The 72089-nt window shown below is 42.4% G+C and overlaps 1 protein-coding gene across 1 annotated transcript; it reads left to right on the forward strand.

The window, feature by feature from the left end:
- Positions 1-17740: 17740 nt before the first annotated feature.
- Positions 17741-45658, forward strand: angpt2b (angiopoietin 2b; the record flags this gene model as incomplete). Its single annotated transcript, XM_080013286.1, has 9 exons — positions 17741-18082; positions 24768-24923; positions 25645-25766; positions 28057-28289; positions 28641-28765; positions 32131-32232; positions 34043-34209; positions 44970-45100; positions 45498-45658. 9 exons carry the CDS (start codon positions 17741-17743, stop codon positions 45656-45658), a joined length of 1539 nt encoding a protein of 512 aa, XP_079869412.1.
- Between the last annotated feature and the right edge of the window lie 26431 nt (positions 45659-72089).

The following is a 72089-nucleotide window of genomic DNA, read 5'->3' on the forward strand; positions in this document are numbered from 1 at the left end:
GAAAGCTTGCAGCTAAGGTACAGCACTGTCCGGTCCACGCCCTCGACCTCCTCCTCGACCACGCCCAGCCCTTTGTCTGAAATGTCGGTCTGTAGACTGAAAGGGAGAGAGAAGTTAGTGTTAAACACTTGACTTTACCTTCACAAATGCGGTTGACAGTGAGTCCCGCCCGCCTCAGGGACTAAGCACCCTGCCTACATGGTGCATATTCCCCTTCCAGGTGTAGCTGTGAATAATGAAGTCGTCTAGGTAGGCCACAGCGTACTCTACATGTGGATGCAGGACCCAGTCCTTGAGTCTCTGAAAAGTGGCTGGGGCACCGAACAGCCTGAATGGAAGGGTACCAAAGTGGAGAAAGTCAATTTCCCCTTGGACTCCTGAGACAAGGGAATCTGCCACTAGCCCTTCGTTAAATCCTGTGTCGTTAAAACATTTGGCTGCACCTAACTGGTCGGGAAGTTCATCGACCCAAAGCATCGGGCAGGCGTCGAACTTTGACACTGGGTTCACCTTTTAGTAGTCCACGTAGAACCAGACCGACCCATCAGGCTTACCCACCAGCACGATGGGGCTAGACCAGTCGCTTGTGGACTCCTCTATCACCCCCATGTTCAGCATGGCCTCTAATTCCGCCTGCACGATCTTATGTTTATGTTTGGGCAGGCGATACGGCTGAGAGGACACTTTCACCCTGGGGGTTGTCTCTGCATGGTGGTGTATGAGGGACGTCAGGCCTGGCAGGGAGGAAAAAACATCAGAGAAGCAATGCTGAAGTGTGGCCACATCCGTTCGGAGAGAGATGGTCACTAAATACGATGGGCTGCCTTTGGAACCTGTGGCCCCAACAAAATCCCGGTCAGCGTTTTATAAAAGCGCTACAATAGAATGTTAGTCTGAGGATGGTAAACGCTGGTCCGAATTGAACGGACGCCCAGTAACTCAAGGAGTTCCCAAAATTAGCTTGACTTAAGGGAAGTGTCCTAGCCGGTCAGGTTTCCTTCGGAATCTGAAACCTGAAATCTGAAACACTGCCTGCGCCACATTTTTGGCCGTTATACTGCGCAAGAGAACTGCTTCAGGGAATCGGGTTGCAAAATCCACTATGACTAATACAAAATGGTACCCTTGGGAAGATCCCACTTTGGATTCACCCGCTCCTGGACCGTCACGCCCACCAATGAACCTTATGCATCACAGCGCACCACGCAAGACTTACTAACACTAACTATCTGGCAGTCGGGTGCAGACATGGCGTGAGTTTATTAATAATGCTCTCCACAAGAGTCGCTGGCAAAAATGATAAATGATTAACAATAATTAATTGACAACGACAATCAGTCAGGCGCAGGAGTAATGGCGCTTCCTTAGCTACAGGCCGGCCGACGAGCCCCGAGCGCCAACCCCCCCCTTCAAGACAGACAAACATTAAGAAAGCTCCCTGCCCCAAATCGGACGAATCAGTCTCCTAATCCGGTTGATTCGGGACAGTTGTGCGACCGAGGGAAGGGAGCTGTGATACTGTCTGCAATATACGTATATATCCATCCCTCCACACAATATATAGAGGGAGATAGAAGGAGAGAGAAAGAGAGAGAGAGCATTATATAGAGTATAAGTTAATGTTACTTTCCAAAATTCATAGATTGTTTTTGCTGATCTAATCAACGCCCCAACCTGCTTTGTCTGTATTCTAACCACTAGGGATGTACCCAAATCCGATAGTTTGGGAAAGCACAAATAATGCGATGACAACAGGTACTTCCTCAACCCTAATTATTCAGGGAAAAAATGTCTGTGCGTGTTCCTCAAATCTGAAAAAGCAGGACCGTTATCCGTCGATTCGGAATGAGTGAAGACAGATTTCTGTGTGCGTGTGTGTGTGTGTGTGAATGAGTGAGCGAGTGTTGTGGAGCGGAGAAAAATTAGAGTGTGAGAGAGAGAGAGAGCGAGAGAGGGAGAGAGGGAGAGAGGGAGAGAGGGAGCGACGGAGGGGGAGAGAGTGATCGCAGGCTGTCATTTTTGCCGCGATAGCACACAGCTGAACTGAATGTCTGCACAAATATATCAAAAAATCCCTCTGCTGGCAAATATGACTCCGCAGCGTATTTTGTGTGGCTGTGGGCAATATCGCCACTGTAAGTGACGAAGGTGTGGAGAGCGAGAGCAAGAGAGAGAGAGAGAGAGAACTGTCCCCCAGTTAAAGGGGATTGGTGGTGGGGTTCAGACAGTTCATAAAACTTGGATTAGTTAACAATAAAAAGGAGAAAGAGATAAGTAGCACAGTAGGAGCTCTGTGTTCCCCGTTTCTCCTAAAAAATAAAACAACCCAACAACCCAAACAGAAACAACCCAAATAGAAATAGTGTGTTTTTAGGTTATTATTTTCTAGGGCTGTACCCAACTCAGAACTTTGTCAGACAAATCGGATTCGCACCTGTCTCCCTCTCCGACTGGACAGACGATGTGCGACGCACGATCGGCGCCAAAACAGTGTGTTTTTGTTTTACGTCCACTTATGGAGCAAAACATGTGGGTATGCGTAACGGGGACACTTTCTCCGTGACTCTCTCCCCGATCAACCCCTCTCCACGCGCAATGCGCAGAAAATAATCTTAACGAGTTTACGAGTCGTTCCGACAATTCACACGTGAAAAAATGTATTTATATTTATGATTCCCCTTGTTTATAATTTCTCATTGAAATGTTATCCCTGTGTATTTTGTAAACAGCTATCTGTTTTATCCTGTTATTGCAACGGACACTGACTGACAAAAATAAAATAAAACAAATAATGACTGCTCAACTTGAAGAATCTCTGTCTCAGACTGGTTTCCGACTGATGATCGACTTGTCAACTTTCAGGGGGCCCTAATTTGCGTGATGCTTTCTTCCCTTCCGTGCACACGTTCCGTTTCTCCCTCCGACCCGGGGGCAGCCTCTCTGTGGTCCGGCACCTCCTGATTTACAAAGTAGTCACTGGGTGCAAAGGCACGTAGATGTTCCGTACGGATCGTCCCCCCGCGGTTCGGCTCGCATGTGAACCGCGGATTAATTGCAAATTGTAACCATCGTAGTGAAACACAGTTTTACTGCAGCTGTTACTTTTTAAAGTAATTATTCCCTAAATCGTGATGCAGAGTTGCAGTGAAAAGAAGATAAAGACAGATGCGTGATGTGTTTAACTTTGAAGTGCAGTGATTGGTTCAACGTACATCGCACTATGTTGCTGCTACTTAACGACATGTTGTGAATAAGCTGCTATAGATCACAGCTATGCGTCTGTACGTCTGCCATTGGAGCAGTCTAGAGCCGCTAGTAAACAAAATAATCTGTATTAAGAGATGCGGACTTCTCGACAAAATGGCCATATTTTCTCATTTACTACTGTGTTTAAAGGAAGACGGTGTCATGCGTGCCTCATATTGCTTTGAGCTTTAATTTTTACAATTGAGTATTGATTGAATATTTTACATATTTAAAGATATTTTTTAAACATTGAACATCTTTTTGCTGCACATTGTTTCACATCCGTTGTCCAATTCTGTGAAACTGACACCACAATGCAGTGAATAAATACATAAATATCACGTATCAAAAATAAAATTGTCTTGCAAAGTATCACAGAATCCCTGTATCGTGATACCATCATTATCGTGGGCAACTTATCGTTATAGTATCATATTGTGAGTTACTCTGCAATTTCCACCCCTATTCTGCGTGTGTGTGTGTGTGTGTGTGTGTGTGTGTGTGTGTGTGTGCAGGCTTTAGGAGGCAATCAACCGCCTGTTTTTTGAATGAGGCCCATATTGAACCAATGTGCGATGCAGACGTTCCTCTTTGTTGTGTGTTTAGGAACTAGGAAATCCCCTGTCTGTCACCCAGGCTTCCATCCACTCATCCATCCATCCATCCATTCGTCCATCCGTAAATCAATCCATTTTACCATCCACCCACCCCTCCATCCACCTATCCATCATCCATCCACCCATCCATGCATCCATCCATCCATGCATCCATGCATCCATCCATCCATCCATCCATCCATCCATCCATCCATAAATCAATCAATTCAACTACCCACCCACCTACCCATACATCCATCCATCCATCCACCACCTACCCATCCATCCATCCATCCATCCATCAACCCAACCATCCATCCATCCATCCATCCATCAACCCAACCATCCATCCATTCATCCACCCATCCATCCATCCATCCATCCATCCATTCATACATCCCTCCATCCACTCATCCACCCATCCATAGATCCATCAATCATTCCAACCCTCCATCAACCTTTCCATGCAATCACCCATTCACCCATCCATCCATCCCTCCACCAATCGTACGATGAGCACACAATGTAATGGCTATGGTGTGGGAAGACGTAGGCCACCGTCTCTTTAAACAAAGCCGCCATTAACTTTTATGTGCGAAAGTGAGGCGAGAGAGAGAGAGAGAGAGAGAGAGAGAGAGAGAGGGAGAGAGAGAGAGAGAGGGAGAGAGAGTTCTCCAGAGCCCGAAAAGAAAGAAATCGTGGCATTAGCATTTCAGCACCTTGTACTTTTGACTCTCAGGATCCATGTGGAAGTCATGTAACGCGGCCTCTGACCCCACACACACTCACCACTCGGCTTTCCTCTTCCTGTCACCAGCACCTGGGTGCACTTTTCCACTTTTCACTTTCACAACCCAGGGCGTAACGGCCCCTCTATGTGTGTGTGAGTGTGTGTGTGTATGTGTGTGTGTGTGTGTGTGTGTGTGTGTGTGTGTGTGCGTGTGTGTGTGAAAAAACATGCGATGGGTATAAATATTATTTATAATTACTGTACTTTTAATTAATGTTTAGCTTTATTGTCACTATATTGCCAATACATTAAATCATTGTCAGTTGGTTCTATTTTATTTTTTGGTTTATTGCATATATCAATTGTTTTCATTTTGTATTCTGATAACTTTGTTTTTATTAATGATGACTGCCGCTATCTATCTATCTATCTATCTATCTATCTATCTATCTATCTATCTATCTATCTATCTATCTATCTATCTATCTATCTATCTATCTATCTATCTATCTATCTATCTATCTATCTATCTATCTATCTATCTATCTATCTATCTATCTATCTATGTGTCTAAGGGACAAATAACACACCCACTGCGTCTTGTCAAAAAGTCTCTTAATGAACTCGGACACCAAGGATTTCAGGTAAGTGTAGATGGGTTATTTGTCCGTGCCCGTCCCCCCCGCACACACACACACACACATACACATACACATACACACACGCACGCACCCACAACCAAAGTGACAGGGCTCTACTCGGGTGGATCCCAGTGAAAGCTGTGGAACATTACTTTTCGCCCGGTTGAATTATGGTTTTAATGTTCCATCCACTCTCATCAGACCATCCATCACGTCCCCGAGCCCTGTTTAGTCACTGAGCACTTTCATCAGGGGAAGGGAGGAATGACTGGAGGATTGAGAGACATGTAAGAGAGAGGGGGGGAGAGAGAGAGAGAGGGAGAGAGAGAGAGAGAGAGAGAGACAAGAGAACGAAGGCGAAAATGGTGATAAAGGAGAAAATAAAATGTGTTCCAAAGACCGGACTTTACATCGAGAGAGAGAGGGAGAGAGGAGGGAAAAGGTGGTGATGTGATCCAGGGAGGGATGGAATTTGCAGATAAACTGGATGAGAGAGAGAGAGAGAGACAGACAGACAGACGGACAGAGACAGAGAGAGTGACAGACAGCGAGAGAGAGAGTGACAGACAGAGAGAGTCCCAAGCAGGGGTGGGCTGATGAGATGTCTCCCAGTAAAAGGGGTGGGGTGGTGGTGGTGGTGGTGGTGGTGGGGTTCAGACAGTTTCCAGAGAGAGATTCCAGACAGATTGATGGTGATGAGAGAGGGGGCTTGAGATGCCTCCAATGCCGATAGCCATTCAGTGCGGATCTCGGAACTCGGAAAATAGTTGTTTGTTTGTGTGTGTGTGTGTGTGTGTGTGTGTGTGTGTGTGTGTGTGTGTGTGTGTGTGTGTGTGTGTGTGTGCATCAGGGTCGGGTACTGACTACAAACTACATAGTAAAATTTAGGTAATTAGTGATGCCATGAATGGCTTCCCACTACTACTACTCAAAATGCTTGGATTTCTTACTGTATCTGGAAGGGGAGGTAACAGTCGGTCTAGCACTAAGACCCAAGCAAGGGGCAGAGTTAATAAAAAGGCGTGGCACCTCCTGCACTGAAACACACCTGAGAGAGCAGCTGAGGCCAGCCTTTGTTTGGTTTCTGATTTGGGAGGTTACGTTTATTTAAAAAAAGACAGTTTAAAGGCATGATTGTAATAGTGAAACTATAGAACCATGAAATATTTCTTTTTAAAGTAAATAATTGTTGTAAATGTGTTATTTATCATATTCTTCATGTTTTTAAGGGACTAAAACTTGGAATGATTGCTTAGGCACATCAGTCAAGAAACAAGGTCAAGCAGAACGGATATTAATGCAATACTGCAATATAATACAATATTAATGTGGCTTCTTTTAAATATAGATTCCAGTCACCTGCATGTCCTTGGCTGGAGGAGGGGTCTGTGAGCCAACTAGAGGAGCTAACCACTTAATTTTCTGTCCTCTAACTAATCATTGAATGGGCCATTTTCTGTTTTATTTTTATTGTGGGGCTTTCTGCTTTGTTAATGGGGGTACCTAGTGGTAGAGTAGCCATCTTGCCTGTATGCCTTATTGCAGGGGTTCCCAACCACCGGGCCGCGGAGCGGTGCCAGGCCGCGGAACATTTGCCACCAGGCCGTGAGAAGGCGGGCCGGGGTGTCCTGTTTAGCTTGTGCCTTTTTTTTTTTGTGAGATCAGAGCTATCTCAAATCAAAAACAAGCAAGCACACAGTGTGTTTTTATTGTAGATGTATTTATGTATTACCGATTTATCTATTATTTATTTTCCCTCTCCACGCTGTATACGCTGCTTAGTGGTGGCGGGCGGCCACGGTGTGTGTCGGAATGCGGTTGTGGGAGCGGCCGTGGTGCACATCGCTCTGCTCGCCGGTCCCGAAGTAGGGGAATTCCTACCTTTTTTTTGTCCGACCATAATACTCTTTTATTGTAGACGTATTTAATGCATTTGTTTTCCTCCATGCGTATTGGGAGACAGTCAGTCACCCCCATCCGTCCGTCCGTCCGTCCGTCCATGAACTGTCAGTCTCTTACACCCAGATTGGTATCGCAATCTCTGGCTCCAGTTTATTCTGGGTCTTGTGTATTGAGTACCACCGGCTCACACTAAAAAGATTTCGACATGAATTCAGAATTTCACAATTCACACAAATCAGGCTAGAATTTGAATTCCCAAAAACGTTTTGTCAATTGCATGTACAGTGTGCTGTAGGTCTTCTCTCTGTTCCATGGAGGGAAATGAGACTTAGCGTTTGTTATAACAACTTAAGTGCTTATAGAACATCAGCCACTCAGCTCCTTTCATTAATGATAGTACAGATATGCCATCACATACGCCAAGTCCAACACATACGGGTTCCATCCTTAAACGACATCAAGAAAAAAAATCCTCAAAACCTGTGGATGCCGAGGTGAAAACTGTTGATCTGTAGCAAAAATCAAAAGGTGATTAAAGTCTCAGGGGCTTTACCACTTGAGACACTTACCCCTCTGCTGCAGCTTCTCGCTATGCAGTTTAATGGGGCAAAGGTTTAAGCGTTTAAAAGACAAGTTACAGTAAATCTCCTTTTCCAAAAACAGAACACTCACATCATAGTGACTGACGACACAATGCCAGTGGTTGCCAGTAGGAAGAAGCAGAACTTCCTGTTTCTAGTCTCTTACGTTAGGGTGGATGTAGCCAACAGAGCTGATCTGTGCGAAGTGCAAAGCAGTCTGAAACCTATTCACCATGGGTATCTTTTTATAACATAAAGATTGTCTGTGAGATCCCATTGTTTGAACAGGAGATTTCAGGTTTTTTCAAAGGCTTAAATGTTTTCCCCATTGGACTGCATTCAAGCATAGTTTTGTGCAGTTTTGAGCATAGGCTGTGCTATGAACAGTTATGAATGACGAGAACCAATATTTTAATAAGATCTGGCTTGGGAAAACAGCGAACCTATCCTTTAAAGTTTTACTGTTACACATGCAACATTTAGATCATGTGTCTGGCTGGCTTTCAAAATCTCATCACTCAGGTGCCATTGTATGGCTCATCGGCATATGGAATATTTGGAGTGCATGAGCGTGAATCCCTCTTGGATAAAATGAGGCAGATCCCGCAGGTGGATGTTAGGGAGGTGGAGGGAGGAAGCAGCAATGAGTAAAACCAGACACAGCAGGTCAAGTTTTGACATTTTAAAAAGACACTCATTAGGGTGTGGACACGTTTGGCACCATTCAAGCTCTCAGAATCAGACAGAACTAGGACTGCAGGCTTCCTCTCATTAAAAATATAACTGATGAAATCACTGTTTTCCAAATACAGATAGATGTGCAGTATGCAATAAACCTTTGCTCAGAATTAACAAAAAATAGTTTAACATTAAAACATTTTAATATAACCAGACAATAAGCAATAAGCCCGAAGATAAAGCTAAAAAATCAACAAAGAAGAATAAAAATGTAGCACACTGAAAGATAAACAATACATATAAATAACAAACCTAAAAATACAAACAAACAAATTAACCTAAACAAAAAATATTGGGAACGATAGCCAATCCCAATTACATGCAATCAGGTACTACCCACCTCTGGTGTGTCTATGGCGTGTGTATGTGTTTGGAGTTAGTGTGTTTTGTGTCGGGTGGGGCTCGAGGAATGCGATGAGCAAATAAGTGAGAGAAACTAACAAAGCACACGCACCAAAATTGCATCAAGAAAGTGAATGAAATTGAGTGTGTTTTAAGATTTGTCATCGTCTTGTTGCAGGACAGACAACGAGAACTGCAATTACACTTCCACGTCAACAATGAAAACGTGGAAGAAATTCAACCGGGCCAGCAGCAAAATGATGGCATCAATTATTCGTCGGAGAGACAACACTGCGCGGGGTGTGAAGGAAGAGAGGGAAATCGATGCCTTGGCACGAAGCAAAGACGGCGGCTTCTGACGGCGTGGTCATTTCACACAGGTGTTAATTGACTCAAAGATAATTGACTTGGGAAGCAACGAGAGAGAGAGAGAGAGAGAGAGAGAGAGAGAGAGAGAGAGAGAGAGAGAGAGAGAGAGAGAGAGCGGAGGGTTTTCATTTTCATCACAGTCCCGCATGTGGCGCCCACATGTCAAACGCTGAGTTCATGTCAAATGACACGTCGCGGCTTCATCAAATCACTTGAGTCTCAAACACATTCGCTCAGGTTCTTGCGATCGATCCCGCTGAATAGAATGTACAGCGAAAGACCTTCATACCTAGCATGTCCCAAAGGCTTTTGGGCACCTATGGTGACCATGATCGCATGACCATGATGATGATGATTGCACATCTGAAGAGGAAAGGAGAGGAGAAAAGACTGAAACATGGGAAACATGTTGAGCTGCCCTGGTGCATTTTGAGTGGTGCGGAGAAGGTGTCAACACTGATCCGAAACCCCCAGAAGCATCGCCATGCCATTCTCGGAATGTTGGTTGGGGGTTCACATGAGAGGGAGCGATGAGATAAGGTGATGGATGAGGGGAGAGAGAGAGGGAGAGAGAGGGAGAGAGAGACGGGTAGGGTAGAGGAAGAGATGGTGCAAAGGAAGACAAGTAGCGATGAAGGGGGCAGCGAGTTCACCCGAGTCGCCCATCATTGGGGGAGGAAGGGGTTAAAAAGTGACGGACTAGTAGCAGAGGGATGGGGGGAGGTGAAAGAGACTTGTCGAGTGTAACGGAGGAGAGGATGGGAGTGTAAACAGTTAGACTCTTTCGCGGAGAGACATAAAACAGGGTCGATACGGTGGGCTACACGTCCACCACCCAAAAACAAATATAAATATATATATATATATGTATATATATATATATATATATATATATATATTTATATATATATATATATATATATATATATATATACTTTTTCAGAGGATGTCCTACACTGAAGAGATTTATGCTGTGGCTTGAATGTGATTTTATTCTCTTTTTGGGGGATAAACTGAACTGGCATTGGACAACTTTACTGAAATGAAGATAATGGACCACCATCCCTGAATGTATCACTCAAGAAAGTTATAATAGTTCTTCTTCGGTGTTCTTCTAGTGTGCCTGGATTTTAAAGGTGTGATATAATATTTTATTTTTTGCTTTCTTTTTTTTTCAAACTCAATCCACAATTGACAGCAAGGTCTTACACTACAATGTTTGCAGTTTTAATTTTCAAATCACCCTCAAAAATATTTAATTTCATTAAAATATTTAGAAAGAGCTTTTTGACAGTATGAGAAATATATGAAATATTAGAAATATAAGAAATATTGGATATGAGAAAAAGCTTTGCTACATATTCACTACACTTCCCTTTGATTTATACTCAAAACATTCACAAACACACAAATACACATTTACAGGTATGTATGGATATGTATGTGTATTGTGACGTCAGGAGCGGCTCGGTGATAGGACGTGACATTCCCTCTGGCAAGCTGCACAGGACTACAGATCAAGATGGCCTCCAAAAGAAGACTTCAATCCCCACAAGCAGCCAAACACAATTTTTATTTGTGTAACAGGTGCGAATCCAACATACACAAACATCTGGTGAAATTCAGCCTCCTATCCCAGCGATCCATCCCCCGGGGTCTGCCCGAGCTTTGATGACGCTTGGGGACCAATTCCAGGTGTAGCTCCATGTCGTGGTCAGGGACTGGACAGTGTTCTGCATGTTTTTAATTGGGGTCCTCTATTTATATTGGAGGAGACCCATGTGAGCACGGGGAGAACATGCAAACTCCACACAGAAGGGCCCCTAATCGAGAGACAACCCACCTGAGCACGGTACCAAAGCCACCCCAGGTGCAAGCACTGCGCCATTGAGCCACAGTTCACACGTATGCTGTGTGAACCGTAATGTATCTTTAAAGAAAATATATCGCAATATTTAAGATAGTGATGTATTATGACAAACTGGGATTGCATGAAAGGGACTGTTTTACTCTTTGTGGCTAACAGCTGTTTGATGGTAGCACAGCAAAAAGGAAACAAGGGAAGTCTACTTTGACTTCCTGCATGTCATAATCTTCATCATCAGCATCTCGGTGGCTAGGCGGCTAACCGCACCACCACAGAATGTGGAAATTCTCTTCATACCACCGTTAAACATCTATGGCGTATCCAGCAACCGGTGGTATAAACACATATTAGGGTGTTCATCTGTCCTGTTGCTGTAATTAATTGCTCTCAGCCATTTCAATCGGTTTACCGCGGCGGTTTACGAGCCGCATCCAGCTATGAATAACGTTCTCATTTGATTCTAATCATGGAACGGATGGAATGGAAGGAAAAGGAGGGATGATTTATAAAAAAAAAGGAGGGATCTACAAGTGTGCAAGTGAGAGAGATGGATCTGGTTCTGCTTTGCTTAATGTTGCCGTTTTTATGAGCTGTGTTAAAACGAAACGCTTGGTTGGCCCAATACCCACTGGGAAGTGCAATCGCGCAATTGTTCTACCCTTTAACGGTCTGCCAGTGGGTAGGTGGACTACAAGAGAGGTTTGTGGACTTTAGAACAACAGAAATCCAATACAATTGCTATTCAAGTGTCCAAAGCCACTATCTGCCTGTCTCTCTATCTCTGGCTGTGACATACTGCCTCTTGCAACGCTGTATCATTTTCATATATTGTGGTTCGGCGGGATTTTACAACCCCTTGTAAATCCAGCAGAGCACTCCAGGCCCCGGAGGCTCCTTATTTACCTTGGTCTCCACGGGAACCGTAGTGTATCATAATGACCACCATCAAAGGGGTCAGGGGAGGTTAAAGCGTTCTCATTGACATTTCGGCAACTTCTCACCGACAAACCCCTCTGGTTCCCAAGATATCCCAGCTATTGTTTGTTCTGGACCTGTTGATTGAAGGATTAAGTCATCTTCAAACATCCCCTTGAGGGTCTTAGGTTTTGAACAATCCCGCGGCTAACTACCTAACTAACAAGACCCCATTCCCCGCACTTGCACTTCATTCAGGGCACGGTTCATTCAAGTTCATTTCGATTCCAGATCAAATGAGCGGAAATAATCATTGTTTTTCCTCCGCCGGAGTGGCTTCCTCCCCGGGGGTCCAGGGGTCCGGGGTTGCCTAGCTTGCGTTGCTTGTACAAACGATCAACAAATGGAGGCGCGGCTGCAAACTCATCGCCGTCATCATCATTATCTTTATTATTCTGATAATTGTTATCGTTATCACCAGGGGTGCAGACAGACCGACAGGGGCCGTATCTCATTGTGGTATAGGGTGCGGTTGCCAAACTGATCTTAAACAGATGGCCCTTTTTTAGCCGGCGACAACCCAGACGAAAGCGGACGAGGGTATTCAATGTTTTGCACTGGCCGTCTAGAGGGTGTTCACCATTCACTGGGCTGTTTTAAAGTGAAATCTGGGGCAGTTTCTCTCTCTCTCTTGCTCTCACTCTTCTGTCCTTCCCCGGCATCCCCCCGTCGTGTCGAACGATGGGTCCCCACTGTGCGAGAGGCTACATGACGTGGGTGAGATCCTCATATCCTTCTCCGACGTGCTCGGTTTTCACAACCCTTGCGAAAAAAATGGACCCATTATCCCACCTGTGAGAGGAGAATGTAATCCGATATCTTTCTTTGTAACGCAAAGATACATCTATCCATCTATTTCCTGCAAATGTGTCCCAGAGAACAGGCCATTACACCAAGTGGGGTTTTGGGTCGGCGGGAAGGCTAAAACTCCCTGTCACCTCCACACTCGCGCGGGGGGGCAGTGTACGTGTAAGGGAAGGCGGCGGGTCACCCTCAAATCCAGCGGGTGCATTGATTCAAGGCCTTCTGGGAGTGAGTTGGGGGAGGGGGTGGAATACCTCAGTCTGACAGGAGACATTAAACCAAACAGCCGGAGCTCCCCCGGTGGAGCTTTAAAGCGGCGGCCCGCTATGAGTTATGGGCGGAGGCCAAATTTTGAAACCATCAATCACGTTGGGGTTGTCAATGGCTGACAGTGTGTTTGTTTTTCGTAGAGACCTCTGCATAAACAAGGCACTTGATGTAGACAAAGTTGACTATGTTAACGATTCCTTAAACTGGGTAATAGAATCATAAGGCAGTGATAGAAATAGGGCCGAACTGATCACAAGACACCATGAGTTTTCAAAGCACATAGTCAATCACAACCTGCCGGTCTAAAAGGATAACGTTTCAAGCTGTCTTTACTGTTTGAGGGCTTTGGGACTTCTCCTTTTGAGTATTTGGCCGCTAGTGATAAAAAGAGCACTTCACGAGTGACTCTACAAAGATTTGTTCAATTTTCCAACTCTTGGTTTGTTTTATTCAGTTGGTACAGTGGTACCTCGACTTACGACTGCATCTACTTCCGACTAATCCAAGATACGAGTGGCGATTGTCGCCAAAATTTGTATCGACTTGGGACCGACTGCTCCAAGAAACAACCTTGGAAATTTGCAGTTGGCGCGTCGGCGGCCAGTCAGCAGTCAGTCAGCAAGCAGTCAGTCAGCAGTCAGTCAGCAAGCAGTCAGCCAGCAGTCAGTCAGCAGTCAGTCAGCAAGCAGTCAGTCAGCAGTCAGTCAGCAGTCAGTCAGCAAGCAGTCAGCCAGCAGTCAGTCAGCAGTCAGTCAGCGGGCAACCTACATGGTGTGTACACGTAGTTCGTGGCTTATCCATATTTTTTTCATATTTACTGTGTTTGTGCTGTGTATTTTGTTTATTTTCACCCTTCATGATTTCATAATTTATATGGGAAAATTTGCTTCGACATACGACTGTTTTAACATACGACCGTTCTTATAGAAGGAATTACAGTCGTAAGTCGAGGTACCACTGTATAACGAAAGTCAGACGAGCCGCTTCGGCTCCAGAGTTGTGAATGGAATTCTCAGAAGAATCATTGAATTATTCAATTAAACTTAGTTATTAAAAGGCATTATTTAATCATGAGTTAAAATAATTTATTTTGGTGGCAAGCAAAGTGTTAATCAGTTACATTCAATATGAATTCTGCCAAATTTCTAGAACATTTTTCCCTTGACTTTTAATTTAGATCTCAAGTCTTGCATTACTAACTATGAATAAGCCATAATAATAAGCACAGTTCTCTTGGTTTGTGACGTTCTTAGTGGTAAACAGGATCGTGGTATGGCAAAAAAAAAAAAAGTTTTGAATACACTGATTTAGAACGTTTTCCCAAAGCAATGGTTCTTGGTTGTTGGACCCTCTGTGGCCAGACGCAGTTTATCAGGCATCACCACACCGACAATCCCAGCGAATTTCAAGGCTCTTTGCACTCTCTCCCTTCTTACTTCAACTTACGCCTCTCCACATCACATGAGATGCAAAAGGTCAGACCAAACCAAAAAGTTGCCATTGATGGCGGTTCAGTTTTACAAAGGGAAAATCTTCCCCCTGCGAGAGTGTATTTACATTTTTACGGGGGAAAATTGTTGGACGGCCGTCAAACTCCTTTCAGCGCATGCAGCAATGAACAATAAGCGCTTTTCCAGCTTTCCATTGTGTCCTGTTGCGTAACCCAAAGTGTTGCAAGTCGTAGCACTAATATTGAATATTTACTCCGGCATCGTGATTGAATACCCGACACTCGATACATCGCGAGCGGGTTCATGGAAATGCAACAAAACAGGGTAGCGATCGAAGGTTTAATTGTTTTTCAGACAGTGAATGGCTCATTGAAGCACATTGCCTCTTCATTTGCTCGACTTTGTTGCCAAGAAAGAAAATCTAGATCCTGTCTTCCTCTGCAACCTGTCCTCTCTTTTCATTTGAGAAAAATAAGTGCAACGAGAGGAAATGTGGAATTCTTTGAGCGCTCCAGAAAGAAAGACCTGGTGTGGGGGAACATAATAGAAAACTCTCCCGGTGGATTGTCTCGTGTCAGTGGGTTTGCACGAGATCATTACTCTGTTGAATAAACCGTTACCCCACAGACCGGCTGCATCCATCTACCTCATACACAAACCATCCCCCCGTCCAAAGATATGGTTAAGTCGTTTCTCTATATTCTGGTTTGTACTGTACGTCCTGACTTAAATTAGATCATTTCAGATGATGCCTTGCATTAGCGTTTGATTAGCGATTTCAAAGTCTGAATTCCAAGATTGAATACCTTAAACCTGAATTTTAGGAATATCTTTTTTCATCTGTTGTTTCATCTGTTATCATACAACTATTGTTATCTGCACTACTGTGGACCATATTTGTTGTCAGTATATTCCGTCATTTAATCACTTATTCAAATTAATTCAACATTAATGTCAACTCTATTGGAGATGGACTGCAGAACTGCATTTCTGACGATTCTTAGATTTACTCTAAAATCTTCTTTATTTATTATGCATCTCAACCTCAAATTTGGAGGTTGGGGTCTGGGCTCCACTGCCCATCACTCCCAGCAACGTGCACGGCAAACACTGATATAACTTAGTGAGATAGAAATATAGGAGTGATGGGCTTGAATCCCACCAACTGGATAGAAGAGTGGAGGCCAAACATGCAGGATGCAGGGGAGGTGGAGGGAGTGCAGCAAGCAAACAGGCAGCGAAGCAAACAGGCAGCGAAGCAGGTGGGGCCGGAGGGACTGGTTGTGCGTGGAATATCACACATCGCTGCTGCTTATTTATCCCACTGCATCATGTAATGGAAATCAATCACTCTGTGCGGGTCTGGCTTGATAGCTCCTGTATCTCTATGGATCAGAGTCATTAGTGTGCAGATGACTGGCATTTAAACCCACCAGGCGATTTCCAGGTATGCACATGGTGCCTGTAAAAATGAATGAAAAATAATACAGATACGGGGGCTGAGATTGGTAGAGCAGGAGAAAGAAAATGAAAACAGAAAATGAAAAAGGAGAGATGGGCTGACGGGCTGGATAGATAGAAGGGCGACGAGAAGCATACAAATGGAGAGAAGAAGTAACAAGTATATATACCCTGGAGTGCATTCGAGAAGGGATGGAAATGTTGTGAGTAGGAGAGAGAGTGAGATCATTTCATGAAGCTTATTTTGCATGTTTATATAAATTTAAAAAATATATATTTTGGCTGCATAAGAAAAAAGAAAAAAAGCTTTTTGAAATCATAGTGATAATTAAACAAATAAATTACTACATAAAAAAGAATAATAAGTAAATGGCAGCTTGTTCTAAATTATACATAAATAAATAACTACATGAAAAAACAAGTTAATAATTAATTCAATAAAAAATAAATAACTACATAAAAAAATGGCAAATTAAGTCGACAAAAGGAAAAGGATTATAGGAATTCAATACAGCCCCTCACCTGAAGTGGACTCAAGGACTTGACTTCACATGGGACAGAGTGGAGAGAGAGAGAGAGAGGGAGAGAGAGAGAGAGAGAGAGGTGAAGTCTTATGCTTGCGTTTTTGCACTCTATTTGAAGTGAGCGAACACTACTTGATCACTGTCACAGGAGATTAAAGATCGGAAACCGGATACAAGTGCCTTTCTTTTCCAACTTTTCTTTCATCCCTTCTTTGGCCAATGCAGTGCAGTGGCTGACTGACTGGTATTGTTTAACCTAAGCCTTATTTTTACTTTATTTTTAATTGCCATCGCTGAAGAACGTGGTGCCATTGCCCCATTGCTCCTCTTCTTTAAATTGGAAAAATAAGTTTAGATAAAAAAAAAATACTGGACGAATTACTGGACTACTTTTCCTTAAAGGCGCAGAATCAGACAAAAAAGGGATAAGGGATAAGTAATGTTGTAAAGCAGCAGGTTGTTGTAGTTATAGTGAAATGGTGCGGGGGTGGCAGAAAAAGAGTGAGGGATGAATAAGGAGAAAGTTCAGTTTTTTCCTGTTATTATGGAAGTGAGCCGTGTTCATATTTATTTTTATGCTGCTTTCTCCTCCTACCCCCCGCAAACAGGAGGGAGTTAGAGAGAAAGGGGTGGTGAGTGTGTGTGCACGTGAATGCGTGTGTGTGTTTGTGAGAAGGGGAGAGGTGTACACTACGCTCTCCCTACTTTAAGAGCATTACCACTTCAGCCAACATCCTGAAACGGGCTGTTCCTCTCCTCTCCTCTCCTCTCCTCTCCTCTCCTCTCCTCTCCTCTCCCCTCATCCAACCCAGCCCAGCAATGAGAGAGTGGGAAAAAGTGCCAGAAAAATAGAACGAGGGTTAAACGGTAGGAGAGAGAGAAAGAAGTTTGCACAGGCTTTTGATTGTGGAGTGATTTTGCTTTTCACACGGAGCGGCGGGAGCAGCATCGCAGCCCACAGAGGAGGGAAAGAGATAAAAACAGAGCTGGACCGACAACAAAAGGAAAAAAAGAAGAAGGGCTTCCCGTGGGAAAACAGGAGAGAAAGAAAGAGAGACGGGGGTGAGGGAGAGGAAAGGGGGAAAGGAGAACCCAAAGGCCGTTTTGACTGTTTTCCTCTCCTCCTACAACGCTCCGACAGACACTGCCAGGTGGACCGGCTTTCCTCCTTCCTTCACTCCTCCTCCCCTCTCCCTCCCTCTCTCTCGCTCTCTTTTCCCTCCTCTGTCCCCCCCCCCCCGAAATGGGACAGCAGCTGGCCTGGACTCTGACCCAGCTGGCCTACCTGCTGGCCACTGCCGTGGGCTCGGATCGGCAGCACCACCGGGTTCAGCACGGCCCGTGCAGCTACACCTTCGTCCTGCCCGAGGTGGACCACTGTCGCAGCCCCCCGGTCCCAGTCCCGGCCCCGGACTTCCGGGTGGCCAACACCCTGCAGAGGGACTCCCCGGCGTCACATCCCCGGGGGGAGGACCCAGTCCAGGACCCCCGGTCAGAGGCCGGGACCCCGAGGCCTTCGTGGCAGGAGAGGAAGCTGGAGAGTCTGGAGAGTGCCACAGAAAATAACACCCTTTGGCTGCAGAAGGTAAGGGAATGCTCTGGACCCTTTGGAAACCTCCATTGGCACCTGATGGGCTCCAATCGACTGTTCCAAAGGATCCAAATGGAGGGGTTTGCCAAGTTAGCAACTGTTTGCGAATCATATTTTGCACAAGGGAATTTGCTTGCCTGGAGTGAATTGCCCTTATCTTGATGCCTGCCATGGTAATTTGTCCCAGTGTTCTGCTATCTCTACCATCTCTACTGGCCCTGGTCCATTCTATCTCTTTCTCCTGGCTTCCATGCGTTATACTCCCCTGTCAGTGGTAATCTCGTCTTTACATTTTAGACTGTACACAGCGAATAAGGAAAAAGAAAAAAGAAAGTCCTGATGTCTGATATCATCTGATGACAGGCCTTCATTCATGGGTTTCTGCAGAATTTCCTGGATGCTTAGCGTGTCCATATCTGCCTTGCTTGACATCACATTGTGTATTTGTGTGTCAATGTATGTGTGCTTGTATTTAAGACCACAGGGTTTTCCAGAAATCCCTGTTGCATGAGAGAGGAGAAGACAAGATGAAGAAAAAAAGCAACCTAATATCGGCCAGTGCCAAAAGCCCTTCAGACCATTAAACCCTCTCTAAAATATAACTCCCTCCCACTGGCCGTGATCGCAGCACAACTCCGCAGCCGTCTATTTACGAACCAAAGTCGGCGAGCCGTTGTGTTGAAACTCCACTAGCACACACAAAAAAACAAAAAGTGTTACTTTCACGGAACATTTGCTGGAGATGCATTTCGGCACCGTCTCCTCTCCCGGGCCGCTGGGCTCTTTGCGGCTGTATTCATCCCGGATTATGAATGAGCAAAGTGCAGGGGATGTGAGTTCACAATTGTGTTTTTTCCTGGCTGAGGTGTTTTCATCAGGGTGAGGAATCAGGAGTTTGGATGTTGTCCTAGTACAAACAGATCTGCATCTCCATCCTTCTTCATCCTCCGCTCATTCTTTTGTCTCATGTCTTTTGAGACATAAATTCTATTGGGGTTCATAGGCATTTCTGTTCTCCTACCAAGGCCCACAAAGGTAGGAAGACATTACCGCACTGGACAGACTGGGGCAAAAAAGGGGTCTTGATTTTAGGTCTCAATCACACCTTCCTTATCACACTTTCTTCCCTATCAGTCTCATTCTAATTCCTCGCTGGCTGTTTCCCGTCATTGGCACATGATGAATGTGTCTGGTGTCGGACCCCGACGCCTTCAGATCCTGATGGTTTTGCCACAACACACACTTACATAACAACACTCTGAAAACCTCTTGTGTACTGCCAGTCTGGCACTCTGCCTCCCCTAACATCGTTCCAAACATTTAACCTTGAGTTTTTTTCTGTGTGTGAGAAGCAAAGAGTCAAAAATTACCCACGTCTTTCTCTACATCAGTACAGGTTACACTTCATGTACTGTATGTAAAACAAGGGTGTTAATCACACCATTGGGGGTTGAGGCAAAGAAATAACCACTGTTTTCCCCATCGCTGGGACAATGGGACAAACTGTATAGGTCCATGATAAGCTATTTAGGATCTATACTGGATCGATTTAGAAGATTTGTATGCCAATCGTTCGGGTTGACTCCCAATGATCAAAAAACAAGGCTTAGGATAAAAAATATCAGAGTTTTCCATTCCGGTGGAAGGGTTCAAGGAAGAAACCAATCTCAATATTTAAAAGATTCTGATGCCTCCAGACATCCCTATTGCGTAAGAGAGGGGAACGACAAGATGGGTAAAAAAGAACGTTATACTAATATTGGACTGTGCTGAAAGCCTCTTAAGCCACCATTAAACCCCTCTGCATGACCTTCTTGGGGAAACTGTTTATATCTGTTTTCCCCTTTTTGCGGCAATGGATCGAGTTGTGAAGGCCCATGATGTGAGGAATTGGAAAACTCTGCTGTTTTCTGACCAAAACCTTATCATTTTTTGATCATGGGGAGTCAACCCCGAGCAACTATCATTGGGATATTTTCAATTGATCCAGTATTGAGAGAACAACTTCAGCCGACTGCCACCAAATTGGGCAATTGCGACCACATTCTTTTGTGCCCACTATTGCCCCATTGTACGACATACAGTATTGCAGCTCTTCTCTCAATTCTGGATCCATTTAAAAGCTTCAGTAGGGCACTCAGGGTTAACTCTCAATGATTGGAAAATTAGATTTAGGTGAAGACATTTTCAAAAGTGTTGCAGTCAAACTTCAAATGACAACTGAAACCAGACACATTGTGCCTCCGCTGCACTAGAGTATTTAGAGTGTATTTAAACACTGGTAAAGCTTTTGTCACAGGTCGGTCAGATTTCCACACAAATGTAGCGGGGCCCCGGGGAACTGCATACCCCCGCATGAGCAAGAGTAGTCTGACCTTCGACCTGTGTAGGAAAAGCCCTTTCAACACCTTGCTGAGTGTGCGGCAGATATCTGCATATGAGACTGAGTTATGTGCGTGGGGGACAGCCTGAGGTGTGTGTGCATTGGCCTGTAATAGGTAATCAAAGCCCTCCCTGCGATAATATAAACCGAGATGTCGAACAGCCCTCCAGAATCTCATGAAAGAACACCCCCCCAAAACACACACACACACACACACACACACACACACACACACACACACACACACACACACACACACACACACACACACACATACACACACACACACAGACACATGCATACATACATACATACATACATACACTAATCCACTGTGTTCCTCATTGGAGTTGTGGGTCACAACATTTTATGACAAGGTCCAGTTTGCATCTCAGGGGTTATTAGAGAGGAACCCAGCATTTGTTTGCTTTTGTTGAAACCCTCGAACACCCTGCAAAAATTTTTTCAGCAGTGCTTTTCCGAGCCTTTTCGTACAGATAATGCTTATGCTGTAATATTGCAAAACAAGATCAAGGTGGCTGAGTTACCTATTGCAACATGAATTTCTGGGCATTTTGTTTCCTAAAGGAAACAGCTGCTTGCTACTGCTACAACTACAGCCACCTCAGGAACTCATTTTGTTTCCAGTTAAAGGACGGTATTATAAACCCAATAATACACCTTTGTCGTATCACCACCATATCCTCATCAGCCCCATCAGCCAGCCTTGCTCAAATACAGAATGGACCAAAGTGCTTTTTCTATTAGTGATGAAAGGTTTGGCTCTTTCGTCCATTCGTTCCATTTACAGTTTCTTGGTGAGTCTTGACTCTTTTCTATTTGATTCAGTGGGTATAGGGCATGTTTGAGCGAGTGAGGATTTCTGGTGAAAGATGAATGAGAGTCAGAAGAACCGGTTCACCTTTGGAATTCTCACAGAATCAAGGAACAACTCTTTTGGACACGGGAGTGACTCCAAAAAGAGTCCCTGAAAAGATTAGTCACAACTATCTAATAGTTTGGGAGTCTTGCATCACTATTCTCTATGGAGAAAATGACAGGGGCTTCTACTTATGCTTTTACCAATGTATGTCTGTCACTCTAATGGCACTAGGTTCTTGTAAGAAGAAGAAGAAGAATCTTTAATTATCACACAACAGACCACACCACACTACACTACAACACAAGCACACATGCTTTGGGTGGTGGCCGGTGAAATGTGGCCTCTGCATTTGACCCATCCTGGCTTGTCCTTCCTCCGGGGGGGTGTCAGCCAGGAGCAGTGGGCAGCATTCTTCGACGAGTGTCCATCGCTGGTCAGACGATGATGTGTGCATGTTTTTGTTGGGGGTCCTTACTGATGTTAGGTGGAGGAAACCCCATGTGAGCACAGGGAGAACACGCAAACTCCACACAGAAAGGATTCTATTTGGGAGATAACCCTCCCGGAGCACAGTGCCAACAACAGTCGAAGCCACAATTCTACTCAACACAAGTTTAATACTTGTACTGTGAGCCTGTGAATTGTTTTGTAACACCCTAAAGTCGTAATCTTTTCCAAAATCCCAGAAATTTACCACAATCTGCAACTGCTGTCGTGTGTCATGATGGTGATTGAATAAAGTGAGAATTGAATTGAACGAAGGAAAGAAATGAACAACAAATGAACTACGATTTAGAAAATTGAGCAACGTATAACAATACATGATTCAAGAGAATTATTTCTAGCATAAAACAAATGGAAATCCAACATCTGCAATCATTCATCTAGCAAAAGTCGCTCTTTACCCCTGTGGGTCTGCTCTGTCTGCTGCTTCAAGGACTCCCATTTGTAGTGGAAGTGCTTGATGCAAATCATGCGAGGTCTTTTTTATTTTTGTTTCTCTCCCAGTCTGGAAAAGGGACAAATTGCACAAATGTCATCTCCAATTTAGGAATTGTCATTTTTGGCCATGGCAACCAACCACCTAAAAATTGTGTAATGCTGTCACACTTTTGTGGAATTATTTTGTCAACACTACAAAACATATTGACTGACGAGCCATCGTTTTCCTGCGAAAATAAATCTGTGCACTCTTTGAAAATGTGCACCCTGCGTAATGTAGCACGTGCCAAGATTCAAACAAATCAAGATAGGCAAGCTAGGCAATTGAACTGGACAGCCGGCCTTGTTCACCTGTACCAGAATTGGCAGTGGGATCCAAAAAACTTTCATTCATTCAGTTATTTTTGATGAAAAATTAGCTCTAACGATCCTCATCATTTGAAAAGACATGATACTCAATCAGTGGACTCACACCTACTATTTATTGTAAATCATTCAGACAAAAGATGAATAAAAAATAACGATGAAAAGCACTGAATTTTCTCAGGAGAAATCAACTGAAATCAACAGCTTTTCTGGGGGTAGATTTTTTACAGCCAATAATATCGAAGGAAACAGTTGGGGTAATTGCATGTTTTAGTTCACTCTGCTTTTAAATAAAGCAAAGTTTTCAAGTATGCACACTTGATAAAGGATATATATTATATTATACATATTATATATAAGGATATATTTGCTAGGTTTACACAGTCCAGTCTTCATTTCCTGTCCGTATGTAATTGAAGCCCAGACACTCCATTAACACCATCATTAAGCCGGGGGTATTGTACAGATATGGGATTTCATCTTATACAATATCTTGTTTGTCTTTTGTTTTGTCACAGAAATAGACGACATGACGGTATGCTTCTGTCAGAGTGGCAATAAATAGTTCTCTTTTGGCCTGTATTTCTGGCAAAAAGGAGTCCATCAGAACCTCTGGACCGAGCTCTATCATTTCGAGAGCTCTAGCGGGAACACTTTGGACGGGACTCCATTCGAGGCTTCAATGGGGGGGATCACGGCTTTTGGGAAACTCTGCTTCTTGCTACAGAGTTGGCTCTAATCCCCTGCTTATCTCCTCACAGATTTTAAATATTGATTTTGTTCAGGCGTCTGCAATCTTTGGACAGCCATCCATAGCATAGATAGAGAGCAAAAAGGGAGAGGGAGGTCAAGAAAAGGGTGAATATGGGACAGATAGAGAAGGAATACCATGAGGCAAACAATTTAATTGCTAATTCATCTCTATTTGGCCACTCTGATTAGTAGTTTTGTGAGTCCCAGAATATTTAACCCCAGAAAAATAATCTTCTCTGTGACCAGCACTACCCCTCTGAAACAGATTCATTCCATCTTCTTCCTCTCCTTCTACTTCTCTGGGTAAACAAACAATTCTGGCCTCATTGAAATACCCCTTTATTTTTCTAGATGGCCACTCATTAGCTGGGTAATTTCAGAATCCATGCTTGGAGGCTTTGTTTCCCCAACGGTATGGTTTAGCCATTTACAGCCAATCTCTCCTCCCTAGTATGGCATAAATATTAATGTCCTCCTCTCAATATTCTATTTTGTTTTATTACAGGGCACGGGCCATTGCCTGTTAAACGTCAAACAAGATTCCATCGCTCATGACTAGAAAAACGTTTTAACTCAAACACCCGAGCGCCAGCCTGGATCTGTCTTCCACATGCCTGGTGCCGAAAAACTGCCATTTTGATGAGAAAAATGTGTTTATTGCCACAAGATAGATGGCATTCTATTTTTACAAGTGCTTTAACGTTCAACGTTTTTTCATCTGAACTGGTGATTGATTGGACCACGAAGCAAGTGTCCCTAATGTCCGGCGCTCAAACAGCCATGTTGTCAGACATTTATGGTAAAGCGGTCACAAGCTGTTTCCTTCCTCTCAGGCCGATGTGAAGGTAAATGTTACCTCATTGCATTTCATTAATGCGAGGGATTTATTTACACAGGGGCAGTTTATGCCTGATGGATGGGTGGATGGATGGGTGGAGGGTTTATTATGGCTGTACGGCTGGATGGTTGAATAGATGGGTGGATGGATGGATATATGGTGGATGAGTGGCGAGATGGATGAATGGATGGGTAGCTGGATGGATGGATTGGTGGTTGGATGGATGGATGGGTGAGTGGGTGGAAGGGTGAGTGGGTGGATGGATGATGAATATATGAATGGATGGGTGGATGGATGCATGGACGGAAATGTGACTGTATGAGAGCGGGATATTTCTAATGGCAGTATGAAGATAAAAAGGTCAAAATCTCCTCTGTTCTGTGTTCCATGTGGCTGCTTTTCATTTACTACATCAATCTTTCATCAACAATAGGTTCATCATGTCCTTCACCTTCTTCATATTTCGAGCAAACCTCCGATAATCTGACATCCCGTCTGTCTGATTTGACCACAGCTGGAGAACTTCATCCAGGAGAACGTACGCTCCGGCGTGGAGGATATGAAGAGGAACGCCGTCCACACCCAGACAGCGGCCATGTTGGAGATGGGGACCAACCTGCTCAGTCAATCGGCCGAGCAGACCCGCAAGCTGACTGTCGTGGAGACCCAGGTGAGGGAGAGGTTTTGGTTTGAGGACGATTTGAATTCAAACTATTTCAATTATTATTTTCAGCCTTCCTCTAGACCAGTGCTCCCCAACTTGTGGATCTCCACTGGTAGATCGTGTTTCAAAATATAAGCACAGCATTTGAAATTTGCTACACGACAACAATTCTATATTGATTTTTGGGCATATCGCACATGGTATTCAACCGTGGTCCACTGAAATCAATCCTGCAATGCAGTTTTGGGACCCACTGGTTGAAAACCACTGACCATGATGGATTATGATAATATTTTTAAAGATGTCTTGGTAATCAGCTCAAAGTGTTTGGATTTGGAGATCACTGCTTTGAAAAAGCAGGTATTTGGATCCCACAGGCAATGGCTGACGTAGCGAGTTAAGCTACGTGACAATAAGCCAATTCAAACATTAAACATACCATGTCCAAATCGTGCCGCAGTGTCTTTGTTCCAAACCCTTTTGTTTGACCTGCAATTAAAAAGAGAAAACATAACACAGGTGCAGATAAGATAATCGCAGCAGAAGCTTTAGCGTAAAATCATAGGACGCATGTGATAAAAACCTGTGCTATTGTGTGAATCCGACCTGTTTTACTTTCAAACTAACCATCTGTCATCTGTCACCGTTGGACCCATTCATTTGAATCCCTCATTCAATCGGTGAGTAATGGTCTGATCCATTACCGTGACTTTATACCCATTCGTAGGTGTTGAACCAGACCAGCCGCTTGGAGATCCAGCTGCTGGAGTACTCCCTGTTCACCAACCGGCTGGAGAAGCACATCCTGCAGCAAACCCAGGAGATCTCTCGCCTCAACGAGAAAAACAGGTGATTATCAACAGTAGTACATCTATTTCAGAGAGGAAAAGTCAGGGTTTGGGACTGGACATGGTACTGGAGGACATAATCCAAATGTCAGAAGCATTTCCTCATCATTACATGTGTTGAAGTGATCCTTTACCCATTATACGGTAGAACCTTTAAAACAAACTCGAAAGGCCTGGACAGATGTGCCCCCATGGGGTGAGCCCAATGATAATGTGCTCTGTTAGCATGGACATGTTCCTGTGTGAGGAAAGTATTCCCCGTTATTCTCTCTATGAACACAATGTCAAACTTCGAGCCAATAAATGCTTGGGGGTTAAGGACAGGGCAGCGGGAGTGTGCGGTATCTTGGTTGTTGGTCATTCCGACCCGTCGGTTACCAAGCCCTGACACATCTGCGCGGTCGCTCAGCCGCCCGGCCCCTGCTTGGCCCCCGTCCCTCATGTTTGTGACGCGTTAAAGAACTGAATACATCTTGCGAACGCTGTAACAGGACACAGCAGATTTAAGGGGAGGTTTAGTTAGAGGAGGTTTCTCTTTTTGCTGGGTGGAAAAGAGAACTAAGCAATTTGGCGGCCATCGCTTGCTGCTGCTGCTGCTGATCTCCCAGGGGCAGGGAGCCAGTGCTGAACCGTTGCCAGCCAAAAGAGAGAGGAAATAGAAGTGTTTGTTTTCATAAAAATTACATGCATAACACTGGGGGCTGAAAGAGTGGAAGGAAGCGTGCGTGGCTGTACGGTAAAACAGGGAGTAAAACAAACTCAAAGGAAAACATCATTGTAACAGAGGCATTTTACATGATTGTAATTGTGCAAATCTCAATGCATATGATTTGGTGCGATTCAATACTATCCAGAGCTTTCATCTCTCCTCCAAGTAAAGTAAATGACAATGCACTTTATCATGGTTTCCTTGTTGATGCAGGACCCAATACACCATCAGCTTCTGGTTGCCGAGAAGTTAAATCCTTTCATAATTGAGTGATAATTATCCAATATAATCATAACCCATATTTTAATATTCCCTCTTGTTTCACCATTTTTGACAGAGAAAATCAATGTGCCAGGATAGAGGTTTCTGAACATGCTGTATACATTTATTTTAATGATTATGATTATATTATGAAATGATTATATTTCATCAAAATTATGATGAATAAGAATTTAATTAATTAATTGAGACAGTAATTGTATATGGTAGTATATATATAGTAATATACATATATGTACAGTATATTGTAATATATATATATACTGTATATGTATATAGTAATATATATATATTAATATATAGAGTAATTAATTATACTTAATAATTTATTAATAATTATTATTTTTATAATAAAGAAATTATGAAAATGGAAGTTAAAATTAATAATAATATTACAATTTATATATATATATATATATATATATATATATATATACATATATATATATATATAGAGGAGGACATTATATATATATATATATATATATATATATATATATATATATATTATTTGTAATGTTATTATTAATTTAACTTCCATTTTCATAATTTCTTTGTTATAAAAAAATATCTAAATTGCTGACAATGGCCCAGTGGCCATTTTTGTCAGGCCCTGTGATGATTTGTGTTTTGTTTTGCTTTTGGTTTTTAATTTTGCTCACTTACACAAAAAACAACCAAACAAAAACAAAACTATATAACTAATCACAGTCCCCGGGCTCTTCAACCACATGCCACACAAATGCACACACACACACACGTACACACATACGCTCACACACACACACACACACAAACACACACACACATACACACAACGGGGAGATTAAGAAAACATGTTTCATCCAGCCAGCATGTGAAGCAGAACGCCTTAAAAGTAGCTCCTTCAAGCCAGGGCGGCGTTTCAGAATCGTTCCAATAAATAACTGCGAGAGTTTATTCCTCAGAGCCATAAAAACTAGCCCCAGGGATTTATGATGTTAATTTGGAATGGGGGGGGGGGGGGTACGGAGCGTACAACAATCGCACTAGAACACACACACACTGACTGACTGTCGAATTGTTGACTTATGGTCAGAATGGAGAGGATTTTGACAAGTGGTCTGATCTGGGAAGGTCTCGGCCATACAGGTGTTCTATAGAATAAGTCCAATGGGACATCCTCTGAAGTCTACAACACGTCCTTCACCAGTCAGTGAATGGGAAACCTCCACCATGACCTTGTTTCTGCCGTTTGTTGCTTTATCTCCTGTTCCCTTTTACTTCTCTCCTCCATGCATCTCCTTCCTTACCACGGTGTTAGCTTCCTGGAACAAAGGTTCTCTGCGCTGGAGTCGCGCTACACCAGGGAGCTGCATGGCCAGCAGAGGGAGAAGCAGCAGCTCCAGGAGCTCCTGGAGAGGCAAAGCCAGCTGGTCGGCCATCTCCAAGGTGAGCTGGACGGTTCCGCCGCAGACAGCACATCTCTGCAGAGGCAACAGGCGGTGCTCGCTGACACCGTCCAGCAACTGCTGGCCAAGGTCAACCACTGCAATGGTAAGGGCAGGTCACAGCAGAGAGTCATTATTGTCATTTGTAGCAGTTTTAACCATCTATTTGCCCAAATCTGTTTGGAAACGAGGGTTCAGAAAGTTCAATTCCACTCAGGCAGTTTAAGTCAACCATGTGGAATTGCTAATTTGCATAAATCCAGAGGTCCAAGTGGAATTAGTTGGACCAGACCTGAACATTTACCTCCTAAACCTGAGATTTTCGACCTCTGTTTGACTGTTTTGACTGTCATATCTCAGGCCTGTATGTGCTTACACTCCAAAACTCAAACATAGTTTGGGAGCTAACTCCAGTATCCAGATATGGTAAACCCATGAAGCTTGTATGCATTTGCAGAGCTATCCGCCATTTCCAAAGAGGAGCCGACCAGTTTCAGGGACTGTGCGGAAATCCTGCGTTCCGGCGTGATGGACAGCGGGATATATAGCATACGCCTCCCCAACTCCACCCAAACTGTCAAGGTACTTTATTGGCTCTTTTCCACCGCATGCAACCGTCTGAACTCGACTCGACTTGACTCTACTCTACTCTCTGGTTTTCCATCGGGCATAAGTTGTGGATAGTACCTGGTACCTGGTACTTATTTTGGTACTGCCTCCATTGAGATTCCAAGCAAGCTGAGACGATTCTAAAATGTCACGTGAATAAACTGCAGACTACTGATTGGTCACAGCAAATTGTCACTGTTTCATCATTGCACGACACAGGTAAGAGAGTGAGCACAGGACAGAGAATGTCTCCCCTCATGAGGCTTTTGTTGTTTCATTAAATTAGGAAAATATTAAAAATAAACACACTGGTTTGGTTTTGGTTTTGTTTCGAGAAACGGAGAACAGGGATGCGCAGAATCGATCAGAGACATTGCTGAGCAGAGAGAGTGGAGGCCGGAGATATATTTTTTTAGAAAGGTTAAAATTAGGCTAGTTATCGTCCTCAGGGTGTTCAACAAAAGGATGCCAAGAAAACCGGAAAAGCTTATCCAGCCACACACAATCAAGAACCAAGAATCAATCAATCAATCAGAATCAAGAACACCATTCTGTCGACAGACTCCATTGTTCCTGTGGGTTGCGTTGAAGATGGCGTCATGACAATTTCATGTGGTGTTGCTATGGTTACTATCTTCAGTGGAAAACAAAGTACCTGGTACCAAAGGGAGTAGAGTCTAGTTGAGCCGGTTTCATGCGGTGGAAAAGCGCCATAAGAGGAACACCTATAAACTGTTGTCCTTTTCCTCTAAATATCACATAATTGACTGTGACACAGTTTCAGGTATTTTTGTGGCGGAATTGCTGTGATGCATCTTTTTATTCCGGTTTCTTGATATTTAGCGGAAAAAATCATTTTCGTTCACATTGATTTATATGGATACTGGCTTATTCCAGCTGGGGGTAATGTGCGCGCGTAGTGACATTCAGAGGCTTTTTTCGTGTTTTATGGGCCTTAATAAACTCAGGAGGGATGAAAACCATTGGGGTAATGGCATTCTTCTAAACTTCCTTTGGCAAGGACGTTGATGGAAATGTCACACTGCATTTCAGACAGCCAGAATAACTAGCAACGGGAGCAATGTGCCCAGTGGGCTTTGGTGAGAGAGGGACTGGTGTGTGCAGTCAAATGTTAGAATAGCTTGGGAGGCCCCCGCTACTGACCTGAAGTAGCCGGCCTTTTGCTAACTCATCCATGGCACACACACCACCGGGCTATTGGCCTGTTTTAAATCAAAACGACTATTCTTGGCTTTGTCCCTGCCCTGTTAGAGCTTGAAAGAAGCAAATAAAAACCAAATCAGGTTGTTTTTTCCCCCATTTTCCTTATTCATTACGTTGACTCTAATTCACTGGCTGGCACCCTTTGCTGAGCCCCTGTTTCCCCTCCTCTTCCTCTTCATTTCCTGTTAGTCAAATTAGCCAGGTGTTTGGCATTGGCACCATGTGTTCCATGCCAGCAGGGGGGCCATGCAGCTTAACATAGAAGCATGGTGGGATCAACATTATTTTTGCTTTCAGTCAAACTGGGTGGCAGTAATAAAGTGGGACACATTTAAAGCGGCCTATAGAAAATAGGCCATTGGTGTGTGGTAGGGACTGGGTTCTTGGTTGGTCCAGCACATACTCTCCTTTTTGAGATGTTTTCTTCTTCATCATGTAATCTACTCCTGATTGAGTAACACAGAAATAGGCCAGTTTAACACCTTTTTTTACAATGATGGGCACACAACTGGCTTGTAAGGTGTGACGTGTGACTACGTAAACCTTTTGAGAAAGACTCATTCTTTCCCCTGAAAACCTAATACAAATGATCATGTATGTGAAATGAGGTTTCAAGTCATATAACAGGCAATCAGAGCAGGTTTTCAAGGTGTGACTCGTGCGTTTGGCCATAAACAACTGTACACCGTCCAATCAAATGTGGATATGATATAATAAATATGTATCTGCTCATCCTCAGTCTTCAATGAGTTGCTGTAAGAGCCTTGTGGACTTGACCTAACCCACCCCAGAACAACATGGTGTATCACTTTCCGGCTCTGCTATCTGACCCCGGTTAGAGAACTCCTATTTTGGGAATGTTCTGAAAAAGCCTGTCTTTGTTTTTATAGCTAGTCATGCTATCAAAATCCTTCCTCAAACGTAAATGCTTCAGATTCAGAGCACACCACAAGACTGACTCCTAGGGCCAGGACCAGAGTTGGATCAGGGCAAGTTTAGAGAATGGATATTCTGTGGCATGCTGGTTATCTAAGCAGCCCATGAAGGACATCATTAGTGATGTATGACTTTCATGTTTATTTTGGAATGGTGGGACAGTTAAAACTGTTGCTGAAGATAAATTGATATCTGCAAACATTGTACTCGTAGCAGTGCATTCCCATACACACGCTTTGACCAACAGGTAGGCCGATTGAGTGGTTACATGAGAAAGCTATCAAGGTATCCGATCTCAGCCTTCGAGGCGGGCGGAGTAAGGCTTAGATATCTCCATCTAAATGTCTGCAATGCATATGAAAATTGCCCTGTTATCAGATAAGAATATGGCCGAGTAAGAAACCAAAAAGCGTGCAGTTTATGTTCTTCCAAAAAAAAAAGAGATGCTTGCCATGCTCCGTAAAAGAGCTGACATACTGTTTTTTTTCTTTATTTCCTTCCAAAACCCACCTGGGTCATATCATTGCAGGACACCCTAAAAATGTTAAGCCCACCCACCTCTTCTGGGGTTTACAAGGCGGCCTTCGACTGCAGGATTTCTTTTCCTTTCCTCATAGCGTAACATGTTATTCTTTTGCGTTTCCTTAACTCTCCCAGATGACCTCACTGGTGGTTTTAAGATTTAGTTTTATTGAAACTGAAAATTCTCAGAAAGACCAATTCTTGAAATCCTGCAAATCAACTAGAGCAGTGATTCTGAATCTTTTTCATACCAAGGATCCTGAATTGTATTTGCTTCAGGCCACAGATCCAATTTGATGAGACTTTGTCTCTGGGGACTCCAAAGAGAGGGCTCCTAGGAAGATTTTTATTGTTGAATAGGATTTATATATGATTTTCTCGATACTGTCCTAATGGAAATAACGGTGAAACTATGATCAAAACAGTCATTTTGCTGGGGACGTTGAGAACCATTCGACTAGACAATCAAATACCTTGTCGACATTTCTCAAAGTCTCCAGTGTGACACACTAAAGAGCTACATATTGTGATATGCAGTGAACTCACATACTAAAAATAAGAACGAACAATGACGCATTGGTTTTTGTAGTACTTTTCCAATGGAAGAAAGACACAGTTCTTCTCTCAGGTTCTATGTGGTTGGATAATTTCCGCAGGTGTTCTGCGACATGAAGACAAGGGGCGGCGGCTGGACGGTGCTGCAGCATCGGACAAACGGCTCTGTGGACTTCCACCGCGGATGGAGGGACTACAAAAGGGTTCGTTCCGCAGATGGCCGATGCATCGGAAGAATGCATCTGGAGTTCTGGGGTTGGACAGTTGGATCGAATGGGTTGAGGGGTCAGGGGGTTGGGGGAAGGATGGTTTGGTATCTACCTTTGGGTGGCTCGGTACGAGGAGGCGTGGGATAATGTCAGGTCTACGATCCCCGGGTGACCTGTGGTTGTTTTATATGGCCGCCAGCCGGCGTTCCACGCCACCCCTCATGTTATTGCACCTGCTCTGCCTCCCACTCACTGTCATCCCCCCATCCCTCCATTCAGCCGTCACACATACACACACATCCTGCACTCCAATGACCTGTAGAACAGTGTTTTTATCCATCATCTGCCTTTTTCTGCTCAGTGCTCAGGGAAAAGGCCGTTGTAATGAAGGTACCAGTGGTTATGAAAGATAAGCGACAGTTGCAAATAACAATAACACAGCCTCAGTATAGTCCTTGGCCAGTCCTCTGTCAGAACAAAACATGTTTTCACGCCTAAATGCGATATTTCGGTTGTTGTAGTTGGACAGCGGATTGAACTCTATGCTCTATGCTAATCCCATTGACAAAAACAGCGAAAAGAATATAAACAATTCAAATCTCTCTCCGTCTCCTAATTGAAATAGGCGCCAGGCAAAAAAAAATACGTCTTTCAAGAACAATATTTTTACAAGCGCATGATAAATATTTTCTCCCGGTTAGGGCGTGGGAGTTGTGTGGGCTGAAGTTCTTCCTTTGACACTCGCCACGAATACGATCACAATTCCCAGTCGGCATTGATGAAATGTTTTACCCGGACTTGTCGGCAAATGTGATAAATGCACTAAGACCCTAACCTTAAATAAGCTCTTGAAGAGTGATGTCAAAGCTGCGATCCTCAGAATCAAGGTAAAAACAAGAAACAGTTCAGGGGTGTATACAGGGGAAAGAAAACAATGCTGTTGGAGTGGAGGTAGTGCTTTAGCATTCATTTACACAACATCATGAGTGACAGTTAGCATATGCAATCCCGAGCTCTCCGCCAAAGACGTCTGGCCTTTTGTTAGCCGCGATTACCCTCGTACACTGTTTGGTGTCCGTCACCAGGGATGACATTTTGTACTCAGCAGCCCCGTGTCAAATGAATTAGGCTGAGCTATAATTTCCCTCCCACCCCCTCTGTCATTTCTGCTCTATCTCTCCTGAATAGATACTCTAATTTCATTTTTTATTCCACTGGTGTGACATCCTTCATTACAATTGTGCAAAGCCCCAAACATTTCTGTTCAAATGAATGATTTGTTACCTTCTAAGACAATATCTGTTTTTCCATGTCTCTCATGTCTTCACAAAGTTGCCTTTGTGAAATCATTTGCCCACGTCTCTCCACCATTTTTGCCAGAACGCCATTTAAACTTGACTCCAGATGTACTCAAAAGTAAAGCACCCATTTGACTTTTCCACCTTTATGCTCATTAAATTACATTTCACCTTTCCGATCCTTTTGTTGAATAAAATACAAACTGAATTTTGAAATGGAAAAATTCCCTATTCCAGTCCCTCTGTACAATTCGGTATGTATGTCCATGTCTATCATGAAAATGTTGTCTTGCACTGCAAAGCATGTGATCACAGTACTACTGTACAAGATCAAACCTGTTTGGAGCCAGAAAGCCAAAATAAGTGAAGGTCAAGTGCTTCAATTCAGTTGAGACAGCTCAAGTCCTTGCACTTCAGTTTTGGCACAGAGTAATACTCATTGGACTTTACTAAGCTATATCCATTTTCTTCTAACCATATCATTTTGTCTTCAACGCCTACTCCAGGGCTTTGGAGATCCATCGGCAGAGCACTGGCTGGGGAATGACATCATCCACCAGCTGACCAGCTCCCAGGAGTACTGCTTGCAGGTCCAGCTCAGGGACCGAGAGGGGAACGAAGCCTTCTCCCATTACGACCTCTTCTACATAGACGGAGAGGACAACAACTACAGGTAGCAGGAGAGGAGGCAATAATCCCATAACTACTTTTATCTAATTAATCCAATTGAACATGGATTTTTTTTTTTTTTTTAGTAATCCAAGGTCAAGACCAAGTTTTCGTTCAAGAACTGGAGTTGGTTCCTGGGCGCTGCACTGTGGCTGCCCACTGCTCATAGAGACTTAGCAGTGTTTCCCCTATATGCACGTACAGTAGCAGTGGCAGGTAGAGAAGGGGGGGAGAGAGGGAAGGGCTCCATCTTGTCTCTTTAGAAACTAACGTTGTATTATTTTGCGCTCTGGATGATTCATATCCAGGTCAATTCACACGCCTGTGTGAAAAGCATATAAATAAAGAAACGTTGCACTTAAGTGATTCTGTCGGCACAACGTTTACAACAAGCAGTGGGTAGATGTCAACAATGAAGCAAGCGAGGATGTTCACAGATTCAGGATTATCATTCGCTGAAGGGAAAACAGTCCTGCAACTTCTCGTGAGTAATGCACAGTCACATTACAGAAAACGCCATAATTTCATAGGAATTCACAAGGAAACACATATCTGTGAAATAAACAACATTTGAAAGATCCATCTTGATATTTTTAGTGTCTGTAAAAATATTCCCAACGATTAGTAGGTATTCCAGATGCCCCAATTCTTCTTCCTGAAGGTGAGCCTTACCATGTACGTGGGCCACCATGACACACAAAAGCTGTAAATCTCAAAGACAACAGACAGATTCCCTCACCTGCCTGCTCTCTCCTTCCCATCTTCTTCCTTCTTTGGCCCAAGTTAAGAGATTTCTTACATCCCACTCATGAATATTATTTGGATAGGACCTATTTTGCTCTCTGGGGTCCCCAAAAAAGGTTTTTTACATTTTTTGCTGAAAATACTACTCAGATTATGCATTCTAGCCATTCTAACATGCCTCTATAACCCCCCTGTTCCTGAAACTCTGTTTCAGTGTTGTGTTGTGCCGTGCATTTTAAAGAATTTGTGCTGGTCTGTGAAGCCTACTGAGCAGTTCCCAGCGGCACTTGTTCTTCTCTAGCCTTGGGTGTAGTTACTTAGATGGGTAGCAGTTCTAATTCCACTGAGGCACCATGTGACATGGGAAGGGATCAAAAATCAGATTTCTGTTAAGGCTGACCAGAATCTACTGAGTTATCGTATTTGACAGTTGTGTGTGTGTTAATAAGCCCATCAGAGACCCAAATGTAATTGCACGAGCATGAAAAAGTGAGATTTATATACTAGGTCCCTTTTAAAAAAAAGTTAAATTCACCAGGGCTGCTACAACCCCATCCTAGGGGAAACACTGCATATGTTGGGTTAAATACAGGGGAATAATTTCCCGACTTAGATTTATAAAGTCTGTCTTCTTCTTCTTCTCAATAATTATGCGAGAAATATCAGAAATCTCCAGCCACTGCAGCCCCCTTGATCGACTTCAGTTGCCATTGTCAGACCCAACTCTCCAGCAAACATTAAATCAAGTGGCAAATATGACTTATGTAGTCACACGCTTCCAAGAAATGTTTTCATGTCATCCGTCAGTGGCTGAGAAGTAAAAAAAAAGCAGAGGGTGGCAAGTTTAATTGTGGTAGTAGTATAATAACCTGTTACGTCTAGCGAGGAGGTACAATACCGAACCAAAATGTTCAAAAACTTTGCTGTCTTTACTTGACCTTGTTAATACTGTGGCGAACTTGCGCCGTGAAAAAAATGTATTCGGTCAAGACAGAGTGTTCCGTTATAAGCCACCGCCTGCATACCATACACTGCACAAGCAGCAGGGGCAACATCCATTTATTTTCTTTGTGTAGCACTACCACACGCCTGCAACTGGCGTGCGCACCCTGTACACCACCTCAGTGATCTTTCCCAGTAAAAAAAACGGCCTATATCAGATAGTGTACAGCTATTAATGACATAAACAAGAATCTGTTCAAACTCACAGCTCAAAGTCTTTGGCTCTAACTCCGAAAGTCACTGTTTTGTCAGAATTCCTACACTGTACGGAAGCACAGTAAGGGTGATGTTTAACATATAAAAAAAACAGATGAAATATAATATTTATATTATAAATATAACATAAATATAATTTCAAACATTGATCTGCAATGAAATTAAAATGTTGCAATCCTTGCTTACCCTGTGGGTGTTAAATCCAAACTATACCAGACAAATTGGAAACTATTATCAGCATTATAAAACCTTGTCTTTCCTTTAATGCTTAATGCTTACCCCACACTGCCAGGTTTTTTTGTGGGCTTTTTTTTCTCAAGGGTGTCACTCAAATGGATTAGGCTGGCACTTTCTTCTGCCTCCATTTTTTTTCTTCTGGTGAATAACTGGTAAATAACAAGAGTAGGAGAAAGTCTCAATAATACCTGCCCCTGCAAGAAATAACTCTGACAAAGCTCTGCGCTAACTCTGAAATCAAAAAGCAGGTTTGTGCCAACGCGCCTTGAAACCCGTTTCTCTGCTTAAAATGGAACAAAAACAAAATCTAAAAGCAATAGGAGTGCCGCTGGGAACAAGACTAATCTGCGAGCCCATGTTTCATTAGCTCTGCAGAATGCTTGTGGCCACCCTCCCATTCAAACAGATTTCCACCCGACCTTGCCAGGGTAGGGCCAATCACAACCACTTATCTAATATTGGGCTGGTTTGATACGATGAAAATGCAGAGAGCCGTTGAGGCATTTTCGTAAACAACCAAGTTGGCTGCCGCTGATGTGGAACGGTCTGTTGAATCTGCTATCGCAACGGTATTAAACATACTCGATGGTATACTTTCTCTAAAAAGCTTTTGTTGATAATGAATACGTGTTTGCTTTTGACAGGATTTGGTAAAAGTTAAATTTACCAACCCAATTGTGTCCAGAGACATTTTGGTCTGCGCCTGTTGGTAACGCCCCTCAAATTATTCTGCTGGTGCCTAGCTAAGTATGGCTTAGATTGAACTTGCAATAGCAAGAAATATTAGTGGAGGTAAAATAAAGGTAAAAATGAAGGTGTTGATAAAGGACCTGCAGGTGTTTTTCTGAACCTTTTTTGTAATGATTTTGTCTCGTGGGACCCCAATCTGAGAACATTCTTATTTTTACACATGATTTACTTCAAAATGCTATACCTGTCCATACCACAGTTGTGAAGATAACAATGAAGCTGAATCAAAACATTTATAATATTGCTGGAACCTCTTGAAGGACCCCACATTGAAACTATGATCAAAACAGTGATTAGGGTATATTCTCTTCTTGTAAATGGTCAAAAGTAAATATTCATCATTTTGTTGGGGACCCCTTCAAAGCTTTCAAAGCACCCCTGGTTGTCCCCAGACTCCACGCTGAGAACCATAGCGCTAACAGTGATACTATGATCAAAACAGTCATTAGTATACTTTCTCCAATGGTGCTATTGTCTTATAAATTGACTAGTGGTGCAGTTTAACTACTAATCTTGTTGCTGCGTACCCCCTTGGAACCTCTTGGGGGTCCCCCGGACCCAATGTTGACAACCAATTGGATAAGTTCCAGAGCGATATACAATATTTGATAATGGCCTTATTCAACACCATCAGTCTTACTCTTCCTTTTAAAAACCAAAGTTTCACTGTTTTTGCTGTGGGCTCCGCTGTGTGAGGTAATACTCTTTCATGGGTGTCATGGATTCTGAGGCTGCAGCTCCTTCTGATCTCCTGGTGTGTGGATCTTTGGTCGTTGAGCAGTTTTCGTGCTACTTTTAACTAGCACACTGTGATCCCTGCTTTTCCCTCTATCTCTTTGTACTGGGGTATTACGGAGCCAGAGGCCTGTGGTGCTCACTACACCCGGGCCAGGTCCAGCCTCTCTTCAACTGCTGCCAGTGCATTCCCTCCCTCCCTCCCTGGAGGTCTTCACCCAAAAGTTCTGCAACAATGCTCCATCTATTGATCATCATAACCACTGGCTCGCTCACTGTCTAACTTGTCAACATCTGCATGGCTAACAAACATCATTGAAAAAAAGAATTCTAGTTGTGTTTCACACGCAAATGTGAAACACAACTAGTGATGAATGGTTCGGTTCTTGCAGAGTAAGTCAGTCAAAAGGAGTCGCTTGATTTCAGACGCTTTGTTCCTTGGATTCAGTTGTTGTAAACACATGATGAGCGAGGATTTCTGATGAACGACGAATGAGCCAGAAGAGTTGGTTCAGCTGATTTGCAATATTCATTTTGGTGGAATGAAAAGCAATTCTTCATCCTTCGGCTCGCGCCTTGAATAGAGAGTTGAGTCAGTGAATTGAGAGACGAGAATCATTGAGTCTATCAGTCTAGAGTCTGAGTTGAGAGTTGAGACTCAGTAAATCAATGAGATGAGAATCAGTGGAAAATCAGTGAGTAAAGCATCACTCAGTCGAGAGCCAGTGAATCTAGAGCCAGTAAGTCAAGAGTCAATGAATCAAGACTAGGAAATCAGTGAGTCAAGAGTTGATGAGTCGAGAGTCCAGTAAATGCCTGTGTGTCTGGTTGCAGTTACCGAGCTGCGATTAAAACAAACGAGGGCCTCTTTTTCCAGAGTGACTCTCGAGTCATCCAGACAATTTGTTTCGTATGAATCCTTCCGAGAGATTTCACTGACACTCAAACTTTTATCCTCCTCCAGTACTCCAGTGGTATTATAAAGCCTTATTAGGCATGACCCCTAACTCTCGAGTTAAATGCCCCGGCTGCAACCCCCTTCAGGCTTTGCAGTACCCGCCCTCCGAACTTCAGAGCCGGAGGAAGAGATCGCTCCGTCCGGCTATCATCACAGACAGTGGGCGTGGGGTTGGGGAAAGGTCATGGTACCTGGGGGAGCTGCTAACGGTAACTAGACAGAATGATGGGGCACAAGAGGGCAGTCAGTGGAGATGACCTCACCAACCTATCAACACAGACACGAACACACACACACACACACACTAGGGGACTGGGGAAAAAATGAGATTGGAGGCATTGGAGAACTCTTTCAAAATAATTTACCTTTCATTAAATGGAGGAAAAATATGTGGAAAAAATATAATAAATAAATATGAACACAAGATAAAAATGTGATTCCATAAAAAATGGGTAAAAATACATATTTTTTTAGATACTGTATATTTTTTTCTCATTTAATCTTTTAATCTTATTTTTTTGTTTGCTCTGACGTCTGCTGCTGTAACACATGTGTGCTGCCCCCCCACCCCCACCCCCAGGATCTTATTTGTGTTTGTCATCATAGATGATATTTCCCACAAAAAGAAGCTTCTTCCCCTTATCTGAGTATTTATCTTATCTATCCTATCACTTATTATATCTTCTCAAGAAAGACCGACTGATATCTTTTCATTTATTTTCAGAATAATTTCCTTTCTTTGTTTCTATTTTAAACACTAGTTTTACCTCGTAAAATTTCTCAACTCATCAAGATATATTTGTCCCTAGGGAAATTTGTCCTGGACATAAAGACTGCCACATAAAAATACATACCATTATAGTGCTTTAACGGACCTCAAGTGCAGAGCACAAACAAGTGCAGACATAAAGTGCATTTGAGTGCGCGCAACACATCCCCTCATTCATTCTGAGTTTAGGAGATTCACTGATAGAGGGATGAAAGAGCCTATTCAGACATCTCTTGCTGTATTTAATTGGAACCCTGTAGCGTCTATCTGATGGGAGCAGTTTGTATATTGGTCAGGAAATGGGAAGGGTCAGCATTTGGAGGGAGGGATGCCCCCTCACCCCCATAACTTCCAAAGCTGTGTGGACCAGTCTGTACATTTGTAATCTTAACTTAAATGATATATTACCAAACCAAGCTGATATTCCAGAAATTAATATACAGCATGACATCACAGCATGATTACCCTCAGCCAAACCCCAAACACCCTGTGTCTGCGCAAAAAAAGTGAAGTCGCTATTGAATCCTTGTGCATACAAATTCACATGGATATTCCAAGACAGATTAAAGTCAGTATGTACACCCAAGTATTTGTGAGAATGACCCTGGGTAATACAAGCGTATTGATCAGTAGTAGAGAATGATCACCCGGATGTTCTTGTTCAAAATAATTTATTACATTTTATTAGTGTTTATAATGGGATGATGGTCATCACACCATTGTACAAACTTTTTAACCTCAAACTAAAGCCGGAAATGTCAGTGTCTGTATCCATAAGTCCAAAGATGGCGATCTCATCAGAAAACTTGACAATAAAAGTGTTGGAATGACAGTCATTTGTATATAATCAATCAATCAAACTTTATTTATATTTATATAACACCTTTTAAACAAATCAAATGCATTTCAAAGATCTTTACAAGTGATTGACAAAATATTGGATGTTAACAATCGATTTAGACTTGATTTAGATTTGATGCAGTCATCAAAACAAAGAAAAAACAGTTTATTGGATAGGACAATAATAAAATATGTGAAGTTGAGATTAAAATAAGTAGAAATACTAAAACCATAAAATTAAAAAACACAACATAAAAGCCAGACTGAATAGATAATCTAATGTTGGTTATTTTCTGACTGAAGTAGCCAGCAAGCTATCCACATTACAACCTGAAGCTCAATACTGTAGTTTGTGGTGGGATTTATCAAGGAATCTGTTGGACCAAATAGCAGTCTGTGATTGTGAATGTTGGTGTTTATCAAGTTTGAGATATATGCTTGCCAAATGTTTGAAAACCTAATTTTTGTTTTCGCTATCTGTGCTAGCTGTGTATTATGACAATTGGTTCTGTGGCACTTGGCAGAGAATGATTTAAATTGTTAAAACACTCACACACACACACACACACACACACACCATATCATATGATTAAATCCAAGCTGTCTCCGTATTTGCGAGTCAGTATGTTAACATGCCATTTAAGAGCCATACATTCGAAGATTTCTTTAAACCCTTTCAAGATTCAAGATTCAAGATGTTTATTTATTATAATACCTATATATAAGGGCATACATATATGCATTAAAATGTAATTGCAACACACCCAGAGATTATGCACAAAGACACAATAGCTAAGTAATTAAGAGATATAACTAACTAACTAAGCTAACTGATCTAATAAGGACAAGGACATAATAGCTTAGTAAATTAAGTAATTAATCAACTAACTAAACTAACTGATTCCTAAAGTGTTATTCAGTTTATAAATAGAATAAAATAAGCATAAAAAGGGTATTGAACAGTACCCACAGTATGACACAGCAATACTGTAACAGTACAGTATGCAGTAACGCAGTACAGTGATACAGTATGCAGTATAATGTGCAACATACAGTACATTACAGTAATGCAGTAGGGGTTTATGTGTGTGTCTCAGTGAGGACCCCTGGTGAGTTCAGCATTAACAATCCTCATGGCTTGAGGGAAGATACTCAGTCTCAGCTTCTCTGTTCTTACTGCGGAGGCGCTTGCCCGACCGCAGCAGCTGGAACTGGAACCGAACTGGGGTGGTGAGGATCCTTCATGATCCTGCGGACTCTGCTACTACACCTCCTGGTGTATAAGTCCTGCGGGGGGGGGGGGGGGGGGGGGGGGGGCTAGTGGTAGTTCCAGTGGTGCGTTCAGCTGAACGCACCACCCTCTCCAGAGCCCCCCTGTTCTGAGCAGTACACTTCCCAAATCAGGCCGTGATGTTGCCTGTCAGGATGCTCTCCACTGCTCCAGTGCAATAGGACTTGAGGACCCTTTGCGCTGACCCTGAATTTCTTCAGCTGCCTGAGGTGGTGAAGACGCTGCCTCAGCTTTCTCACCAGAATGTGATGTGGACTTCCAGGTACTTGAAGCTGCTCACCCTATCACCTTTGGCTCTGGTATTTGCCAGATTATCAAAATGTATGTTAAAATCACCAATTAAAATGCAGGTATCATAGCTTGTGTGAATGACAGATAGTAGGTCTGAGAATTCAGTTTAAAAAGAGGGGACAGATCACTTAGGAGATCTATATACTGTCACTGCAAGGAAACGAGGTAAATGAAAAAAAAAAAGGAGACATGTATTCAAAGGCATGAAATGTGCCTAGATCCACATCCCTGCCCTTCAGTGTCTCTCTGTAGATTTCATCTAACCTCCACCTTTCTTTTCCTCTCTGGACAAATAGGAAAAGGTGTAGCTGGGTGGACAGGCCTCAGTCAACATGACAGGTGCATCTATGCCCAGCCAAGTCTCGGTCAGAAAAAGACAGTCCTGATTGTGTTCATTGAAGAGGTTATTTATACAAAAGTAGTTTGTTGATGCCCTTATATCGCAGCCGAAAATTAGTTCCTGTTAATGGGAACTATAACCAAGTTATTTATGTTTGGCCCCTTTATAGCCCTTTTGGCAGTGATGTGTCGAGTTGAGATTATTGACTGTACTGTATTGACTGTAATCTCAATATATTGAGATTATGGGCTTTATAAAATCCATAGGGGTGGGTGGGGTAGGTAGTCATGGTGAAATACATTGCACTATATTGTGGGGCAAGCACCTGAGAGGCCCTGTGGTTGGGGTGCAGTCTATCGCACTTAAAGAATGCAAGGCGGTCCCAGAGAAGATCAAAGTTGTCAATAAAATTGACCTTAAATTTTCACATGCAGTTTTTAGCCATGAATTTACAGAGAACAGGTGACTTAATTTGTCTATGCCCCTTTTGTAAGTCAGTAGGGATCCTGATATTGCAATGTTTTTTTTCCCAGTCGTTTTAAGGGTGGTGAGAATAGTATTAAAATGTTCCTTTAGAGTTTCGGACTCTAAGAAAAGAGAAGTGTTGTTGCTACCAATGTGTGCCCCCACAGTTCTCACACTGGCATGTTTTCCAAACACGGCTGGAAGTTGTGTGTTGAAGTCTCCCTGGGAAGCGAACGACCCTCAATGATGGAATCATCGATGACCATGGTGAAAGCAAGCGATGGTGGAGGGGTCCCCACCTGCCTCTGTCACCCACCCATTTCCACTGATGTTCCCTTGGGCATGGTGTAAAGTAGAAGCTCGTTGAGCGTCCCACAGCTGAAGCTGCGATGTCGGTGGTCAGTGGTGGCTGCTGCTCAGCCAGTGTTTCCACCCATGGCTCTTGAACCTGGAGAGTTGATGCAAGGAGCGCAAAGTTTTGTGCTCCCATGCCAGCTGATCCAATTCAAATCGTGGAGTAAAAGGTGTCCTGAAGTTTCGATGTCTCTTAAAACAGCGTTTAGTTCTGTGCAAAGGAATCAACTTCTCAGGCTGTGCTATTATTTTAACGTATTTGGTGCGGATAAAGTTTCCGGGAAATACTTCAAGCTGATGATTAAAAACAGTGTGGAGGGCATTTTTGGACCATCTGGCTTTCAGCCGTAGTTGGACATTCAATTTCCCCACAGAACTCAGCCTGAGCTGATCTGGGCTCAAAGCACCGCTGTCTGGCTGCGGGACTCCTTGCTCTCTGGTGGCCCCTGTTCAGACTTCCTTTGTAGGACAGGTCAGGGCTCTATGGCCTGCTAGCATGCAGCTAATGCTAACGTAACCAATTTAGCGTTGGTACTGTCGAGAAAAAAAAAATAAAGCCAAGTGATCCACAAGTTAATCAACCGTTTGTAAACATGTGTAAGCATTTGAAAGTTAGAAGAGATAAATCAAACAAAAACAAAGAAATAAGGCATGGCAGGTATGCATTTAGATTCTCCCATTCTTAGATTCTGTTCCCTCTTCATCCACTGATCGACAGACAAGCACAACCATTCACCTGTCCATCAAATTAAGTGCTAAATGCAATATGCCCTGGAATTGGAGATTATCACAATCAACTTTACGAACTTATAATGTAAACAGAATGGGAGGACTCAAATATCCTTGAGGAATGCCTGTGGTAATGACTTTAGACTTTAGACTTTAGCCTGGTTCACTCAGACCTGCTGGGTCCTGTTGGTCAAAAATGAGTTATACCACCTGATGATACATGAGATAACAGACATCTATCTGAGCTTACTGAGAAGGATTTGTAGCTGCAGAGTATTAAAAGCAGAACTGAAGTAAACAAACAGCAGTCTGGCAAAGGCTTTGGGTTTTCAAAGTGTTGCAAGATAAAGAGTATTATGGGTAGTATTGCATCATTCGCGTCATGATTGTCTTTATAGGCAAACTGATAAGAATCTAGCTGTCCATTTATGTTTGACTTCAGTTTTCATACCATTATCTTCACTATAGTACATGGCCTTAGAGATTTCATTCCCATTGAGGTCAGGGCTACTGGTCTATAGTCATAATTTTCCTGGGAAACAGGGTTTTTGGAAGAGGAGTAATTATTGCTGTTTTCCAGAGAGGTGGATAAATATGTGTATCATCAGACCTTTGAAAGACAGAAACCCAGGCTGGTGTAAGTTCCTCTGCACATCTCTTCAAAAGGAAAGATGTCATTAGGGCCTGTTGCCTTGTTGCTGTTTTTTTTTTTTTTAATAGTCTCTGGGACTAAGGTCTATCTTTAGAACACAATCATCAATTGTTATGGTGTTGATGACACTGTCACTTTCTAAAGAGAAATCATGTGAATGAAATCTTGCCCTAACGCAGAAAATAACTACTAAGTCGTCATAGAGTAGTAAAGACATTTCCAGGAGACGGGGTACCGAGTTTCTTATTTTGTATTTGTCTTTTGAGCATTGAAGTCAGTCAGCTTTCACCCCTCTGATCCTTTCCTAGCCGTCTTGGCTGTCCATATAAGTCTCCTCAGTGCAGTTCAATGTTGATTTGTTTTAACAGATTTTTTATGTCTACTATTCCAGCCTCCACGCTAATGGTTTCAGTGGTACAGCTGGTCGCACCAGCAGCTTGACCCAGTCTGGGACTCAGTTCAGTACCAAGGACCGAGACAACGACCGCTGCACATGCAAGTGCTCCCAGATCGCCTCCGGAGGTAAGGTCCGATACTTTGTGATTCTGAGACGTGCCTGTAAGTTCTTGCCTGTCCACTAGAGGGCAGTTTGTTGGTTTTACCTGAAGAACAATTATGAAGGTGCTTAAAACAGGCGCACAAATCCCTGCACTTTGTGGAACTTACCTCCACTTCTAGACAACTAGTTATCAAACCCCAGAGTGCCGAGTATGTATATCAAGATCTTCTTTGGACAGATCTTTTATTCCTTATATATTTGTTTCCCATTGTACTTGGTGCACCTACCCCTTAACTCTCTCTGTTTAAGTACCCCAAAGTACATTAAGGTTCTACCTACCTCCGGCAACAAAATGTCCAGATAATTCAGATGTCCCTAACCCTTTTCAACCTTTTTCGCAAACCCGTCCAACTTCTCCAGGTTGGTGGTTCGAGGCTTGCGGTCCTTCTAACCTCAATGGAATGTACTACCCCGCCTCATCCACCGTGATTCGCTACAACGGCATCAAGTGGTACTACTGGAAGGGACCAACCCTGATGGCCACTACCACTACCATGATGGTGCGGCCGGCAAACTTTTAAAGGTGTCAGGTGCCTTCACTGCCTACAGACTGATAAGCAATAAAGAGTATGAAGTGGACTGTGAACTTGAGAAGAAAATTCCAATCTGACTGTGGTTGGATTGTGGTTTATGGATGTGAAGTTGGCAGGGGGTGCTTGTGAGTGGTTAAGGTTCCCATCGAGTGACTGTGGCTTACTTGAAATGGGGATCATTTGTTCTTGTGGATCACTGGCTTTGACAATTATATAGATCTATGCCAAGGTATTAACCTTGGCATAGACATAACACATAGACATAGACATAATCCAAATTGTTAATGTGCAAACATGAAATATTTTAAAAAGACTGGAAATGAGTGAATTCAATAGAAGTTAATGCAATTTATGTTTTCAATGTAGGACAGTGTACGTTAACACCTTTTGTCAAGCAAAATTTCATGTCACTGAAATTGCTTGATTTTATCCACACAAGCTAGAATGAATCTCAAATCAACACTGTTTATTCATTTTTGTTATGGTAGCATTTGCAGACTGTGCTCGAGAGACAAGACTGTGAACCTGTGTGAAATCAATATGCCTTGCCCCCCCTGAATGTTTCTACTACCTTTTTATTGAAACTTTTATTTGTATCGGTCTCAGTTATGAATTTATATGTGCATTTAATATCCAGAGAGTATAATTTGTAATAAAACGAGAAATTGACGTTAAAAAAATGCGTTGAAATCCTTGTTTTGCTCAGCAAGGGCAATTACAAGTCCCCGATTTGTCCCAATAAGCGGGACTTGCTCCTGACTTGGTCGGGAACAAAGATGGCCGCCTTCTTGCACTGGTGATCTGAAGATTCATGCAGTCACACCAGTCCCAGGGGTGCTGAACGGGTCTCAGCATCCCAGTAACAACAACCAGTAGCAGCTTAGCGACGCCATGATGAGAGCTGTGGAAAAATGTTGTTTTACTATGCTTACAATTTTATTATATTGCCACACTTAAGCACCAAGGAAGCATATGAGCTTCCCCGTCATCGTATATAACCCATGCTCAACCTCTTATTTTCTGATTTACTAATCTATTAAGGAATACACAGGCGCCGCTACCAGACAATAAAAAGGAAAACTACTCAGAAACATTACATGCCGTTAGCGTCTACCTTAAACCTCGACAGAACTGTGCATTTTACGGATATGTGACGTGATCTGTGGAGAACGTGTGAGGGGGAAAATCCGCGGCTCAATAGGATTTGAATTGAAGAAGAACACATGATTGCTTACAAACAAAAGGCAATCGTCTGCGAAGATGCGTAGCCGACATACATAGTCATTCATCTCGCTAAACAGGTTTATGACTACCTCCGATGGGCCGGACGGGTTATGAATCACAGCATGTGGAGGTCGCAGGGTTGATGGGTTGGTGTGGGGTTGCCCCCCTCCACCCCCCAGGTGGATTTTTCAAGCTGAACCACACCACATTGGAGTGGTTGCGTTCTGGTCCAATGGAGCCTTTCTACGCATTGGACCTGCCCCTGCATAAGGCTCTCTGCACCCGTCAGCACGCCGTTTTTCATGAGGGCGACTTATTTGTAGGCAAGGGTGGGTGACGGAGGGAGAGAGAGAGAGAGAGAGAGAGCGAGAGAGAGAGAGAGAGAGAGAGAGAGAGAACCATGTGTGTTCATATATATGCTGACTTGAGCGGAAAGGAGAGTGTCTGCTCCGCCAGAGCAGTTAACCTCATCTCAGGATTCATCTCCCAAAGCCAAGATAGATGGATAGATAGATGGATGCAGGACTGGAGGAGGAGGAAAGATAATAGAAGAGATGTATAGAGACAGGGTGGGGGAGACAGAGCCCTTAAGTCCTTGTCTTTGTCTACTCTCCGCACCAGTGTCTTTAATCTACCAAGGGTTATGGTGCCTGGCCAGGGCCAGGTGGACCGTTTGCAGTGGTAGTTTGGAGGCGTGCAAGGGATGATATAAAGATTAAAGTTCTCTCTCCGCGGGGGTTTTACCTTGTGGGCAAACAGCTTGTTTGACGGCACGAATGAAAAGACCATCAATGTATTCTTCAAGTTGATATGTTGGTCACTTTGTTCGTCCTCTGCCGATATGAACTGCCTACAAGAGAACGTCCAAAATGTACTTCACAATGTTATCATGGGAAGTTGGTTTCCATCACCATAACTATCTTTTTTTAAACATATTTTTCCTTTTCATAAGCCAATCGTCACATTCCTTTTAAAATTTCAAGCTTTTGAAAATATTTGTATTCTCTAGTATCTGCAACATCAGAAGCGGCAGTGTCTGATGCCATGTCATATAATGTTAGGGTATTATTATCTTTTCCCGATATTTGCCTTTTTCCGTCCAGTGGCAATATTTGCTAATGTTATGCATCCCCCCACTGACTTCTTTCTTTTCATCATTTCATATTCCATTTGCTGTCCGTCTTTCTTTCTTTCTTTTCATCTTTTCACTCTGTAAAATGCAGATGGTTTCATTTGGACTTCTTCTGAACAGCAGTGTTAAGTTATTATTATTATTTTAAGTTGGTCAGTACAAATTCCACCATCCCATCCATATGTATAGAATGACTTCGAAAAGCAATGCCTCTGGCGGCCACTTGGGGGCAGTAGTGGTACAGACAAAGGTTCTGCCGTTATATAACCATGCAATCATTAACACATCTTCTGCCTTGTGCTCCCTCTCCCAGCAGATGGTAAACTAAGGGCTATGGAGGAGGTTGGGGGTGAGGGAGGCAGGGATGGGGGGTGAGATGGGGGAGAGGGGTGGTGGGGGGGGGGGGTGACTACCTCTAGAAAATTCAAATGAGAGCCGCGCGTCTGCAGAGGAACTCCGAGATGAACTAGTGAGCTCGTCAGTAAAAGATGCTGAGGACGCAGCCATGGGTGATGCGGTTTGTTAGCTTTCATGCTAAAAAGCTGCTAACCTTTATCTGAGAGGATGCAGCTTCCCAGGCCATCAAGATAATGAGAAGCTCTTCTTTCCTCCGCCCGAGTTGATGATGGAGTGCGCCGTCGGTTAGCGTGGTCATAGATGAGCTGCGGTAGGCTATAACCGCCACCCCTTCTCATTTAGATAATGAAGTGCTCCGTACAGTCAACCAACTTTTGGGTCGTCTATCTCTTGTTTTTGTGCTTGCGGAAGGCAATTACACCGAGTTTGGAGGGTTGGAGTCCAATTAGCGGATAGATGGAAGCAGAGAGAGAAATGTTACTTTAGCCAACATTTTTTCATTGAGAAAATGTCTTGTTTATAGAAAAATAGTCCACAAAAACGTAGCAAAGTATTCGCTGCACAAAGACATTTGCATCACATATGACGAAGCTATTTAGTGTTAGAAATGTAAAATGGGACGTATCCACATTCAAGTCATCCATTGTAGTTTCTAGGGTCATTGCTAGTTAGTGTTAGCGTTAGCATGTAGGCAGTGTGAAACAAGGCTCGTGAATCCCAGCAGAGAAGTGGCTGCCTGTGGCAACGGTCATTATTAACAGAAAGTGGTCATTATTCAGAAATAATTGACCACTTATTGCCAATATTGACCGGCAGAATCAAAACGATGATATTGAATCAGAATAGAGTATTCACAGAGCCATGTAAAATCATACAAATACTTATTTACGTTTGTGTACTTATCTTTTTACTATTGCCCTAGAAATAGGATGTTGATTGGAGCTTGTTGAAATGTGTGTAAGCAACAAATCATAAATATAATTTTTTAGATGCTATCTAAGTGGGCATAAAGGCTTGGCTAAGGAAATCAATTTTTTGCAATCATTTTATCACTGTTTTACCTATTTTTTTAATAAAATGAATAAATTAATGTCAGCTCTGAATTTTCAACAGTATATTTCTAAATAGGCTGTAGGGTACTACTATTACTATTTCAGCATACATTTACCTGGAATAACCTACCCCAGAACTGATTATAGCTGTACGTTGTGAGTAACTACTATCACGCACCTCCCCTGAGAAACCTTGAGTAGAGCCTAAACTTACCTATCAATGCCATTATCTTGCTTTATTGTATTACCACCCCCAGGTTTATCTCCTCACGAGGCCAAATGCCAAGATCCATGCAATTACCAGTGCAATTGGCTCAGATCGGTCATTAGTTCTTGTCTGGAGTCAATGTCTCAGACAGGTGTGAATCAGTCATGGGAAACCGACTCCTCCCGAACTGACCTGGTCAGTTTGTTTGTTACGGCGCCTCTGATTGGCGGAATCAGACCTCAGGAGTCTTTAGTCACCCCCTGAATTGGACGTAATATGGGAATTGGTGATTTACAGTATGCTGATGAGAACTGATGAAACTGCTGCACTCTGATTGGCTGGGTCAACAATTTACTTTGATTGGCTGGTAGAATAATGCCCTCTGATTGGGTGGTTTAATGCAACGCTCTGATTGGCTGATATAATACTGCCCTCTGATGGCTGCTTTAATATTGTGCTCTGAGTGCCTGGTTGAATTCTGCAATCTGTCATGTTGAGTCAGTAGGTTGTAGATAGATAAATATTTGTCAATGGTAATTTTCTTTTACCTCCAGTGTAGACATTTGGAGTCCACATTTAGCATAATATCAGTTAGTTATGCAATAGTCACGAACAATTTATTCATAGCGGACAGAGCTTTTAAACTACTTGGGAGTTTGGAGTCCGGCAAAACAGTTGTTTGTTCATTTTGTTTTTAATTTTGACAAAATCATATGATTCCTGAGCTTCAGACTCTTCTTCACTGAAGTCTTCCCTTGTTCACCATACTCATTATCTGAATCTAACAAACAAAGTCAGAAAAAATAATTTATATTTTTACTTAGCGACTCATCAAGAGTCAAGCATTTAATTTTACATTAATTTCCAAACAGATCGCAAAGTTTTTTGGGGGTGTTATGGGTTATACACTGCTGCCCTCAGTGTTGTTCCCACATCAACAGGTGTTTGGTGAGTTCACCAAACTGCCAGTCATAACTTAGCACTTTTTCTAAGTTAAGGAGCCAATTGCTTTTGTGCGCCTCCGCTCAGTCTCAACCGCCTAGGGGTCCATCATGTGCGCCGTCCAAACTGCCGCACTCCATGGGCTGTCGTAGATTTGTGTTTTGATTAATTTTATTAATTTTAAACCGGTGCTGTCAAGATGCAGGGCATACAACACTGAGTATTTGTATGCCATCGCATCTGGGACAGCGTTTGCAAGTTCTCAACTTGCAATGCCCCTTGTGGCAGTTTTGCCACCACAAAACCCAAATGGCATTTTCAGGGCCCATCAGCACAGAGACACAGGAGGTTGTAAACACCAGTTAATTGTAGCAAGTGGGCTAGCTGGAATTAGCCCAGGAGCAGATTGAACATGTCATAACACAGGCTCCTATCTGAGTGTGTGTGGGAATGGGGGGCGTTAATCTGTTGCTCGTTAGACCAACCATCAAGCAACAGCTATACCGCCACACTGATCCCAAATACCTAGATCCACACACGACTTCCATCTTTATTCATTCTTAATCTTCAAGAACTGCTGCGATAACCCTGTCCTGTGGACGACCTGTGGGATGACAAGAGCACAACTTTTTGTTACACAGAACCGTCACCAATCCCCCTCTTTGAAGAACCATCTTATCATGTTTTGGTCATTAAACAACTAATCACTACTCCAAGAGGGGGAGAATCTCCACAGGTGAGACAAATAAACATAGAACCAAACATGTATATGGAAAAACATAAACATAGAAACGTCAGTACATGGAAACATGTATTGAGGAAATTGAGTTGATCAAGTCCAGGAATACTGGAACAGCAATTTGGCACGTGGCCTCTTCCTGTCATAGTTATGGCAGTCAATGAGGGAGAAAAGGAGAGGGATGTAACCAGGGGCTGTTGGGGGTGTGTTCAGAGCAGGTGCTGGTGGTGTGTGTGTGCCTGTGATGAGACTGCCTATGTGTGTGTGTGTGTGTGTGTGTGTGTGTGTGTGTGTGTGTGTGTGTGTTTGATGTGTAAGTGTGAAGTGTCCACCGGTGAGTGTACGGGACAATTGGATCTGGTGTATAGGGTCAGTATTTTATCGTAGTGCCTCCAAGCAGCGGAAAAAGCCCCGCAGCCACCCATGAGTCCTGCGGCTGTATAGATACTCCACGGACTCCAAGGACAGCCCCGAGCAGGAAAACCCCGAGCACCCTGCCCTTCAGCCACAGAAGACCTCCCGGCCCCCGGGGAAGTCAGAACTCCCACGTCGGCACCAAGGAGCATAAACAAGTCCCAGAGAGTGCGAGGAGACCCTGCATCCATGAGGCACGCACATACAACCCACCCCCACATGCAGGTACAAGACGTAGCCACGGACGCAGAACCCGGGCTGCAGACCAGCGTGGATTCTGATGGAGCGGTCAATTATGGCTCCTAGCAGGGGTTGACATTTTTAGGTGTGAGCTTCGGGGCATGGCCATATTTGGTGTAAAAGGGGGGGGGTTAACGATAGTAAAATTTTTTTGTGTTTTTGAAAACCTTGAATTGTGTTATTCATTTCTTTTCTATCAACAACACAAATTGGACACACACACAGACACACGCACACACACCAAGCCACATGTTTTCTCCAACTTAACTCTGCGAGGAGCTTTGTAATGGCTTTGATCAATAATTGATCAAGGGAATCTTCCCACTTCTCCCATAGACTGTGTGTGTGTGTATGTGTGTGTGTGTGTGTGTGTATGCCTGTGCGTGTGTGTGTGTGTGTGTGTTTTGGTGTGTGCATGTATGTGCATGTCTGCATGTGTCTGTGTGTGTGTTTCTTGGTCTAAAGTTATCCACTTCAAGCAAGCACATCATTTATATATTAATTTTTGGCTCAATCTTGTGGTTGAACTTTAAATTTGTTTTATCTGTTATCTCCCTTTTACTCCTACTCCAGTTTGAATAGAATATATCTTTATTGTTAGGAGCAGTGGGCAGCCGCAGTGGGCAGCCGCAGTGCAGCGCCCGGGGACCAACTCCAGCTCTTTGCCAGTGCCTTGGTCAGGGGCAGCAACAGGAGTATTAACCTCCAGCATACATGTCTTAGAGTGTGGGAGGAAACCGAAGCAAACCCACACAAACACGGGGAGAACATGCCAACTCCACACAAAAAGGACCTGGAATGGCCTGGGATTTGAACCCAGGACCTTCTTGCTGTGCGGCAACTGTGCTTACCACTGTAAGTAAGTAAGTAAGTAAGTAAGTAAATCCCAGCACACATCATCATTATGGCTATCTTGTTACCAGCATTGCTGATGTTCAATCAAAATAAATATAAAAAATAATTCACAAACAAACAAATAATTAAATGAATTGAATATTGGGATAAAAATGTAATATACTGCGTGATAGATTTTTTCAACTGACATTGCAACAGAATATTGCTCATTACCTTGGAATCAACAATATTGGGTTGCCAGGTTTGTATTGGGAACACAGTGCAGAGCGTGTGTTATGTATTACAATCTTTTCTGGCAACTTCTCACTTCAGACCGATTTAATTTTGGTTAAAAAGTTAGGGTTGGCAAAATCTGGATCTGGAAATCGGGATCAACAACTCACATTCTGGCAAAAGTAGGAAATGTGTGTGTGTGTGCGTGTGTGTGTGTGTGTGTGTGTGTGTGTGTGTGTGTGTGTGTGTGTGTGTGTGTGTGTCTGTGTGTGTCTGTGTGTGTGTGTGTGTTTCTGTCTGTGTGTGAGTGTGTGTGAGTGTGTGTGTGTGTATGTGTGTGTGTGTGTGTGTGTGTGTGTGTGTGTGTGTGTGTGTGTGTGTGTGTGTGCAAACATGCGCGAGCCTTTGTAATTATTTCCCTTATTAGCAGCCCCAGGTGTACTGTTGCTGACCGGGTGAGAGACAATGTTTGTCCGTGAGAGAGAGAGACACAAAGATAGAGAGAGAGAGGGAGGGAGAGAGACCCTTGTCAGAGGGAAGGGAATGAAAAATTCATACGACTGCAGATCCCCAAAGCCCTCATGTCTTTGCCAGGAGTCCTCGGCTGCAAGCTGCCGAGCGCTCGGGTTGGAACATCCACACACGAAGATTCAATGATTCAACCTATTTTCTTGTTCTTCTTGCTGAAAAATGACTGAAAACTAGATTGTGTCGCTTATTTGTCAAATCAGCTTTTGAAAAAACATGTATGGAGTTTGATCTTTTTTTCTTTCTGTGCTATGATGCCCTGATTCTAGATTGTATGGCTTTTTGTTGAAAATAGTTAATGTTCAAGACAGTCGGTTCCTTTAAATTGGGTCAAACCGGTCGAGCCGATGGTGGACAAAGGAAAGGAATAATAAACACCTCAACTATTTGTCTGTCTGTCTGTCTGTCTGTCTGTCTGTCTGTCTGTCTGTCTGTTTATCTGTCTGTCTCTGTCCTTTTAATTCAGACACACTCACCACATTCCTGCAGTCAATTCCGCAGCTCGCGAAGTGAAACATTAATACGGGAGCGTCTTGTGTCATCATTTTATAATTCTATCATTCAATCATTGAATCTATTTTTTCTTTTTCCCGAATTTGCTCCAGGATTCGGATTTCACGGCTTAAGATTACGAGAAAAAAAAAGAGATGAATAGTTTCAAAAAATATTACATTAATCAATAAAAATAAAACAAGCTTGGGATCACTGCAATGAGAAATAAAGACGACACGGAGATTCTCACCTACCAGACGGCCTTGGGTTGGGAGGGAGGAAGGGAGGGAGGGAGGGAGCGAGAGAGAGGGAGGAAGGAAGGAAGATAAATTAATAAAAGACAAGGGGAGGAAAGCCCTCTCTCTCTCCACTCGCTGCCGCAGTGTTGCTTCATGGCTGCCTCCATAGTGAAGACGATGGAGAGAGAGGAAAGAGGGAGAGAGAGAAAAGTAGAAGGAAGGGGTGGGGATGGGGGTAAAGAGAGAGAAGTTTTCGCAGCTCCACCTCCACCCTCGCTGTGTCGAAAAGTGGGTCAGCAAACCAGCTTCATGTTTGCTCTCCCGCCCACACGCACACACGCACACATTCACACATACATACACTTTCATGTTTCCAAAAGGCAGCAAGTGCTCACCTGTTCAGGTCTTTGGAGGGAGGGTTCTCAGCAGACGACAACATCAACACACTGAATTTGGAATTCTTTAAGAGTTATTTGATAGAGATTATTTGATAGATGATGGATGTACGGATGGATGTCCATCAGTCTGTCTATTCGATGGAGAGGTTGAAGTGGCCAGATTACATTGTCAAACACAATGCACATGCAGACTGTACACTATCTTCCTAATGCAAATCTGGCAACCCAAAATTGTTAACCCAAATTTTATTCTATGGCAAGTATGACAGAATTGAATTCCCAAATTAACAAACATTCATACATACACATAGATACATTGATACATAGATACTTAATCCATAATAAAGATTGAAAATGTCTGTTTTCAAAATGTTTCTTTTGGCAAAATAAATTGAAAATCTCTGCAATATATCCAATATTATGTATGCATATATAATTACATATACTGTATATGTATGCATATATACAGTACATAAATGCACATATATCCATATATACATATATTCTGTATGAATACTGTGTACAAAAGGTTAAAATGTATAATAAAAAAATGTTGGAAAGAAAAATTTGCAAAATAACATACGGCATTTTTGATAAGTTTTGTATGTTAAGAATTTGTACTGAGTGTCATTTTATTAAAGGTCTCTTTTGAAAAGGAGGCAAAAAGTTTTTTGTTATTTTACTTATTTAATTAATCAATGTCCAATGTAAATTCCATGGAACGAATAATGCGTAAAGAGGCTTTTAACAATGATCTGTAAAAACACACACACACACACACAAACACACACACACACACACACACACACACACACACACACACAGAACACAGAATGTGCTCACCTTACTGCTGGCATTGCATTTGCAATGAAGTGATTTAATGCAAATCTTAGCCTACATAACGCTCAGTAGAAATATAATCAGTAATCCTGCACAAATTCATATTCATCATGATAAATAATATCTCTCTCACACACACACACACACACACACACACACACACACACACACACATGTGAAGATGCATACATGAGCGTTCTTACAGGAACAAAATTACAGGAACAGGAGAAAAGGTTTTGTTGATGTTCTGTCCACATATCTTAACTGTCTATGTTAATTATCTTAACTTGCTCTAATAATAATAATAAAATGCCTCTAAAACATAAATTAGTTACCTTACAATATATTTGTATCTGTGTGATATATAAAATAATTTGACGTCCACAAAGTAATTAAAATGATCCACTAACAGCCCATTGACGGTAAAAAAAAGCTACTCAAAGCCATTAAAATATTCAGGGTTTTTTTTTATGATTATTAATTGAATGTGAGTTAATTACCTGTGAAATCAATTACATTAATGATGATGTATGACTCGGTTATAATTTTTGTAGGTCCCACGAGATGAAAATTACAGAATTTACATCCACTTAACACTATGTTGATAGTGTTAAATGATATATCGATATTTCAATGAAATTATATATTTAATGTAAGTTGTCTTAAAAAAGGAAAAATAATTACTACTACTACAAATAATAATACTAATTATTATTATTATTTTGATTATTACTAATGCATGCCCCTTCAAAATGTAAGATTTTGAAGACTTGTATCCCACAATGAAAGAAATTGCCGGTTAAAGTCATCCACCAGGTAAAAACACTCTTTGTGACTCAGTCGCAGAGGCCTGAAGCCCCGCACCCCACGTGGCGCGTGTCCAAATTGCACCACATTCGACACTGCACGTCCTTGGGTCCCCAGCAATCGTAGATTGGATGAATGGTTGTCGAGATAATCGAAGGACACGATAATCAAATGACATACAGACAGACAGACAGAGAGACAGAGATTCCTGCCTTTGTAATTGATAATAATTAATACTAATGGTAAAAGTAAAAATAATTATTTATCTTTCAAGTATTTAATTTTATATTTATGTTTCAGTATTTATGTACTGTATGTATGTACTCTACTGGCTCCCTGTAGCTGCCCGCATCAAGTTCAAATCCTTGATGCTGGCCTAGAGGGCAGTCACTGGATCTGCACCCACACACATTGCATCACATATCAGGCCATATGCCCCGGACCCCGCGCTCTGAGGTCTACAAATAAGCAGCGGATGGTGGTGCCTCCACTGCATGGAATGAGCTCTCAATCCAGACTCTTCTCATGCGTGGTGCAACAGTGGTGGAACAAACTACCCAGTTTTTTACGCTCTGCAGAGACACTCAAAACCTTCAAAAAACATCCGAAGACCCTGCATTTTTACACCTGAATAACTGATCCTATCCAAGCTATGACTAACTACTGTTGTTATTGTCAATGTTGACTAGTTTTAAGTTGTTGTATTGACATGATGACACTTTTGACAATTATGTTGACTAGTTTTCTTTTAACATAATGCACATGTTATTTTGTGACCTAATGCACTCACAACATAGTACACTCACGAGTACTTATATTGCATATTGCAACATAAAAAAATTAAAAAAATGACTAACAACACTATTTTATTTTGATACCTTACAGCTGTCTTGTACTTGTAGCTGGTTGAATTTAGAAACAGGAGCTGACGTACATCAAGCAACACTGTATCTTTCTTTTTTTACTTAAAATAACAGCTTCATAATCATTTTGGTGGTACACTGACTTCTAATATGAAGAATGGCACTTCTTTCACTCCCACCCATTCCCTGAACACCTGTTCTTGCACTATGTAACTTTGGTGTTTGGGTACGAATCTGCGCCAAAAGTGCGCTACGCTTTACGGCACAACATCACTTGCTTGATGGTTGGCTCTGGTAATTACATTTCTTTTGCCTGGTAAAATAAATAAAAAAAGAAAACTCTGAATGTTGAACTTTCTGGTCAAAATGTTTCGGTAATAATGCTCATTCAAAACTTAGCCGCTCCCCCTGCCCAATGGCGCCGATGAGAAGGGCCAGTGGCGTGCCCGGCAATCGCACCTGAGCCACCGCATGTCGGCCCTCACTTTCATTGCACCACAGTGTGTATTTCACTCTCTGACTTGCATGTGTGAACTGAACTGCCAGGCCGCGCACATCTGGTGCCTGAACCAGTAGCAGGGAGCCCCGTCCCTCCACGCCCCCTCTCTCCCCGGGGGAGCAGCGGGGAGAGAGGCTCCGTGAAAAGGGGCCCAGTAACATAGTTGTACATTATATTTGCATTTGTTACATAGACCGTTGTTGAAACGCGACCCAATAGGTTCAATTTTGTCCAGTAAATAAATTATTTCAGGACACCGGACTGAGTTTTTATGACAGTGCTGTAAAAGGGAAATTGCTCTCAGAAATTGTAGGGGCACCAAACCGAAATAGCAAAAGTTACATAGTGCTGCATTAAGTTCAAGGATGCTCCAATGGTTGATGTGTGCTTTGCCATGCTCTCATGTAAGTCGCTTTGGATTATAGCGTATATACAGTATATATATTAATTTTATATTTCCTTTTATGTTTTTTTTCTCTTTCCTACAGTTTTCCCAACAGTTTTTTTAGATGTCATACATCATATATATTAATCCCCGGCCCTCTGTCCCCACGGGGGCCATGTGGGGAGAGTTAAGGTTATGGCTGATGATCACTGCGGTGGGACACTGGGGTTCCATGAGTGGGGGGATATGGCGCATAAGGAGCTCAGCAAAAACAATGTATAGAACACTGAGAAACGTAGAGACAGACAGACAGACAGACAGACAGACAGACAGATAGAGAGACATATAGATAGATAGATAGATAGATAGATAGATAGATAGATAGACAGACAGACAGACAGACAGACAGACAGACAGACAGACAGACAGATAGATAGATAGATAGATTAAGATGAATGACAATGGAATTGGCAATATGCGATAAACCTAACAATTGACAAAAATGTTTCAAAATAAACCCAAAACATGAACAATAAACAACAAAATTAGCATAGACAATTCTTTATCTTATCTTACCTTGATAAGTGACTGCCGATTGCTAGTATGGACCAATCAGAATAAAGTATTCCACAGAGACAATTCATAACTTCAGTTAAGCGGTCGCTTAACTGAAGTTATGAATTGTCTGTGTGTGTGTTGGAGTACCACTTCCCTTTCTCCCTGGACCGTCGTAACCACAGTTGCGGCCACCAAGCCAGGAGCATGGCCCAAGGCTCCGGGGCAACGGCAGATGTGTATGACACATGTTCGCTCCAAAATACCCCTCCAACCTGACTTCGCTTCGCTTCACTTAATTTCCATCTTTTACTCCTGAGCTCTTCCCTCTTTTCTTGCTTTTTCATCCTTTGCTCCTGAACCAGTGACCTCCCTACATGGCCGTTTTTGACACCCTTGACTTCTCCCACAATTTGTGTTCTATCCGTTCATCCATGCATCCATACACCATTCCATTTGCTCATCCATCCATTCATCCAAATGTCACTTCCACACAATGACATATTTGTCAAACACTATGGCAGATGATACCTATCTATAGCCAGGGCTGAACTTTTGTGTACCCCAATTTTACTATTGCTATACCAGAGAAGTAAATCAAGAGCAAGTATGGTTCTGTCTCAGAATATGATGAGATAAGCGTTATGCTATCTTATCTGGGTTATCATGACGTGTTCTATTATATTCTGACAAGCTATGGTTGCATGTCAGAATCAGAATCAGAATCATGCAGTAGCATAACAATTTAATGTTTAGTAATAAAGAAACAAAAAAAGGAAAAAAATATATATATACAATATAGAATAATCTATGCATCATATACAAATAAATTGCAAAAAAGACTGGCAGGGGCCCTAGTCCTAATTGCAATAAGAATGCAAATTTTGACTGGGTATAAATATAAACCAAAATATAATAATACAACCATATGCACATGGTGAGTTGGTCGAGCATATTACAGTGTTTTATGCTAGACCCCCAGGCAGTGGGGTCCCACAGCCATATAGACAATCCACGGCGGCAGGAAAGCTCCGAGCACTCTGCCCTGCAGCCACAGAAGACCCCTTTGCCCCCAGAGAAGCTGGGATCCCGTGGTGCAACACCCATACACGGCCCCAAGGAGCCTAAACCAGTCCCAGAGAGCGCAAGGAGGCGTACACATACAACTCACCCCCATGTGCAGCCATAAGAAACTGGGCCACAGACCACTGGCCCCCGTGCCGACAGACAGACACCCTGACATCCTGACAGCCCCCACAGACAAGAGCAGATGCCACCCCATGGCCAGAGCACCAAACGCCAAGGCTGTCCCCACAGCCGCACAGCACCCATCTGACCACAGAGACCCAGTAAGACCTGAAACCCCACATGCCCCGAAACACCACGACATCACCCCGACTCAGGAACACTCAGATGTTGATGGATGGAGTTATGTCATTAATAAAAGTAGCCCATATTTCATTAAATTAATCAACGTTGTTTTTGGATGTTGCCAATAGTCTTTCCATTGATATGTATTATGTTAATAAATGTAACAATTGGGATGTCGTGAGATTATGTCTGTTTTTCCAATTAAGTAATATTATTTTATTGTCGATTGTTAAGGCAATCAAAATGGGTTGCTGGTGTTTAGATGATAGGTAAATTGAGGAGAGGTCATTGAGGAGACATATGGACGTGGAAAGTGGAATGGCCAAAAGGTATGATAGCTTCTTGGTGATGTTGGTCAAGAATGTTTGGATAGGTGGGCAGAGCCAGATTGCATGAAAGTAGTCATCTCTGGTATTGAGGGAACAATGACAGCAAATGTTTTTATCCAGGAAACCCATTTTAAACATTTTATATATCTATAATGGGTGATAAGTGCTATGTGCAAAATCTTATACTGGATGAGTTGCATTTTGGGATTGTGGCTCATAGAAAAGGTGTTGTTACAAATATGCTTCCACAGGTTCATATCGGTGGAAACAGCAAGGTCTCTTTACCATTCCATGGTACAGTAGGTAAAGATAGAGAGTCATCTGTTTTTAAGAGTTTGTATATTCAATCATTGGAGGATGATGTTCATTAATTTGATTTTTACTTTTAGAGACTGCTGCATTTGAAGGAAGTGCAAGAAACTGTGACCACTGGTATTATACCTTTGGATTAGGACTGGGAAATAGATATGTGAATTCTCCTCAAAAATGTGTTCCAGATGAGTGATTGCTTGTCATTTCCAAGACCTGAACATTATTGGTTTGTTTGTAACCAGAAAATCCAGGTTGTGCTAAACTTGAGTGATTTTTTTTTGGAGATGGTGTGTAATCATTGAGTTTGTTGAATTTCCACCAGGCTGACAGAGTCATTGCGATGAATGGATTTTTAAAGCAATTATGTTTCTTTATTGATTCAGTAAGGAATTGGAGATCAGATATTGCACATCACGCTCATGCACCTGGATGGCCTATGTGAAGGGGGCCTATGTGAGAATGCTATTCATCGATTACAGTTCAGGCTGTCAAGCTGAAGGAGCTTGGACTGAATACTCCGCTGTGTGCCTGGATCTTGGACTTCGTACAGCCCGGTCCCTGGTGGTTAGGGTGGGGAAGCACATGTCCAGCTCCCTCAACCTGAACACAGGATCCCCCCAGGGCTGCGTCCTCAGCCCCCTACTGTACTCCCTGTACACACATGACTGTGTGGCCAGGTCCAGCTCCAACTCCATTATCAAGTTTGCTGACAACACTGTTGTCGTTGGCCTGATCACCGACTGCGATGAAAAGGCCTACCGCGAGGAGGTGGCTGAACTGTCACTCTGGTGCCAGGACAACAGCCTACACCTGAACGTCAGCAAAACTAAGGAGCTGATTGTGGACTTTAGGCAAGGTTTACAATCGAGAATGCATATGCCCTTGGTGATTAATGGGACTTCGGTTGACAGGTTGAGCAGCTTCAAGTACCTGGGAGTCCACATCACAGAGGATTTAACATGGACTTTACAAACAGACAGTCTGGTGAGAAAGGCGAGGCAGCGTCTTTACCACCTCAGGCAGCTGAGGAAATTCCGGGTCTCGGTGAGGATCCTCAAGTCCTTCTACTGTGGAGCATTGGAGAGCATCCTGACAGGCAAAAGCACTGCCTGGTTTGGGAGCTGTACTGCTCAGGACAGGCGGGCCCTGCAGAGTGTGGTGCGTCCAGCCGAATATACCACGGGAACAACCCTCCCCTTCCTGCAGGACTTATACACCAGGAGGTGTAGTAGCAGAGCCCGCAGGATCATGAAGGATCCTCACCACCCCAACAACGGACTGTTCTAGCTGCTGCGGTCAGGCAAGCGCCTCCGCAGTCACACAGCGAGAACTGAGAGACTGAGACAGAGTTTTTTCCCGCAAGCCATTAGAACTGTCAATGCTGACCTCACCAGGGGTCCTCACTGAGCCACACACATAGGCTCCACTACCTTACTGTACTGTATGTAGCATACTGTACCCCATACTGTCACTGTTCTGGGTTGTTCGGTGTTACCGTATTGCGGCGCCGTACTGTTGTATACTGTGCTGTATTGTCCCACAAACCCTACCTGACTTTATTCCCATGCCACTTTAATGCACATATCTGTATTTACATAATTGCCTATCCCATATACATAAGTCTATCCCACACACGTAAGCCTATTCCCCTTATCTCTTCTATTTCATTTTATTTTATTCTATATATTTTTATTTTATTCTACAAGTATTCGACTTCCTGTATTACGTTTAAGGAATCAGTTAGTTGGTCTAGTAGAAAGAAATTTTCTTAGGTCGCTACTGTGTTCAGTCTTGGACATATTGTGTGTAATCACCGGGTGCATTGCATTACATTTCACTGCATATATGTATGAAAGTATGTATATGTATGTGACGAATAAACCTCTTGAATCTTGAATCTTGAATCTTGAATCTTGAGATTGGTAGGTTGTTCCATTAAGTGAGGTCTTCTTCGATGGATTTGAGCAATGGAGTTAAGTTAAGGGTAACTAAATCTCACAGATTGGTGGAGATATCAATACTAAAGTATCTAATGTTGCCTGCTGTGAGTCTTCCCCACTGAGTGGTAAGACCATGGTTTTAGTCGAGTTTATTGAATAGTCTGAGATGGCTAAAAAGTTAGATATAACATTGAACACTCAGGGTAGGGATGATATTGGGTTCCATAAATATAACAAAATGTCTTGTGAACAGAGTTTCCTGTTTGTATGCTCTTGATATTATTGTTTTGACGGATGGCTGCCACAAGGGGTTCAATCAAAATAGTGAAAAGTAAAGGGGAGAGTGGACATCCTTGTCTTGTGCAATGTTGTAGAGTGAAACGCTGTGAAGTGTAACCATTGGCAGAAGCAGATCCATAGAATGAGAGCCTCTTTAAAGCCAAATTTGTTGAGGGTGGAAAAAAGATTTGTCCAATTAACTCTGTCAAATACTTTTTAGGCATTTAGGGTCTATCAACCTTAATAGAATTTTTTTTAAGTATAATTGTTCCTTACAAATCCACTTCACTAGCTTTTTTGGCAAAATGTTTATTTTCGTTGCCCAACAGTTTGTGGAGAGCGAGCAGTGACACGATATCAAGCGTCGTCGTCTCTGGTGAAGAGCATGGAAATGAAAGCCATCAGATTCGAACACGACCCTCGCTGCGGCGGTTTGTTCCATTTCCCGTCCCAGTGGGTTTATTCAGAATATGCCTTTTCCAGCTCATTATGCCCACTTTGGGCTCCCATAAGGTCATTAATCCCAATCACTGTGTTCATTTTCACACATGCCAAACCATTATTCCACACTTGGCATATCTCTTTACCCTTCTGCAGCTACACACACACACACACACACACACAAATATGCACACTCTCACGCACACACATACAGTATGCACACACTGATATGCACACACATACACTCACACACACACACACACACACACACACACACACACACACACACACACACACACACACAAGCACTCACACACAAAAGCACACTTGTATGCACACACAAGCACTCAAAGACACACACACACACTGATACACACGCGCACAAACCAACACTCATATGCGCAAACAAGCAGTCACACAAACACATGTACACACATGCATGGGCACCACCTATACACACAAGCTCACATACACACACAGACATATATTCATGCACCAATACACACAAAAAATAATTTAAAGGCCATGGACAGAAAGATAGATACACACACCCACACACACACACACACACACACACACACACACACACACACACACACCCAGGCCTACACAGTCGCACATCTCCCTGTATTTAATAATTCCGCTTGTGTCGTGCTGTGTGCGATTCGTCTGAAACACAAGAGGGGATCGGAAGACTGACAAATATTCTGGACCAGTGCAAACCATTTATGTACTTCCAAAACTGTTTGCTGAAGTGTCGTCCTACATACTTTTCAAAACTCTCCAAGCTCTTATTTGCGACGGCTTTCTCCAGTGATTATCATTGCAGCAAAGCTTTCCTGCTGTGGCTCTCGATAAGATAAAAATATGTATTGCTTGATTAAAAATAAAAATCCTACTCACCTCTGAGACATCCAATTCAAACTTCTCGAAGATTCAGCGACGTTAAATGACCAAACCAAAGTAACCGTCAGTGTAAAACCAAACCCATCTGTGTTTCTCCAGCTGCTTTTCATCGTCCAGTCATTGATCCTTTTTCTGAGAACGTTGCCAGCTCAAGATTCAAGATTCAAGATTCAAGATTCAAGATGTTTATTTGTCACATACATATACGTACGTTCATACATATATGCAGTGAAATGTCATTGCAACACACCGGGAGATTATGCAGAATCGTTAGTAAACCGAACATAATAGCTAACCTAATTCCTACCTCGCTAACTAACTGAAACTAACTGATTCCTAAAACGTAATGCAGTTAGTGAGTAGAATAATATAAAATAAAATAAAATGTAAATAAAAGAAGACTCAACAAGGTTATACAGAGTGGGGGTAGAAAATAGAAATGCAACGATTAGAATTATGTATATACAGATATGTGCAGTAAAGTGCATAAAGTGAGGTAGTGTGTGTGGGGGTATACAGTACAGTATGCAACAGTACGGCACAGCAATACAGTAAAACTGAACAGAACAGCAATACAACACAGTATGCAGTAACCCAGAGCAGACACAGTTGTTTTACAGCTGTTGTTAAAGATACAATAATTAATATATCATCCTCCTGTTGAACAAATATACCATAATATAACATCTCAGACAGGCCTGTCCTCCTGAACAGGTCCCTTTGTTTAGGAGGAAATGTCACTCACCCGTAGAAATGACAACTCAGGGTTGTAAAAAAACTTTTTTGTTACTGTATTTTCCCAATTAATGTTACAATTTTTCCCTGTATTTAAAAATGACAGGAGAATCGTATTAGAATTACAAGAATAAGCTGTTTATTGAAATATTTCATGTGATTTGACAAAATAATTCAGTTTAAATGGAAAACATTAAATATACTACCTCAATAAGATAATTCTTTTTATTTTACAGTTTATCATTTTCAAATGAAGAATAACACAAAAATAAAGTACAGTTAAACTAAGGAATTAAACATGCATGTTCTTGGCATTACATAATTATTTTTTGACACTAAAACAATATAGTTTCATTGCATTCATATCATAGAATGGTGAACTGAATAAAGATTGTCGCATGTACTTTCTTCGCACATGGGCAGTACGGCCGAGGATGCCATTTTCGGGAGCGAACCTCCAAAATGATTGCTCTTTAATCCATTGTCATCCTTCGATTTTCTGGTGAGTACATGAATTATTTAACGATATTCAGACTTTGAGTATTTTTGACTTTTGTATGATCAGTCGTATACTTTGATGTTGGATTTCAAAAGCTTTGTATCGTTAGCTTGACTCACGCACAAGTGATGTGCCCTTATGTTGGTCTTGAAAGTGTTTGAATCTGTCACAAAATAAGCAACATTTCAAAATGTATCTGTTGGACTTTGAATTGTTCTGTAGTTAATAATTTTAGCTTGATTTGGTTTTAGTTGGTAATGTTAGCTTGACTTAACCCACATGGCCAAAAGTGGACACAGAAAGTACATTTACTCAACTACTGTATTAAAGTACTAGGTTTTTGTCCTTCACTTAAATGTTTCTATTTCATTTAACTTTTTCCTTCTACTCCACTACATGTCAGAGGTAAATGTTGTACATTTAACTCCACTTCATTTATGTATCAAGTCAATTTTATTACTAGTTACTTTTCAGATAACAGTACACTTGTTTATCTATATTTGAAAAACTTGAGTTTTTCTAATGAACTGTAGTGTGTTGTGTTCCTTTATGGAGTGAGAAAATGTAATTTGTCATATTTTTATTGCAAATATTTATATTTGATTCTTGACTTTTGCGGTACTTGGTTTTTATTTTCATTACTATATTTATTGTTATGCACCAAAACACCAAGGCAAATTATTGTATGTGGAAGCCTCCTAGGCAATAAACCCGATTCTGAATTATCCTACTTACTTAAAGGTGCAATGTGTAGAGTTTATGGAACCAACTTGGCACAAATGGAATATAATTTTAATAAGTACATTTTAATTAGTATATAATCCCAGGACAATAAGAATTGTTGTATTTTTGTTACCTTAGTAACAAATATTTTCTTAATGAGCCATTTTTATCTACATAGGGAGCAGGTACACTTCACGGAGGGTGCCATGTTGCACCGCCATGTTCCTACAGTACCTACTGGTTTTAGAGAGGGACTTTAATGTTTTAGGTGAGTTTCCCGGCCACCGTCTCATCCACTGAGGCCGTCATGTTGGGGAGGAGCATTCAGTTGGTTAAGCTCTGCAACCTCACCGCTAGATGCCACTATATTCTACACACTGCACCTTTAAGATAAATAAACCATTTAAAGGTGCAGTGTGTAGAATTTAGTGGCATTTAGCGGTGAGGTTGCCACCAACTGAACCCTCCTCATGGCAGTGCAACATGGCGACCTCGAAAGAAGGGAGGAAGAGCAGGACACATTATAAGCCTAATCATGGCAGCCATGGACAAGGTAAACAGCTGTATTAAACGATGTAGTATGTCCACTTGCCCCCACATCACCATCTTTATCACACTTTCTATCGTATATTCATATCTCCAAACAGCTCTGCCACTGTCTCTGTCTGTTTTACCTCCCTGATCAGATTGTGAAGGTTTGTCTGTCTCCCACGGGATCCCACTGTTGAAACACGATGAGAATGTGTCACAAAGCACTTTGTGTTTACCTCAGTCAATATCCTGAAAGCTTCATGAAGGAACTACTTGGTAAGTTGCAACATATGGAATGAACCATAGCCCAACAAATACTTTAATCTGGTAATATCAGCCAAATGTAGTACATATATTTTTTACATAAATCATAAGATAATGATTTGATCTGATTTGGCCAATGATGACAATGCAAGTTGAAATCTTCCAGTTTCTTAATTTAGAGCTGCAGCAATTACTTCATTCATCAAGTAATGGGCAAATATTTTAGTAATAAGGTTAAATTCATTTTTGAACCAAAATGCCAAATAATTATTTCATTCCAGCTTCTCAAATATAAGGATTTACTACTTTCTGTATTATATCATGGTAATTGAGCATCTTTGGGTTTTTGACCATAGAATTGGCACAAGAACTCAATACGAGGCTTTGGTAATTTCTTTGGGGTCTCTTTTACTATTGTGTGACAATTAATAGACAACTGATTGAGAGAATTAGATGAAGTGAACATAAGGTTAACTGATACTGAACATGAATCATAGATTTCTTAAAGAGATTTTCATTAATTCTATGCATGTTCTAAAGCCATTTTTAGGATGTTGATCCTGATGCAAGGAGAAAATGAAGGAAATGGTCTGAATGGGAAATGGGAATCTATGTCAGCGGACGTGAAGGAGCAGAGCCCACAGGGAGTTTTTACCCTCCCCGTCCCTCCCCTAGAAGACAACTTGGCTGGTGTAGTTTCTTGATGACAATGATGTTTGGATGAAGAAGGAGTTTCCGTTGACGCTGACTTGATTGAAATAATTAGTTTATTACAAAGAACAGCATCAAACCAGATTTGCCATGGATATCTGGGAGGGAAGGGAGCCAATGCAGTGTCTCTCAAATGGAGCAAAAGTCCTTTATACTAGTACAGAGATAACGTAACCCATCTGGTCACAATACATAGGTCACAGTTCAGCACCTGTCTGACATAAATCTACGCACATTCCACTTCCCTTCTTACAGGGGCCTCTTCCACATCCTTTCTCATAGGGATCTCTAAATAGACACTCTACTGTTGACGTTCTCCGTATAACAATGGGAGCAACAAAAATAGAAGTAACATACGTTAGTAATTGTACAATACAATCACTATACAATGGGCTCTGGTTCTTGAGAACCAAGTATCTGTCCTCACCCCAAAACATTGAAGACACCTCACTGGCAAAAGAGTGACCGCTGGAGGTGTGCATGGACTGCAGTTAAACACTTGGAAGCTGCTGATTATAGAAACGACTGGTCCAGCTATGTGAGCATGTTACTAGTACTTGCAGTTAAAGGTAAAGTTAATGACAAAAGTACAGTTTGATAATTCATTATTTGTAAATGTGTCTTTTTATTCTATTTTCTCTTAAATTTATTTAATGTTTAACTGTAATATGCTACGCACCTAATAGCATACAGTTTTGTTTACCCTGGGAATTTCTTACTTGGTTGCAAGGTTGTTCAAAAAAAGTCAGTAAATGTCAAGCTTTACTTCTGTTAGGCTCACTGACTCAGACCAGAGGTGAACCCAAGAGCACAGCACAGGAGAGCAGGTTAAGGTTCACAAAGCAGGGGTATATTAGAACAAACAGACCAGGGTCATGAAAGCCAGGATATCCTTCCTCCCATTCCGGGGCGGTCAAGACAAAATAAATTTGATCTCTAATGTAACGTTATCTGAAAATAAACTGCATATTGTATCGCTGAAGCGGAGCTTTTCCAGCTGAGCTGTGGGCGTGACTTATCAATTATCACTTATCACTTATCGATATATTTTACAATATGTGTCCAATTCATTTATCCACTTGAGAGGGAAGAACAGTGTACCGGCAGCTTGTGAGAAGTGCAAGTACGCACCGGTACACACTCCATAAGAGTAGTTAACGTTATGGGTATGATTTGAATTGTGATATCAAATATAAGATAGTGATGTTAAAAGGAACATGATGCTGTGATATGATGAGTAGAATTAAGAAAAAATTCAGATTAGAGAAGAGCGTACGGAGTGAACAGGGACGTGGTGGGCAGAGGAGATGGGACGCACTTGCAGTAGTGTTGAAAAGTTTGACTAATTTCAGTGAGCCGGCTCTTACGGCTCCCAAGCATTTATTTTATCCATGAAATTGTATGAAATATTTTGTTTATATTTATTTTTATTCGACGACAACAATAAACATTCTAATGATTTAATTGGACTGGACTGAAAGAAACAAATGTTCTTCTTTACAAATCAGCACTTGATTGTCTAACAATGGCTTAGCCTTCAGTGCTGAAAAAATACATATGTTTAAATTTAAAAGCGAAATTGCAACGTTACCTTAAAACCGAAAGTCAAATCAAGGAGTGCATTTGGAGAATAGTGACACCCCTACTGAGAACCTCCACTTAATCCCTGAGAACTACGCCGCTTAGTCGGAGGGTTTTGTTTAGCGATTCCTTTATCATTAGTTTACCTCCTTATTTGACACTTTAGCCATGTATAATAAGAACATCTGGCATTGTAACATTATATATATATATATATATATATATATATATATATGACAGAAAATAAGGAAAAGCTTAATAGGTTCCATTTAAGTAAAGTGGAAACCATCAAGTTCTTCGTAGCAGCAGCCCTGAGCTCATTCCGGTTCATGTGGTCGGTAAATGAGAGTGTACTGTATGTATTGTAGTGTGCTGGTGTTAGGCAGTTGGATTGTCTATGTGTCTGTATGCATGAGTCTACATTCATGGCCCAAAGTTGTCAGCTTGCAGGGACGATGCAGAGGACACAAAACGAACCATGAGCGAATAAATACACGTCTAGCTTGTCCTAGACATCATAAGGATACTGTAGAAAGTACTATCGTCACTTTGTCTGGGTTTTGGTGTCGAAGGCTTGGAAACTAAGTAGGGGCTCATGTGATATTCCCGCTTCCCGGTGTTGTGAGCGGTGGGCGGTGTGGTAGAAAGTGAAATATGTAAGGGGCACCAGAGTGCACAGGAGGCTTCTCGTACTTTCTCTCAGAGCTTACAAAACTGGGCCAATCCCCATTTATTTCCCGCGCATGAACATATCTGCAAAAACAAACACCGAGACGGCCGACACACACACACACACACACACACACACACACACACACACACAAATACTTGCACCGACACACTGACATTCATACCTAACCTTATTATTCACACTGACAGGCTGAAACATCCCCAGCCAATGCCTTTGAGGGAATAGCCCAGCAGAGTGGCTGCAGTCACGAATGGAGGAGGGTAGAGCCCTAATAGAAAAAAATAATAATAATAATTTGAAGGCAACTCAAGAGCCCAGGACCACATTAAGCCAAGCCGGCGGCCTGAATTAAAGATCGTGTCGATGTTCACTCTTAAAGGACTGCATGGGAGAAATGCAGAGAAGGGAGAAAAAGAAAGAGAGAGATAGATGGAGAGAGAGAGAGAGAGAGCGCAAGAGAGGGCAATAGAGGACCTATGAGGAGGTGGAGAAGGACGACGGGCAAGACCAGACAAAGGTGGAAATTGACAAAGAAAATAAGTAAAGACAGAAGAAATGAGATACAGAAAGATGAGGTTAAAAACGGAACGGAAAGCACCTGAGTGCACAGGAGAGTAATGCATTCAGCATTCGACGCGGAACTACCCCTGCCAACCACGTAGACACCTCCGTTAGATTTATTTCTGGGTCTTTTCTCATGCCTTGACTTTGTTTCTTTCACAATGCATTTTCTTAACAGACAGCCCCCCCCGCCATTCCTGGACATTCATACTCCTTGACTGGGAATGACTTTTGCGCAATCCGCACCGTCAGCTGCGCTCAGAAGCAATCAATGGAATGTCCAAGAAAGGAGTACTGTCCAAATACTGTACAAAAGGAAAAGCATTGACTTTGCTAATGAACAACAAAAGGCTTGGAGCTGGAAGTGGGTTTTTCTTGGCGTTGTCGTCCTTCCAAATTACACTGATATTGTGTAATAAAATCTACAATCTATTCTGGCAGAGGATAAGGAATTGCTATATGCAATAGTTAATGCCTGGTGGTACCTGAGATCATCAACCTCCAGAATTTTGCCAACCGATCCCTTACTTGAAACTTCAAGGCTATTTCAGAGAACATCAGTTGATGGGAGGGGGCTACTAACCCACTAATTCAAGGGAGGGCGCCAACCTCACTTTTTCCCCTTATGTTCTCTTGCTTGGCCTCAAGGCACTGGCAAGGGTTCAACCCATTTACTCTCATTTTGCCAAGGTCAGACGAGAGGAAAACCTGTGGGATTCGGGTTCAGAAAAAAGGAAAATCAGGGCATGAGTCTCTTCGTTCTCCGTCTACTTCCTCTCTTTCCTTCCCGAGCTCCATCGGCAAAGGTCAAGGAGACTCCTGCGGCACACATACACTTAGGGGGATAATCTTGTCAGGAATAGCAACGGGGCAAGGGGATTTCATGAGATATTTTCCTGAAAAAGGGTTCGTCAAGCTGCATCGTCACTGCTCAGCTGATTCAACATGTCTGGGCTTTGTACTTGCTTCTAAAATGTAGAAGTGCAGAGTGCGGGTGAATAAAATGTTGTGTATCTCCTCGCAAGGACTCTGGACTTAGCTCAGAGTGAGCCGTATGGAGTGCAATGCCAATTGGCACTTCAGCAATTGGAGAGTACCTTGCCCTGTTTAGTGAGGACATATGAAAAAGTATTGAGCAGAGATGTGAACAATAAACAAACAGTTTTGAACAAACTCTCAAAATGAACTGTACCAAATCTTCGCACTACATACGTTACATGCAAAAGTGGTGTGGCCAAATCTCAACATTTCTTCAATTGAGTCCAATTTGGTCCACTTCAAGTCATGCCTTGAAATTTGAATACAAATCAGGTCAAACATTGACCAAAATGGGTTATAAATGGATGAGTCATAAGCGATTAGCATGGCATTCTCTAGAGCTGAGAAATGTTGTTTGACTGATGTAATGTTTATCTTTTTAACTACTTGGAAGATATTTAGAGATTTTAATATATAAATTAACCAGTTATTAACCATTAACCCACCTGAGTTTCACAAGAAAATGTCTGTATCCTTACATTTTTATTGAAGACTCATTCCAGAACAGTTGAATACCTTATCCTA

This window comes from Zeus faber, assembly GCF_960531495.2.
Source record: "Zeus faber genome assembly, chromosome: 1".
NCBI classification, from domain to species: Eukaryota; Metazoa; Chordata; class Actinopteri; order Zeiformes; family Zeidae; genus Zeus; species Zeus faber.